This window comes from Cyprinus carpio, chromosome A7, assembly GCF_018340385.1.
Source record: "Cyprinus carpio isolate SPL01 chromosome A7, ASM1834038v1, whole genome shotgun sequence".
NCBI lineage: Eukaryota > Metazoa > Chordata > Actinopteri > Cypriniformes > Cyprinidae > Cyprinus > Cyprinus carpio.
In genome coordinates, this window is record NC_056578.1 from 38,307,481 (window position 1) to 38,379,569 (window position 72,089).

The 72,089-nt window shown below is 36.1% G+C and overlaps 1 protein-coding gene across 3 annotated transcripts; it reads left to right on the forward strand.

Annotated features, from left to right (window-relative positions):
- The first annotated feature begins 7,849 nt into the window (after positions 1-7,849).
- cpne7 (copine VII) lies at positions 7,850-52,970 on the forward strand. Of its 3 annotated transcripts, XM_042761094.1 has the most exons (16): positions 7,850-7,986; positions 9,645-10,196; positions 18,032-18,214; positions 19,214-19,286; positions 21,645-21,721; positions 28,485-28,568; positions 28,661-28,750; positions 29,330-29,428; positions 29,612-29,698; positions 30,367-30,426; positions 31,764-31,897; positions 43,828-43,882; positions 45,300-45,351; positions 46,313-46,446; positions 48,001-48,237; positions 49,283-52,970. In XM_042761094.1, exons 2-16 carry the CDS (start codon positions 9,918-9,920, stop codon positions 49,421-49,423), a joined length of 1,785 nt encoding a protein of 594 aa, XP_042617028.1. In that variant the 5' UTR covers positions 7,850-7,986; positions 9,645-9,917; the 3' UTR covers positions 49,424-52,970. The 3 variants fall into 3 exon arrangements, with proteins under 3 accessions (XP_042617028.1, XP_042617030.1, XP_042617029.1); XM_042761096.1 differs by lacking the exons at positions 7,850-7,986; positions 9,645-10,196; positions 18,032-18,214 and adding an exon at positions 18,945-19,086; XM_042761095.1 differs by lacking the exons at positions 7,850-7,986; positions 9,645-10,196; positions 18,032-18,214 and adding an exon at positions 19,010-19,124.
- The last annotated feature ends 19,119 nt before the right edge of the window (positions 52,971-72,089 follow it).

The following is a 72,089-nucleotide window of genomic DNA, read 5'->3' on the forward strand; positions in this document are numbered from 1 at the left end:
GACCCACCACCAGGAAACGGTGCAGCAGAACACAAAAGCAAACTGGTCACAATGTTACAGTTTTTTGATTTTATTGCAGGGTCATGTTACGTCACCGTCACTCACCATTACATTGACCAAATGATCTCTATTTAAGACAATCAGCAGAACCAGCCCTCTCTTTGTTTGAGTCAATGTACCGCACCTCAAACTGTATCAAAAAGACATTGAAATATTTGGCCTTTGACTGCAAAATACACAAGTCTGTTTAAACGAGCACAATTACAAAGATTATTTGGTGGAAAAGAAAAATTACAAAAACCAAATAAATAGTATTTCAAAGAATTGTTTCTAGTACTTATTGCTACCACCAGCATTCTAAAAGTAGCCATGGTGAATCCTTAAAAAGCTCTGAATGCATCAATAATAACAAATAAACGGAAGGTCTGAACACCGTTATGAATCGAGGGATTTGATGAATTTTCCATGAAGCAGCTCATCCAATGAGTTCATCACGTTCTGCAGGTTTATCTCCATGGGTAATCTTAATTAACCATCCTTGAAGAGAGAGAAAGAATGTTTCAGCGTATCTATACACATTCATATCAGTACTGTGTGATTTTCAGTTTAGTAAGAAGCTAACAGTAACAGACTAACTAACTCACCGTCTTCATAGCAATGCTTTATTTACTAGTCCCGGGTTATCTGTCAGGTTTGTGTTGATTCGGGTCACCTCTCCGGTCAGTGGAGGAATACAACTCCAATAGCAGCTTTGACACTTTCTAAAGCACCAAACTCATCTGAAAAAAGAAAAAAAAACAGTCATGTTTGTTGTGTATAACAGGCAACAGGCTTTAAGATGGGGATTTCTAATTCTTTCTCACCCATTGGTTCAAGCTTTGTGCCCAACTTCTGGTAGCCCACAGTATACACACATCACCTAACGCTTCCTATTGGTGATAGAACTGGAGAAAATGTAAAAACATTTATTATTAGGGAAGATAATTTTCAAATTAAAAATCAACCCCCTCCCCCTTTACTTTTTGTTTTTTGCCACGTGATACCAAAGACAAAAGTGCATTGTTTCAACACCTTCCCTCTTTTCATTGAATGTTTCATTTATTATTTTTGGAAACACGTTCATATTTTAGAAGTTAAATGGGCGTGTGACATTATTTCAAGTTGACTTTAAAGGGATAGATCAAACAAAAATGAAAAATTGATGCTTGTCTTTTTACACCATGACATCAAAGATGTATGATGACTTTGTGTTCTTCTGTAAAGCCACAAACAAAGCATTTTTAACTCAAAACGTTGCAGTCTATCAGTCGTTATACTCGGGCAATCAATGGGCTACCAGGCTTCGAGAGTCAAAAAAAAATACAGTACCCACCGACCAAACCACATTAACACCTTGCGGCTCGTGACGATACATTGAGTGTCTTAATACACTGAAGCGATCGGTCGGGGAGGCTTCTGTGCAAGAAACTGAACAGTATTTATATAATTTTTTACCTCTGATCCGCCACATATGTTCCAACTGCTACGAGCACGTGACGTTCACATAACAGACGGTTGGGCAAAAATTTTCCACATTGTATGATGTGATATCAAAATCGTCATTCCATAGTGATGACCTGTACTTCTAATATATCTTTAGATACTCGCTAGTGCCCAGTGAACACGTCATGCAATCTCTCTGCACTGTGTAACTTAGGAAGTGGACGTATACGAGTGACAGATCACTTCCGCACATGCACTCTCCTATTCATCGATATGATATAAATGCCTTTTTCGACGACCTCCAGATATGCTGACGTAGTCCCCCATTTTGGAACGTATCGTGGCCCCTTAGAAACCAGTCATGAGCATCTACTATAGAATATTACGTATCTATGCTGAGCATGTAACACGCGTCACTAGCCGGTATGTTGTGAAACGCGTCTAGAGCCATTGGCGGGGCATCAAGAGGTAAAAAAAATTATTAAAAATACTGTTCAGTTTCTTTTATTGCCAGACCGATCAATTCATCTCTTAAGACCTCAATGTATCGTCACGAGCCGCAGGGGTTTCATGTGGTTTTGTTATGGAATTTTTACTCTCAAAGCAGCCGTGATTCCCCTCCACTTCCATATATATGACTGACAGACTGCAACGGTTTGAGTGTAAAAATCTTTGTTTTGTGTTCTACTGAAGAAACAGTGACCTATCATCTTGGATGCCCTGGGGGGGTAAGCAGATAAACATCTCAAATTTATTTTTTGGGTGAAACTATCCTTTAAGGTGCATATCTATGAAAAGCTCATTTTGCTAAGAGATCAAAAATATAAAAAATAAAAAATAAAAGGGCTAATTGTTATAATTTATCTCACATATGAGTATCTCAGTCTTTTTTTTTTCTTTTCAAGAATTGTGAGCAACTCAGAAGAATGGGACTTTCTCTTGCAGTTCTGACTTTACATATCACAATTCAGACTTTTTTGCCCTCCAGACTTCAGCTTTTTTTCCCCATACAAGAATAAGTAGTTAACAAATATACAAAACAAACATAACATCATTTGAAACCAAACTGACACCATCTATAAACACTTATTTTTTTAAGAGGAAGAGCACACCCTGAGCAAAGTTGCTGATGCCAACCGTGCCCACATTTCCCTTCCACTCGTACAACTCGTGTTTGTCTGTAAAACTTCCGAGCTGGACAAAACCAAACCAGGATAATCAGAACCATTCATTAAAGGAATACACAAAAAAAAAAAAAAAAAAAAAAAATTGGGCTTGTAAAAAAAAAAATGACAACTGGGTTAGTTTAGTCCACATACTATCAAAATATTAATATTTGAACCAAGCTTTTATTGTTATATTTCAGTTTTTAATTTTAATTTGTGACGTTTAATTCGTTTTTTAACTTTCCTATATAGTTTTGATTTATTTTTTATTTCTGCTTTATTAATAACTTTCAACATTTCAGTTAGGGGGTTCACAAGGATCATTTTTAAAATTTTTTACATGTACGTGTATTTAACTATTTATATTTTTAGTAAAATGTCACATTCAAGTTCCAACTGAAATATTACAAATATTTTTAGTTGTTTTAAAGTTAGTTACAAAATAATCATCAGTGTTATCACGTATCGCACATTAATAGATCTATATATATATATATATATGGTATATTAATGTGTGTGCGGGGTGTGTGGGGTGTTTTAAGAGTGGAAAACACAAGGGAGGAAACACATAGGAACTGCTGGAATTATGTACTTGGTAATTTTTTCCCTACAATGACAAAGGAATAGGTCTTTCAAAAATGTTTCAGCAAATAAATTACAATTTCTTTAAAGCCTTGAAGACTTGACTGTTTACTCAGTGGGCATATTTAGTGTAAAAAAAAAAACAGAAAAACACTTTTCTTGAAGTGCATTTTTTTGCATAAACCATTAACTTTTCAGGCTGATGTTAGTCTGACCTTCAAACACTCCATAAGTGTTAATCAAACATTAATTATTTCCAGCAAGAGTGTATTATTCTAATCTCCAAAAACTCTTTTTTTAATCACGTTAGTAACAAAAACGTTATGCATCACTGCGGGTTGGAAGAAGCTGTAAAAGGTTCAGGTTAAGGCACGGCTGAACCAGTGTCCTTTCTGTCCCAGACCAAAGCAAAATACTAACAACCGGGCCTTTCAAACACGGTTCTTAAACACCAACAGTGGGGTTATTGTACAATTAAACTAACAAAATAGGGATTCACCCCAAAATGAAACAATAACTTCAAATAAAAAAAAAATAGGTATGATAAAAACTGGCATGGGAAAGGGAGGCAGGATCCTGACGTAAAACCTAATCCAGACAGAAAGAAATATTATAGACTGGGTCATAATGGTATAAAATGACATATACATCTTAGGGAAGAAGAGTCTGGGGGGGGGCAAACCGATTAAACCCTATCAAATGGAGGACGGCTAGAGGGGCAATGCCTCACACTGGACTCGAGATTCTAGCATCAGGCCCATGCAGGAAACACATACAGTGTTTTAACCAGATGTGGAGCAGTGCTGCAATGCTGAAGCAAGCTGGGACTTTATGCGAAGACCACTCCTGTTATTTCGCGATCTCGAGGCAATCTAATGGGAACCACCGAAGGTGACGCATCAGTCTAATTTCCCATATGGATCTAGATCTACGTGAATGACAAGATTTTAGTAAGAAATATGTCGGATTCTTAGGCTATGGTCAAACTTGAGAGACACGAGATGCAGCACAGTTCTTAAACTTGATTTTAAGATTCAAACTAATTAAAGCAACATGATTAATACCTGCAACCGAGAAAATTAGTTCAAGCCGCGTGGCGAGTGTGGCCCCGATGTAAGCTTCAGACAAAAATTACACTGGCCTCGCCTGTCAAAGAATACTGTGCACTCTTTAAACTTCACATAAAAAAAGATATGTAAATAGTTCCAAGAGGTTAAAGAGGCGTAAGAGTCGAAATTCGAAAAATCGAATCCGGACAAAATAAACAGTCTTTGAGTAAATCAATGGAATGTACAAAAACGCCTGCGGAAATTTATGACGCCAAACAAAGCGAACTAAAGTTACAATGTAACAAAACGTTTTTAAAGCCCAATACAAATTCAGGTGATACGCAAACCTTGCACTCAGAAGATTAAAAGCTTTTTAAAAGACCAAAACCAAACAGGACTGGATGAGCTCTTGCGGCAAAGTAAATGCGAGATGTAAAAGAGAAGCCGTTGGCGTTCTGCAAAGTTTTACCTCCCGAGAACCGTGAGCTCGTGTAAAGCTCCTTAAAACTTTGGTCTCAGAGAATTTCGAATTTTGGCCGAGGTCCAGATATGTGCCGGTATAGTGAGCAGGGGCAATGCTGCGAGAGAAAGTTTGCCGAAAAGCCGCCTCGGAGCGCGCACACATCGCCATACTTCACGATCTCTTGGCTTCAGTCATGAAAATAACAGCCTTGATGCACTTGCACCGCGCGAGAGAGGCCAAAGAATTGTCCAGTGGTGGTTGGTTTTTGGTGTATGAATGGGCTGTGGGTGTATTATGCAAACATTGCATTCCTACATCATCATATGTGGTGTGTGAGTCCGGGCATTCATATTTTTCCTCATGTCCTGCCAGGACTGTGTTTTGGTGCTATAATTGCTTGTATTGTGTATCCTCTGATTTATAAATTTTCTCTGAGGCATTTGCACACATATGGTTTAGTGTGGAAACAACCATGAATGATTTGAGTAATGGTACATTTTCCAGTGCTGCTGAACTGAGTGTCACTGAAGCTGAAGTGGCCCAAATCAATTACAAGTGAAGTAAAGGGGCTGTTATAATTGGGGCTGTCCACAATCAATGAACCATTGGGATTTTTCCATGAAAACCTACACATGGATCAATAAACCAAAAATATCTTGACCCAGGGGAGATGAGTGGGGAGATAAGCACATATGAGGTTACATAAGATGTAGAGAACGTGTCCTAGTTACCCTTGACCAGTGGAATCAATGGAAGAAATAGTCAATATAGACTCGTTAAAATACTGGAAAATGGTTACCATTTGGTTTATCTACAATAAATATTAAATTGCACTCTTAAGAAAAAGTGTTCTAAACAGTTAACAGATTTGGGTTCTTCAGCTCTTTTTGTTGCTAAATAGAACCCTCATCATAAGGGTCCATTAAAAAAAAAAAACGCTTGGAAGCTGCTATATAGAACCTTAATTCTTTTTATCTATGTGGTCTCATAATACCTTTTACACTCTATTAATAAGGTTTTATAGTGAAGATGACATTGTACATTAATAAATAAATAACAAAATAAATGTATTGAAGCCCAAGTTCCAGTGAAATATCTTCACTAACCTCTATGGTGTTTTTACATCCATCAATTTGTGAGTATTTTAGTGTAACTGAGTGTCTGGGTAGAGATACACAAATGAGTTTAGAGTCACAACACGTCTTTTCGATTTAAGTAATAGCTATTGTTAAAGGCCAAAAGTAGCCATTGTGGATGTACAGCATGTGAACCTTTCTCAAAGTAAAAAGGAAAAGGTCATGGAAATTTAATTGGTTGAACATTTAAACATTACATCACTTGCTCACCAATGGATCCTCTGCAGTGAATGGGTGCCGTCAGAATGAGAGTCCAAACAGCTGATAAAAACATCACAATAATCCACAAGAAATCCACACCACTTCTGTACATAAATTAATGTCTTGTGAAGTGAAAACTTGCGTGGTTGTAAGAAACAAATCCATCATTAAGGTGTTTTTTAACATTAAATATGAAATATGAGTCCATAATCCATAAAAACACTTCCCCCAATAAGTACTTCCCATTGTTCACCAAAATCCACCAACATATTTTAGAAGTGTTTTGGGTTGTTTTTTCTTGTAAATGGTGCTTGATCTGTGCATATTTCACTGGAGAAAGCAATATTATGGATAGAAGACTTTTAGCCAGAAGTGACGTATTGAAGTAAAAAATGTGTTGATGGATTGTTTTTACAATCACACATCTTTTCGTCTCACTGGAGTGGTGTGGATTATTTGTGGATTACTGTGATGTTTTTAACAGCTGTTTGCACTCTTATTCTGACGGCACCCATTCACTGCAGAGGATTAATTGGTGAGCAAGTGATGAAATGCTAAATGTATTCAAATCTGATGAAGAAACAAACTCATCTACATCTCAAATGACCTGAGAATGAGCACATTTTCAGCAGATTTTCATTTTTGGATGAACAATTCCTTACAGCAAATGCGTTTCCTCTCCCTGATTGATATCCTGTACTGTCAGTCCTTCTCATCGGGATTCTTGATGAAGTGGCTCTCGATGTTCTTTTAGAAAGACAGCCAGAATAAGCAGAGCCTGATCAGCACAGAAGCCACAATGTCTTATTTTGCAGAAACCAAATAGTACTTTATCTCTGATGAAGCCGATTCAATTCTCCCTCATACTTAACTTCCTGACCAATCTAACTGTATCCTATCTTAAAAGAGAGAGAGAGAGAAATTGTGGGTGGGATGAAAAGGGTTCTGCGAGCACAAAAATGGCATTTGTTGCATACATAGTGTTTTATCTCTGGGTATGGCTTCAGACAGCTATAGGCCATATAATTGCTCTTCTTAATGATTTACAAGTTATATTATATTCTGTCAACATGCATCCATGCTGCTCACTAAACAAATGACAGGAAATTGAGGTGTAAAAGCTCAGATGCTAAACAATTTGATGAAATTATTGAATCCAATATTTGATAAAAAATGTAGCATAAAAAGAAACGTATAATTAATATGTAACTAAATTAATATGTAGTCTAAGTAACTAAAAACTGACCAATCAAAAGATTCTGTCAAAATTCCATAATTATCCTTTTAGGAAGTGCATGGAACTGAATGAAAAAAGAAAAGTCTCATCTCAAATGTCAACGCTCCATGATTTTGTATGGTATAGTTTTGTTTAAAACCATGGTTTTGCATGCATGACCTTGAGGCTAGTAGCCTAATGTCTATACTGTAACAGTCAAACCCTGTTAACAGCAACCTTTTTATTCAGGATTTAAAAAAAAAAAATATATATATAGGCTATATATATATATATTACATTCATACGTTTATAAAAAGCAATTAAAAAACTCAAACTCTCAGAGTGGCACATGCAATTTATGAAAATTTTACAGAAATTGATTTTTTTTGCAAAATAATAATAATAATAATAATAATAATAATAATAATAATAAAAAAATAAAATAAAAAATAAAACCCCTATAGGCTGTAAATGATTCTGCACATTCATTCAAGCTTAGGATGCCGATTTTTACCGAAACTGACGTCATTTAGAGACTTTTCCCAGCTGAGGCTGTTAAATTCACTCCAATGTAGCTCTTTAACGTAACATGACAGCCGAACTAGCGCGCGGTGGGCATGTGTCATCCGCTCATCACACACACACACACACACACACACACACACTGAGAGAAGAGCAGCAGCAACAGCAGGTGAGAACACAGCTCTCTTATTTACACTCACTAGATTATGCTTGCTGTTAGTCATCAAGAAATGTGTATGAATATTATTGTTATTTTTATTAATTGCTATTACTAGCCTATGCTTTGCATGCGGTGTTGTTAGTGATAATTGGGGGCAAATGATTAGGCTGTTTACATATGTAATATCTAATTTACCAGTGCTTGCAAATTGCGGAAAGGTAAAAGATGCAATAATAATAAAAAAAATACATTCAGTTATAGTTACATTCATACGAGTTTGATAAGTAATAGAGGATATAAAGTGAATGTGGGTTAACTGTCAAACAAACGGTGCGTTGCAGACGCGAGAAAGCAGAAGTTTAACGCACTAAAGTGTAATCTATTAACAGTCACTTCATATTACTTTATTATTGTCATTTTATTCAGTCCTTTTCACTATTCGTGTTGCATACTAAAACTGATTCATGTAGTACAGGCGCAGTTACATGATCACGCGTTTAACCTTTTCATTTGTGATAGCCTGTAATTCTTCACTTTAGTATTTGAATCAAACAATAGTTCATTCGCAAGGAACAGCAGTGCACGAAAGCTCTCTAACCGTGCTGTAGTTTCCTCGCTAGAACAGCTCGATTGGTTGTTGCGGTAAGTGTATATACAGTAGATGTGAGAGGAGCTGTCCATGATCTGCGGTGCTGAACCACGCGCGCTCTGCTGGCTGATAGATTTACGCGTTTCTTTTGCTGACGTGACCTTTTAAAGGGTGAACGTCGAATGCATAAAGCACATTATAACATTATAATTACGAAATAGGACCGCAGGGTACGAATTACAGGGGGCGGGTTGGCTTGAGCACTGTAAAGGAAGTCAAAACACAAGGTTTGAGGGGTCTTAAAATTGCATAGTTTTATTTAGTCGTGCTACAAAGTTAGATGAGAAGTCACGGCGCCTACTTGGAATGATACAAACAAACAAACAAACCAATAAATAAATAAATAAACAAACAAAAAACTTAAGTGCCTTAAGACGATGCAAAAGACGCAAAACGTAGCCTACGCATGTTTACATTATAAACAATGGAAAAGCAGCGCAGTAGAATGTAAAAAACGCGTTATGGGTGAACGAAATAGTATCCCTCACCGTTCAGTGTCATCACATAACGTCGATAAAAATTCCACTTGATTACAGAAATTAATAAATTTTAAAAGTGTTAATTAAAGTGTAAGTGTAAAGAAAGATGTTCTGACTGTCAGGTTAAAGGGTTAACCTCGCAATGAAAATCAAGATTATGGGTTAAAATTTTGCCATTGTCAGTAGTGTAGCGATATGTGAAGCACAGCTCACATAAAAGTCACTTTCAAACCAAGCAGCTTTCTGTTGGTCATCGCCACAAAAACCTGTTGCGAAATCTGCATAAGAAAATCATTTGCCTGCACACAAACTTCCTGATCACAATGTGTATGTGGTTTCTTGTAAAATATTAATGTTATTAACTCACAGTTCATGCAGTTTACATATTCACTTAGAAACCTTCTTGTATATCTGTATGTAAGCTGTGTTTTCAATGATAATGTGGTTTCAGTGCTTTTGACTATTCATTGGATGTTAAAAGTACATTTAGAGTGTACATCCTGGCATTTATCACCCCCACATGCTTATTTCTTCCATAGGAGTCTGTTGTGGAAGAAGCTGTCAGATGAAGATCTCGTCTGGGATTTTGCTGTTGTAATATTAATGGACATCTCTGATTTACAACATCCCATTTGATCCCTTTATATCTGAACCACTCCCAGCAGCCCGTTATCCTCTAAAGCAAATCAGGCATAGAGATGTCTCTCTGTAAAGAACTTTAAGTCGAACTAACAGATATGCTTTAAGACATCCCACATCCTTTGCGTTACAAAGAACCAACACAAGGTCACATTATAAAATAGACTTCCTACATGGGAGAGTCCTGCTTCAATCAAACTGAGGCCTTTAAAGATCACCCGGTTGACACTGCTGTCTCCCATCTCCGGCTGACCCTCCGCACTCAACTTTCTGTCAGGATGAGTGACTCACAGGAAGCGACGTCCCCAGTGGCAGGCATAGGAGGCCCTGCCGCTTGCGTATCCAAGGTGGAGCTGCGTGTTTCCTGCAGGTCCCTGCTGGACCGAGATACGCTCAATAAGTCTGACCCCTGCGTCATGCTCATGGTACAGAACCAAGGTCAATGGACTGAAGTGAGTTTTCCTTTTTCCCTCTTGGGGGCTTGATTAGATCTTTGTATTGGCAGTGCTGTCCTTTTCTGCATTAGATTTATTTTACAGTATTAGTTGTCTTACAGTGCAATTCATTTATAAATTTTGTCACTATTTACTCAACCTCATATCATTCCAACATTCTTTTGCCCTCACTTATCATTTATGGACTAATCTGGCTTAAATGCATGGATGAAGTGGCAAAAACAAGAAAGGCAAACATAAACCACACACAATCTAGCAGTGGTTAAAAATGAAAGCTTTTGTTTGTAAAAAATGTATAAAAGAGAAAGAAGTTTGTGTGGAAGCCCATTTTCACCACACAATAAAAAAACTTAAAAATGTCCAGTTTCCAGGCAAAAGTTGAAATTGTGAGATAAAAAAAAAACAAACAAAACAAAATCGGAATTGTGAGATAAAAAGTCAAAATTATCTCTTCTATAAATGAAATGTGCACTAATTTGCAAGTGACAAATTACTGGCCTGCCGATAGGGTCCGAAATGAACAGGTCCTTGTTGCAAAAATGATCCAAAAATTAAAGATATGGGAAAAAAATGCTCCTGTATGGGTCTTATATTGGTATTGTTTGATATAATTAAGCAATATCACACAAGCAAGTGCTGTTTTCCTCAAATATAAGCAAGAATACAAACGTGTTACTGATATTAATATTAATATTAAGTTATGTTTTAGGCACAATGTTGTAAATATGACTGATTTTACTCTATTTTAGCATTGAAAATGGTTCCAAACAAAGGCACAGCAACAAACAGTGGTATTTCATTGCTTTTGAATGGTGTTTTTGAATGAAGCAGCTGAGTGAATGATTCAATCATCCATTCAGTGGAACAGTTCATTCCTGCCACTGCCGGCCAATATATCAATCTATCACTAATTACAAATAAATACATTTGTATTTTATTTTTAAATTGTACATTTGTAGTGCTGGAGGATCAGCTGATAACTTTTTTTCTCTTTCTATTTTTCAGCGATTAGAAGTTAAACAGGTCTAAGTGTTAGGCCTTGACTTTGGGTTAGAGATTGTTTAATGGGTATAACTTCGCACAATGCCTTCAGTTGACATTCTGATAGTATAGGGCTTGACTGTGAAGGTTGATTGGGCTGTGAGTGGAGGGAGTGGGCACTTTTTGGAATGAATCTAGGCAGGGAATTGTCACACTGCAGGAAAGGTCGCTTGAAGCAAAGAGAGCGACCACTCTGGTGCCCCCACCCCATATCAAAGCAGTCACTGTAAGAAAAAAAATTATCTGGAGCCACAGCAGTGGTGCTGAAGACAGCTCAGCAAAGCTGTGAAGCTGTCTGCAGCAATGTGTCAGGCTGAAGGATGAAATCTTAATCCTGGCCCCATTATTCCAACAACTGTGCCATGTTCAGTTCACAGTGAACAAAGTAAAAGATGCCACCCTACTTCACCTGCAGCGTTCGCTGCATTCAGAAGGTTCAATTTTAAAGAGGGGCCACATGAAACAGGAAAAAGAAATAGAAAAAGCCATTGAGATATTATTGTGGACTTTGTTGATTTGACTGACAATCAACATGAGCTGAGTATCTTGAAATAACTGATTACCATAATCAGATGCTTTGCACTTCAGATTTTCTGGCATATTTCTAGATTGAGAAGAGTAGCTGGCGAGAAAAACAGTGCTTCATCTCTGTCCATTTAAGACTAAATGACTCTTTGCAGTGGCATTCATTTTTGCATCTCAAAAATGTTCATGATGAGCAGTGTAGGAAGGAAAAACTGTTATGGTCTGAAGCCGCTTCATCAGTGTGGATAAGACAATCATAATGCTAAATGCATTATCTTCACACTGCATCCCAATGATTAAGTCTGACTGCAGCAGCAAGTTGTTTAAAAACTGATGGTTTGAGTTGCATTGTTATGAATATGATTAGTTTTCGTTGTGAAGTGTTTGTAGCAGTTATGTTGATGTTATGTTGGATGAACAGCCTTTTAAAGGGATAGTTCGCCCCAAAATGACAATTCTGCCATTATTTATTAAGCCTCACGTCATTCCAAACCTGAATGACTTTCTTTCTTCTGTGGAATGTAAAAGAAGATCTTTTGAAGAATGTCTAACTGTCCATACAGTCAAAGTCAGTGGTGTCCAAAAACAGTAATGAACAGTGGACACCATTGACTCACTGTATGGAGATTTTTCAAAATATCTCCCATTAAAAGTGAGTAAATTGTGAAAGAATTTTCTATTTTGGGGGGAACTGTCATGATGGCAGCAGTCAAAGTGTGTTGTGTAAGATATCAGCAAAAGATAACAATGATAAAGGATGAATGAAAGAATATGAAACTGAGGTTGGGTTTTGCAGAATCCAGTTTTTATGTAATCTTCTGTGAGTAGAAGATCCATATTTTCTTTTCTTTATAGAATGACAAAATACCGTCTCAAGCTAAAGAGATTTTGCATACTGGAATATTAGAGGTGCCACTGCCATAATTTTTCTGTATTCACAGAGAAAATATAGGTACTCACTTTGTACTCAGTATGGTTTTACACTTACAATATCAGTCAAAGAGCAGTCATATTTATCCGATTAATAATTCTGATCTTTCTCCTGACATTAGCTTTAACACATGCCAGATTTCTTTTTCACAGGAGCAGAAAAAAATATATCCACATTTTCCTTATATTAGACACAGACATTTTGCCAGCAAGTCAGTGGAAACCATATATGCAGTGCTGTTTTCTTGTCATCGGCATTAGTCTACATTTTCTGTCTTGAATGTCCGCCAGGTATTTTCAGGGATCTTGGCATACATGTCTAGGATGTGTCAATATAGTCTCATTTTGCATACTCCCATGTTATTACCATTAGATCTAATGTTTTCAGGATGAATTGGAGCATGTTGCTTTGATCCATGATCATATTGCCAGAATCGCCAAAATTTGATGAGATAAAAATTAGGCTTTAATGTCCTCATGCAAGCAGTGAGCATATGAATCGTCACAGCATGAGATAGTGGGTGCTGCTCTACAATCACTGAACGTTCAATGCAAGATATGTGTGCTATTGTCCATTTTGCAAAAAGTATTCCTTTAAATCACAGCTCAGTGAAGACATTAGACATAATGGAATCTTTTTGTTAAAGACATCAAGTGGTTTGTAAGAAGCTTACCAAATCTCTGACTGCTGTCAGTTTTTGTTATTTATATCTTCCAAACGCAGTCCCTCTACAGCAAAGACTGATATGGAAAAAAGGGGTGGCTGGATTTAAAAACAAACAGTTTTTCATAACCTCCTCAAATTCCAACTTTCAATTACAGATTTGACAAACATTTTAAAGTTTTTGACTGGTCAGAATATTTTATTGACAGTAATTCCATCATGATGTGAATGCAACATTAGTATTAGCAATAATGATAATAGTCTAAAGCCTAAAGTATACTTGAGTTTTGATGTGAATGATTAGCTTGTGTACAGCCGAGCACATGGCCTTTCAAAATATACTCCATTTGATTGTGCGTGCGAACGCAGGCAGCGATGCATGTGCATTAAAATGTTTTGTCTTCGTCCAGTGTCTGCGCTATTTCTCTCCAGGAGTTATGACTGCTAAAAATGTCATAGTACTGTTTTGAGCGTGACTTGCTGGTATCTCATAACCTCCTCCTACTTGCATAACACATTGTTATGACCTCAAAACACTTTTACCATAGTGCATGATTTCTAAACTAATATATTTTGACACTTTCATCACATAATACTCTCCATAAATGGCTTTTGTGATCTAGTAAACTTGCTCGGTAGCTCACCTGGTACAGCATTGCACTTGTCCAGTGATACACAAATCCTGATAAAACAGCTAAAGACTTGTAGAAGCATGGTTGATTTAGCAAATGTTTTATGACACTTTTTCTTTTTTTAACTCTATTGGTTAGATTTAGTTTAGTGTAGGTGGTACATTAGTATTAAACTTTTAGCGACAGTCATCGGACATTTAATTTCTAAACTACCACAATATGTACAACAACAAATAACATAACAAAATTTTGGCAGATTCACATTAATCTGTTTTATATATAGGCTGCAAAATTAATCACTTAATCCCATCTTTTCTATATTTCGTTGTTTATGTTGAGAGATTTCACAAGCATGCAGAATTCAGTCAGTGAGCGCACACACTCGACAAAACTCCAGCATTTCAGTTTTTTTTTTTTTTTTTTTTTTGCCACAAACCCCAATTAATTTCCGACCCTAATTCTGACCATGTGGATTTTTGTCTCTATGTTGTTCCAAGTGCTCCTCTGATGTTCCAGAGCCATTAGGTGTTCCGCTATCTGCTCATGCAGCACCTATTAATGGAGAAGTGCCATTGTCATGCAAATCAAGAGCTAAAATTGAGTAGGAGCTAAGCCTACTCATATCTCTCTTTGCGCTCCCTTTCACTTACTCTCTCTCTCTCAAGGTGAATGCTACATAGTGTGTGTAAATATAACATAATATTCTAAGACCCTCATGAACCTCCCATGTAATCTCTGTTCTGCATTTTTGTGTGCGTGTCGTGACATTTTTTTTCTCACTGCTTCTCTTACACTACTCAGTCATCTTAAAGCTGCCACGGTAAGGGGTAAAGAGACAAACTCCGGCTCATTTAACAGCCTCTTTTCAGCTCTTCTTCAAGTTGGCAGTAAGTCTTAAAAGTCTCTTCCTCTTGGTTTGAACTACATAATTGAAGGATTGTTCATATTTCAAGAAAGGTTTGGCACATATTTGTTTATTCAATGTTTTTAACAGTCAGAAATTGTTAGCAAAGAAGCATAACATGGTGATAAGTCTGAACTAGTAGTGAGCAGTGGTAAGTAATAAAGGCTCAAATGAAAAATCCACTCAAAAGTTCGCAGCCTGTTGCCACACCTCACCTGATAGCTTGAGTAAACAATTTAATTGGAAGACTGGCCATATTATAATTTCAGTTAATATTTTCTGTCATTGGTACGTAATCCAGTTTTGGCTATGTACCTTAATTGACTGAAAACAGAATTTTCAAACTAGACTTCAGTATTGGGAACGTGTCTGATTTCTGTACGTTGGCAGGGTGGCCGTTCAGTAAATGGGGAGTTCTGTAACAAGTTTTTTTAGCAGCAGATGTACTTGGAATTGATAAGAGGTCTGCTTCCCTGTGATTGGAGGAGCCGCAGGAGGCAGTCAGGTGTTTGCAGTGATATCAGTATGAACTAGCTGTATAAGGGTTCAGAAACCATTTGACCAGGACAGTATCATAGTTATCTAGTCGAGACATCCTCTCTGTGGGAATCTAAATAGAACATGTCCAGGTCTTTTTTCAAGGAAGAAAAAAAAAATCATATATTCATAAGGAAACTTAATTTAAGAAATCTAATTTAATTAGGACCATTCACTTTTTTGTTAAAGAGCAGGTCATGTGGTATTTTAAAGTGTCCTTATATTGTGTTGGAGTCCCCGACAATAGGTTTAAATGCATCTAAGGTCAGAAAACATTCTTATTTTCTCAGAAAATACATTTAATATTAGAGTCATTTGCCAATGATTCCAAAATGATTTGTTCCTAGCAAGTTCGGAGCAAACCCCTCCCTTCCATAAGCCTGCTCTGCTCTGATTGGTCAGCTGGCCAAGCCTGTTGTGATTGGCACAGAGAGGAGTCCTTGAGCCAGTTAGCCAGTGCTACCACTGACAAAACACTTTTACATAAAACAATAATATAGTGTGCCAATCCATTCTTATAATAATGACACAAAAACACTTATGCAAGCTAAAGTTTAGCTGCTAAATTGTAAACACTTGGTGGATAAGTTAGCCGAGTGCTAACGTGACTAACTGATGAAACAATACAGTTTGTAAACCAAAACACGCGCTGTCTTAATTATAATCGGAATTTAGAACAGCTGTATCGTTATAAACTGCAAAAGCGATATTTTTCAAAAACCCATATGACCTGCTCTTTAATCTGAAATGAGCATTGATTGAAGGTTAGCACGTTAATATGTATATGTATGTGTGTGTGTGTGTATATATATATATATATATATATATATATAAACGTGCTAACCTTCACCTTATTAAATGTCACAATGCACAAAATATTAATGGTCCTTTTCTTTATGCAGGATGTCTTATTTCTGTCTCTTGATTTTGGGGTGAATTCTGACATGGACATAATAGTTTTGTGAAATTCACCTCACACCAGCTCCTTTAGTTTGATTTACTACCACTTGCGCTATGTTAGAGTTCACCTCAGTTCAAGGACACATACATAGTAGATTGAAGGACTGGATATTTTATATGAGGCTGTAAGTAATTGCTGAGAAAGACTCTGTCAAACATGGGCTGATGGAGGAGGGTCATTCCTTGCTTGATATGTGCTATGCAGACGGACAAATTAGAGGTTTGACACTGTTAATCTGATTTAGTGTGAGTATGACCGATTACCTCACATGCTGATTTTAAATGGTTATTTTTCCCCATTTGTGTGACAGTAGCAAATAACCTTTTTAGAAATACACCAGAGAATGTTCGGATGTCAAACTGTAGTTTCCCACACATTTTTTTTAAACTGGAAAGTAGTCTGCTACACTAAGCTACTAATAAAAGCAACTTCTTTAAAGCCATCTATCTATCTATCTATCTATCTATCTATCTATCTATCTATCTATCTATCTATCTATCTATCTATCTATCTATCTATCTATCTATCTATCTATCTATCTATCTATCTATCTATCTATCTATCTGTCTATCTATCTATCCATCTACCTACCTGATACAGATACTCTTTGCAAAAAAAAGAAGAAGAAAAAAGAAAAGAAAAGTAAATTGTTAATGGAAAAGCAACACTTTGAAAACAGCCAAACTACTGTCACACAAATTACACAAATTAACAAAAATTAAAATTTGCTGAAATGTTCTCACCCTTAGATCATCCAAGATATAGATGACTGTGTTTCTTTTTTTAAAATGAATTTAGAAAAATTTAGCATTTCATCACTTGTTCATTATTGTTTATAAGTAAAAACAATCCAAAATAGGCTGGTGGATACTGACCACAACAGAAGATAGATATTTTTACTGGAGGAAGCGTTATTATGGATTATGGACTTACTATTGGATTAAATGCCATATTAATGAATTTGTTTATTACAGACACACAGATTTTCACTTCACATGATGTTAATTGATGGATTGGATTATTATGATGTTTTATCAGCTGTTTGAACTCTCATTCTAATGGCACCCATTCACTGAAGATTCACTCTTTTATATGAACCCTTTTCTCTTTTATGGACTTCCATTCTTTGTTTGTTCAGCCTTTGCTTTGGTACATTAGAAAGTAAAGCATTGTCTCTTTCAATGGCTTTTATACTTATATTTTCAGATTGCATCTCTAAACTAATTCTGTAATATCTTCTCCATCATCTTGGAGAATGATGCATTAAATCCTCCAGCTAATTGCCTCAGTGAGGTTTTAATTCAGAAATGATTGTATTTGCTCTGTTTGTTTTTGACATGCACCGGTGAACAATAGCAAAGGAGGGGGAGGTAGGGAGAGAGAAAGCTGATGAATGAGAAACGAGAACAAATGTGTTTTGTATGAGAGCAAGGCCATGATCATCGCAGATGCATGTGTGGAAGCTCTCAACAATCAGACAATCAGACTCATGAGGCCTTCATCCCACTGCCATCATTTCTTTGACTTTATCCAGGGACAGCGCACAAACAGATGAATAACAGCCTGTGGAGCCAGATGCTTCCAGTCAGAAGATTTTCACTTACTGTTGACTAAATTGTTGTTCTTTCTGTAATTCAGCTGGACCGTACTGAGGTGATCAAGAGTAACCTGAATCCGGTCTTTGCCAAAGTCTTAATGCTGGACTACTACTTTGAGGAAGTACAGAAACTGCGTTTTGAAGTCTACGACATTCACGGGACTCACAGTATTGGAACGCGAGACGACGACTTTCTGGGAGGTGTGGAGTGCACGCTTGGACAGGTGATGTTTTCCTGTGCATTTTATGTAATATTGTTAAAAATACACCATGTGGCCAAAAGTATATGCTCCTTATTAACACCCATATGGCAATAAATTAAAAAAAAAAAAAATAAATTCTGGTCAAAATATATTTTATTTATATGCTCAATATATGTTGTAAACCGTAAACCTAATGAGATATATTTTATGTGTATATTATATTCCGATTCCAAAATATATTTCAAAATGTAAGACCAAAAAATACATTTCCAATTTTACAGTAGCCTACATTTAGTGTAAGTGCAAATGTGGATAGAATAGCTTACTAGAGATAAAAACTAGACTTACAATGATTTAATATTTTTTAAATTTTTTTATAGTTTTTTTTAGTACTTTGTAAAATGTTTATTGCTTATTTTTATTCATACGTGTAATCTTCACATTTTTCTTCAAATGGCATATGTTTAATTTTTATATTTTTTTTTAAGTGTAATATTTGAATTTTTGTTAATATGTACTTTATTATTTTCTTCTAATGGGTTATTTGATTGTGTTTTGATAATTAGTTAAATAAATAAATGAGTAATAACATTTTCAAAAAATATTTTATTCATGTCTGCCGCTTTAAATATAACGTCCATAGAGACAAAACTCTCTCAAAATCAAAATCTCTCTCTCTCTCTCTCTCTCTCTCTCTCTCTCTCTCTCTCTCTATCCAACACCCCCCCCCCCCCCAAAAAAAAATATATATATATGGATATATTTTGCTGTATGGACAGGTTTGGATATTTCAGCTAAGCCTCATTGATGTTCATGTCTGAAAGGATGCAAATCCCTGCATCTTTGTTCCAACATCAAATGGAAACCTTCCCGGAAGAGTAGAAGCTGTAATTGTAATGACCAACTCACCATAAATTACCTTAATTAAATGGTGTACTTTTGTTTATGTAGTGTACTACTATTATTATTTTTTTAACATTATTTTAAAAAATCCTTTAAACGTTTTAATTTGTTCCATAGATAGTGGCCCAAAAAAAGATGGTGAAACCTCTGTTGCTGAAATATGGAAAATATGCTGGAAAATCCACTATCACAGTGAGTTGAAAAAATATTCTACACACACATAATTCATTTTTAATTGCTGCTGTACACATTTACACATTCTTTGAAAGCTCTTGTGGTAGAGGTTTCATCTGTCATCACTTAATTGTAGCATCCACAAAGGAATAACTAAAAGACAGTTTAAGTCACTTTTCTGGAGACACACTCCCAGATAGTCAGATGAGGGTGAATCTGTACATTTGCCAAATGAAAGCAGACACTGTTTGCCAGGCCAACTCGCCATTCAACAATAACCAGAAATTTCTTTAACAAAAATGCATGTGTATGAGAATCACTGTGTTCAGTTAGACAAAATCAATCACTTTTAGTATCAATTGTGTAAAGGACTGCCGCAAGAACTATAACTATAAAGGTAATTATATGATAACTGTATAAACTCTGTTTATTATAAGCGTGCGATGCACTTTTGTTGTCTGGGTGGATTCTGATTGGCTGCCAGTGCTTTATCATTCATCAGCAGAAAACAGTCTCTTTTAAAATGATTCCAACAATGTTATTTTTATAGTTATAATGTGAAGGGCTTTAACTACAACTGGGTTTTTGGCATCTACACCCACCCCTTTACAATGCATATTTTTTTTGCATTATGAGATGTCACTCAGAAGTGATATTCATTCATCTATAGGTCCACCCACTTTTTTTTGAAGTGCCAACTAAATGCCAAATCATGCCCACGTCGCTCATCACTAAACTCAGAGGATGACTGCACATTACAAAATGAGTGATTTTTTCTATTACTTCTGGAATGAAATGCCACTTTAAAATATTTCTTGATACAGCTGAGTGAAACCGCTAGTTCGTGTGATGCCTGAGAGATAGATATTGGCGATTCTCTAACACTGGTGCATTAAAAAGTCATCAGGTTTCAGGAATAAGGTCTAACCTGTGTAAAGGACATTTAATATAACTCTGTGTAGTTTGGGTTGCAGTGCAGGCAATTTGACCTCTAACTTAAATTCTGCTGTTTTCTGGGCTCATATCATATAACACCAATTTTACCATATCGTACTGTAGGTAGACAGACTCTGGATACTCTTACAATATCTGCTAACATTGTGTAAAATAATGTAGACTATCAGTTTCAGTATGGGAAAACAGTATTTCAGTTACAATATCACAGCAAGTTCCACTCAATTCAAACAAGCCACTATTAAAAAAAACAAAAAAACAATTCCATTAAAAAAGTGATGGCCCAAGCTATTTTTGCATGTTTCTATTGCTGGCAGACAAGGTTCATCCGTAAGACAAAACGTAATTCCACATCCTTATCAAAGGTGTTGATTCTCTGCTTTCTCATCAGTTTTAACAAGGTTTTTCCTGGCCACACTGCAGACTAATGGCCTTTTCATGTTGAAACACCCACAGCAGTGACTGTTTTTGCTGGACCCCCCTCATTGTATTACACTCTGTTTGTAGATTTCTAATGCTGACGAAAACACATTTTGATCTGAGGTGAGACAAAATGTAATGATTTAACCGCTCTTAACAAACTAGTAGAGGTCAAAGAGTAATCAGTGTTGTTCACATTAAATTACATACTAAAACGTTTTCAGAAACAGCAATCACAGTTAGCAATTTTTAACATTTGCACACAAGACTGAACGAGTTTCTCTTAAATTTTTACTTATTTTTTTTAATTAAATGGATGGACAGTGGATGGATGGTTGGAAAAATGGATGTATGACAGATGAATGAATGAATGAATGAATGAATGAATGAATGAATGAATGAATGAATGAATGAATGAATGGATGGATGGATAGATAGATGGATGTACCAGGCAGTTGGAGGGACAGAGAGACAGGGCATATGGGCTGGACAGATAAACTGATGAACAGATAGATGGATGAAATGGATGGGTAGATTAATTGATGGACAGATGGATGGATTGGCTGGGCTGGGTGGACAGATGGATGGATGAATGGACATACAGATTGATTAATGGTATGGGTGGATGAATGGATGGATGGATAGACAGACGAATGGTGGCTGGATTGACTAGGCTGGGCAGAAGGACTGATTTTGATGGATTGATGGATGGATGGATGGATGGGATGGCTGGGTTGGGCTGATGGATGAATGGGATGGGTGGATGGATGGATGGAGAGCTGGACTGAATGGTTGGATGGACGGATGATGGTTGAACAGAAGGATGGATGGAATGGATTGGAAGATGGATGAATATATGGACAGATGGATGGGCTGGGCAGGAGGATGGATGAAAAGAAAGATGCATGGTTGGACAAACAGATAGACAGATGGATGTATGTATGTATGGATGGATGGATAGACAGTTGGCTTTATCTCAGCTAATCCCTATCTTATTTCCCAATTCACGCAGAAGAGATTTCTGGGAACAATGGCTATGTGGAGCTTTCCTTCTGTGCCAAGAAGTTAGATGATAAGGTAAGGAGTGATGTTTTTAGTTTTCCATAAAAAAAAAACACACAAAAAAAACAAAAAAAACAAACAGGCATGAACTGCTCACCAGAGTTTACACTCAGTGTGTTTTGGTTTTAAAGTATACCTAGTGACAGAAAATGATATTCTTTGTTTGTAAAGTAGTGATTTTTGACCCTCTGAAACCGATAATTGCAGCTGCCAAAGAACCTTTCAACTTGCCTTGAATGTTTTGGCTTCTCAATTTCAGCCCGTTAAGAGCCATTAGGGCTATTATGGCTTCATAAAATCCCACTCTCTTTTTTTTGGCTTTGGCATAATGTTTGAAACCCTATTCATTCAGCTGAGGTTTCCTAATGAGAATGGAAGCTCTTTGGATAGCGAGGGCTAACAGAGCTGAAGCGCTGAGGAAGCGTAGGGTGGCTGACTGACTCTCTGTGTGCAAACAGCCTCTCCCACACAGCGCGGCCCACGGCGCAGCTCTCTCTGTGCCCTGTAGTTCTGCAGGTGTCTGCACTTCCTGCTGCGCTGCCACACAGTACACAAACGCCTCTGCAACCCACGTCCTACTCTCAGCACTCATCTCATCTGGTTCTCCTACTCTTTCCTCTTGTTTCTCCCTCCCTTTTCCTCTTTCATATGCTGCTGTTCTCTTACTCTGAACCTGGGGCAACATTTATGCTCAGCGGTTATCTTCAAAACACAGCTTTTTTGTTTGTTCCTCATCAGTTTCACGAATTCAAACATCTCATGTAATGAAAGGAAACAGCAAATTGATAATCATGACTTGTTCACTCAAGCTTCACATCCCCTCAACCCCACATTAGGCGGAAAAAATCAATATATTGTCTATTCATCCTTTTACAGTGAGACAGAAATGCTATTTGGCATCTGTACCAGAACAGAAAGCGCAGGCTGTGATTCTGATTGGAGACGCTTATACAGTGAGCCGAAGCACCCACGTAAACCATTGGCTTACTGTGATTTTGCCAACTGGGACATGTTCCTGGTTCAACATCTTTTGCTGGTGCTGGAACAATTGTCCTGCACTCTCAAAAAGGTACAAAAGCTGTCACTGGGACCTTAGTTACCACAGAAGGGTGCATTTTAGTACATATTAGTACCTAAATGGTACATATTAGTTCCTTTTGAAAAGGCACTGCCCTAGTGACAACTTTTGTACGTTTCTGAGAGTGTGTCAAACTATCTTCTCCTAAAATCAAATGAAAATGATCAGAATGGAAAGTCCCAAACCTTTAAACTGAACCTAAACTGATTTGGTTTGGTACAATAGTTTGTCAGTGGGGGAGGACCCTTACTTTCTACCTTATTAACCCCTTAAAGGGTGCATTTTAGTACTTTATAGGTACATATTTGTACTTAAAGTGTACATTTTAGTACCATATAATGTGTCCAGCTATCTTTCCCTAATATCAGATAGAAGTGATTGATTTATCAGAATGGAAAGACCCAAACCCTTCAACTAAACCTAAACTCTGATTTGGTAGGAATTTATATTTTTGCAGGGTCAACAAAGCAGTTAATTCAGGAACTTGTCCTACTTGAGGTCGCAAAATGGGCGTTACACTCTCAGAAACAAATGTGCGAAAATTTTTACCTTTAGGGGTACAACAGCTTGTTACTGGGGCAGGAGCCCTAAAGGGACATTTTTGTACCTTATTTACCTCTAAAAGCTTGAATAGATGTATAGGCTGGGAAGCACCTAGCCCATCCATCTATTCATCCATCCGTTTATTCATTTATTTGCCCATCCCATCCATCCATTCATTCATCTGCCCATCCATCCATCTTTTTTAACCATGCATCCATTGTCCATCCATTCAGCTCAAAATGATAAGTAGAAATTAAAGATTAACTGCAACTAAAGTACTAATATACCTTTTAGAGGAAGATAAGGTACAAAGGTGTCCCTTTAGGGGTCTTGCCCCAGTGACAAAATGTTGTACATCTACAGGTACCATTTTTGCACATTTGATTGTCTGAAGAAAGTTCTGAGACAGAATTTTTTTTTTTTGTTTGATTCTTTTTTTCTGTTCTCTTTTCATTGTTTCTCATAGAATCTCTGTGTAGATAATATTGTACACATTTGTACTTTTATTTTAGCTATTTATATATTTTAGAAAGGAAGTCTTTTGCAAGGGTATTGTCATGTTTGTCTATGGCAGGGATCTCCAATGCTGCTTTTGGAGAGCTATCGTCCTGGGGTGCACATCGTTAGCCAACTTTGGTCGCAAGTTCCATCGTTACCAACATAGTTTTCAACATAGTTAAACAGCGTCGCAAACTTATGTGGTAGGAACTAGAGCTCTCGATCTGTGGTTAGAAACATAGTTTCATGTTAGTAAGACATATGGACTGTGCTCTTGGGCACAATAAGCAAGCTAACATGCAGTACAATCTATATCTTCCATTCTATTTAAATATATATACCTTTTAATCGATAAATTTTAGCGTGTCCTCAATAAGCTCTGTTTTTGAAGAGTACACATGTGCATAAATGCCTAAGCGAACCCCAGAGTATGACATAAGAAGGAACCTGCAATGAATCAAACATCAAATAAAGCAAAATGACAGGGAACAAAAAATAGCTAATTAGTCATCAGGTGCTATATTCAATACAGCAGCTTCTCAGAGATCTCGAATCAATTATTTAGCAGAAGTTATTACTCCACCACATGCATGTGACGTCATTAACAACAGCCCTAAATCTTTGAATTAATGTGGTTCAAACTACGGAGATGCGATCATGTTCAGGAAACAGTCGTGATTGGCTAGTTAGTTTCCACAACAATGCATCATACTATGGTGGTTAATCAGTTATCAGTTAATCAGAGTTACGTCGTTGTGATTGTAATTAATGTCAGATTATTATAGTTCTATTTGCACAAAACAACAAAAATGTAATTTCACAGAGATGCTGCTGTAACGAATATACATAATAATATATATAATATTTTATCACTGTTTTGCCTTACACATTCATGCACATACACACTCTTCAAAAAAGGCCAAAATTTATAGACTGAAATGTATATATATATATATATATATACAATGGAAAGAAAAGATGCATGTTAACTTGCAACAGCATCCACGTCACATGTCACACTAACAAGAAATCACGATTCTAACCACAGGTCGAAAGCTGTAGTTCTAACCATACAAGTTTGCAAATGTTTGTTGGACCTATAGGTTTGGTAAATGCAGAATCATTGACTTACACTAGTAATGACAGAACTTGTCGTTTAACAGTGTATCCCTGTCAAATTCTGGACCAAATGCTTCTTTACAGCAGCTCTCTCATGATCAATCAGTACACGTCTTATTTTCTGTCTGCTGTGCACACAAAACAATCAATGCACATGATCCATTGTTTTCTGCAATTGTGAATCTGAGTAAATACATTTGTCACCTCTATGCCTCTAGGTATACACACAGAATATCTAGAGCTTTTATGTAGTGTAAAAACAGCTCCATACAAATTGAACAATAATGTCATACCATGTGAAGGACCCTCGCATAGAGGGGTTGTCCCGTGCCTCTTATACTGTAGATTATCTTCCATCTATTCAACTTAAAAATGCACATGTGCTTTGGTTCAGTATGGTAAAGCTAATTCAGCATGTCATCTCAAATTTGTTAAGGCAGGATTTCTCTTGGTTAAAGACATATGCTGATGCAGTAAATCTTGTTTAGTTCTACTGTATGCAGAATATGGAACCACATTATTTGCACATTGCATTTGCATGAAAGCAGAGACTACGCTGTCACATCACTAATTTATTTCCATCCTAGCGACGAGCTTGTCCACCTGCCCATTAGAACATTAACCAGGCTAATTCTGAAAGTCTAATGGTGGCAAATTCCAAAAGGCATTAAAATTGAATTCTCACTTTCATTTCTAGCAGTCTCTGCCATCAGCCCAGACATATTCATCAGCCAACCTTTTTAATGCTCTATTTCAGGGAGGGGGGTTTATTGTTTGCCCTCTTGTAATTGTTATATTGAAGCTTGTGTTTTCACATTTACCCTCAGGTCTGTTAATTATTGCTCAGTGGATTATGATGTTTTCCATGTGTTTGTTAGGAATTACAATCATCAATGTGTGTGTTCTGAATTCACATTCACATTAGCTGTATTGCATGAGCTGATTAGTATTTCTTCTTCACACTCATCCTCAAAGTCTAGGGTTGCCTCCGGTATCCCAGTCTGGATATCATAGCGAGAGGATGGATGGAGTCTAATAAACGGCTAGGCAGAATAATGGCTGTGCTGCTATCTTTGGACAGGATCTGTCTGTTCAAATATCGTTGGCTTTCTGTGCATACAGACTGATATGATTTGAATAGTATGGACATATTAGCAAATCAAACTATACGGGACTTCATGAAAGCTTCTGCATGTGACGCTTGCTAGAGACGTCTGTGCCTTTTATGTGAATGCTATTTCTCTTTATGAAGAAGGCATTAATGCATTTTAAATCGAAAAGTTGCTCTGGGTTGTGACATTTATCAAAGACTCTTCACTTGGCAATTTCTCTGTGAATTCTAAATCAGGGGACACTGAGTGAATTTAGCCAGCCATTATAGCAAAATGCCACTAAAGATGTCATCTCTTTGGAGCCTTAAATGTCTTTTGTGAATAATGAACAGCCAGGAATCCTCAGTGCATATGAACTTCACAAATGCAATGACAGTTGCGAGAGGTGTGATGCATGTGATGAATGCGAACAACAGACAAATCACTTGTCTAAATCAGTCTTCACTCAAACCACTGGCAAGATGTTACCTTGACAACCAGATAGTGGGGGCACCTCCTCTTTCAGCGTCCCTGTGGAGATGTCGCACACTAATGCAGCGAGAAATGGGGATATTAAATGGCTCGTTTTTTGCTCTACCAATTCAACTCTCACTTCGTTTATCTCTGTGCCTCGTTCTCTCTCTCTCACATCTGCACACACTTAGGAACAAAGTCCTCTGGCTTCTCCAGAAAACCGCAATTTAGAAACCTTATGTTGAATGATTGTTTCAGACAATATAGTTGATTTGATTTGCCACAGCTATAAGCACAATCGCCAGCAACACACATGGGCATGCAATAATCGGGAAATGTGTTCATGGTTCCTTGATCAGTATCTTTTTGCACGTGTATTTTCCCTTTACAAATTTTTAGCTCAAGAGCCCATAAAATCAGAATTTCTTTTTGTCACCTTTAGTCCATGTTAGTTTTTAGGCTATCCATATGGTAATGTACCCCCAAAACCAGACTAAATCTTGTTTGATATGTGACCGGTTTCAAAAGTTTTTTTTTTTTTATGTTGGTACAGGCATGTATTCCAGCAGTTAGGAATTCGGTTATCTGAGGAGTGCCACTAAAAGGTTAATGCTCTATTGTGTTGTATTGTAAATAACATACCCCCTACACCAAACCCAACCCTAAACATACTTGCTTGTGAAACGAGAGCAAAAGTGATTAAAAAAAATACATTTGTTGATGCAGATGTGCTATTTTAAATTCCTTCTACGTGGGTTTGAGCTGTTTTTTCAAACCCTAGTTTCACAGGATTTATTCCAGAGTGCAACACTGTATCGCCTGAGCTACCGAGCAAACCTACTGCGTTAGAAAACGCATACGTTTGAAGCTGTATATGTGATGCTAACATTCAAAAGTATCAGTTTTCAAATCTTGCAGCGTTAAAATTGTTTTGGGATCATAACAAAATGTTGTGCAAGAATTTGTGTGAAAATTAGGCTTTCTTAATGAAAACTGGCCCTGTAAACCATACGTTTTGTGAAAAGGAATAAAAGATGTCTGAGTTTTACCGCATCTAGTGTAAATTTCAGCTGGATACTGCGGAGATTTATTGTTGAGTGTTATTTAATGTATCTTATTTTTATTTCAGCTGGATTTTTAGGTGTTTGTTTTTCAAATATTTTCAAAGAGCCTGGGTAGCTATTTTATGTAGTGTCAATATTGGATTTCAGAAAATTAATGGTAAATGTGACTGCACCTATAGAGTCAAATTTACAATCTTCAGGGGATATGGACCAGAATTACTAGCAATAGCAAGCAAAGGTGTTAAGGTTCAGCTGGTTAGCATGGTTAGCACAGATAGCCTTTGCTGCTAGGAACAAGGCATCTTTCTCAATTGACATTGAAAATTAGTCTTGTGTTCTAAATAAATTTGTTTGCAAGCCAAATATAAATCATAAATATTTAATTCTATTATAGTAAAATGGTATGCCAGTGACATTTTTTGGAGGGCTCTTAAGAGCAAGAGACTTTACTTCTGTTCAGGATAGTAGCTAGTTAACAATTTGGTGCACGTTCTTGTGGTGCCATCAGTCAGTGAGTGTTGTGATGACATCACTTTCCAGATTGATTACTCACATGAAATTTACAGCTCAGAAAAAAAAATCTGCATCCAGAACTGAATGCCCGTGAGCTAAAATGACACATTTTAAATCATCTGTGCTTATGCGCCAGCTGAGCAACTGTCATTGACATGAATGTGAATGCTAATAGATAGCTTTCAAGTACAATAGATCTCCTTGAGATCAAGTATCAAATGGATTTTGGGTGTGTAAAAAAAAGACAAGTCCTTTGTCCTGACCCAACTTTCTTGTTGCACATCAATATAGAAAAGAAGAGTGCATTCATAAAACCATGGGCTCTTTAAAATATTGTCCTCTGCATAATGTTCTCCTTTGAATGGCTGGACTGTATTGACATTCTCTTGTGGCTGTAGGATCTCTTCAGCAAGTCAGATCCATTCTTGGAGATTTACCGGATCAATGATGATGGGACAGAACAGCTTGTACACAGAACTGAAGTAAGTAGTTCCACCCCATAGAACAGTAATCTTTCTTTTGCTGTTCATAATTCTTCTTTATTTTATACAATGATATTGATTTGTATCTACAGGTGATTAAAAACAATCTGAACCCTGTGTGGGAACCCTTTAAGGTGTCTCTCATTTCTCTGTGCAGCTGTGATGACGAAAGGAAGTTGAAGGTGAATACTAATGCAACAGGTGGCTCCAGAATTGGCATTCTATTATTCATGTTGTTCCACACCTTTATGACTTAATTTCTTCTGTGGAAAAAAAAGGAGATGTTCTTTTTCTTACAATACAAGTACATAGTAATCAGTGGCTGCCAAGTCCCAAAAAGAACAAAAATAAAGCAGTCCTTGCAACTCATGCATTATTTTTCAAGTAGTATAAAGATATTCAGTAGTTTTTGGTTTGAGAACAGATGGAAGGTTCGGTTTTTTGCTGAAATTCTTCCCAAGTTTGAACATGTGCAATTACAACTGACAACTGTGAAATTTGTTCCTCACATTAGTGATCTGGACTGCTTTTATAGTGATTTCATAGTGTCTTTTCCATTATTTTTTGGAGTTTGATTGGTCACTGTATACATCTGTGACATGAGAGCATCTTGGACATTCTGCTAAATAGTTATTTTTGTGATTTGGCATGAAAATCAGACATTTTGGATGAACTATTCCTTTAAGAGAAATAATGACAAGAATAAAACCAGAATCACATATGGAACCATAAGAGTTGTTGTCATTTTCTGTAAACTGCAGTGCTTAGTCTGGGACTATGACTCGAGGGGAAAGCATGATTTCATTGGCGAATTCTACACTAATTTCAAAGAAATGCAGAAGATATCCTCAGGAAACAAGGTCAGTGTGAGACACTCAGCCATACATTGGCGTTTGATATCGGTCATAGCTGTTTCCTGCTGAGAACTAGGATGGGTTAAAGAAATGTCACAATCCTTCTGCATGTGTGGAAAAAGTGACTTTGCTGCAGTGCCACCTTCAATTTTCACCTCACCTCTTTGATCTCTTCCTGTGCTCCTGAAGGTCACATGGGACTGCATCAATCCAAAATACAAACTGAAGAAGAAGAACTACAAGAACTCTGGGTTGGTTATTCTCAGTGATCTCAAGGTATGAGGCTGACAGTCTTTGTTTATGTGTATAGAGATTTTATAGATATGCCATCCTTCTTTTAGGGATGCTAGTACTTGTTGAGTTATTATTGTTGTGGGTGGGTGTGACAATCAAGCTAAAAGACATTAGTGGGGTGGGAAGGGGCTAATGCATTTGTTTTGTTTGTGCACTTTCACATAAGTTTTTTATTTATAGAACTGCTTAAGTGTGTTGTTGATGTCTGCCCTCCTAATGTTTTTCATTAGGGCTATTAATTGATTAATGCATTCATGAATAATTTCAGAACTGATTTAATGGATGCATTAACAGTTAAAGCATTACGTTTTGGGAAAACCAAAAAACAGGCCCATGTGTAACTATTAGGTTTGGTAGTTTATCTAGATGACACTACTAGATTACACTACTAGCTACATTTATAGAATGGCACTCTTTAGATTTGTTATTGCTGCCGGCCTTCAGTATACAGTATATATATATTGCTTGTTGAGCTTTAGTGGTGGTTAAATTCCACAATACAAAGAGTACAAAGAGTGCAAGATGTGATGTTTATGTGAGAGGCTGAAGCTTTGCACGTACTGTAGCCTTGCAGATAGTGTTTTCTGGTGAGGCAGGGAGATAAATGTGGCAGGGTTTCTGAGACTCACCCTCCATTCTTCATTTTGCAGCTTCACAGAGTCTATTCCTTCCTGGACTACATCATGGGAGGCTGCCAAATACACTTCACAGTAAGTGGGAACAGCAGTGCGCTCCACATTTAGCACCGCGGTGCGATCCAGACCCTTCACAGATTTACTGCCCATGTTCTCCAGCAAGCATGCAGATAATGATACCAGACGTGCTGGACTGATAACTGCCACCTCATAGCAAATGCAGCTCATTTATAATAGATTATACATGATTTTGTGAGGCAGACTGCAAAATGTCATGTTCTTAAGTATTTTTTTTTCTTGTTTGCTAGTAAAAATAGCTAAGATTCTAAAAACAAGATAGAAAATGTTATTTTGTCTCCATTCACAGTTGTTACTTTTTTTTGGGTTATATTTTCTGACCAGCTGCTCTTGAGTTTTATGGTGAGTCAGTATGTGATTGTTTCACAGCTGAAGGCAAAATAACAAATTAATATCTCTTCCAAACTGTTTTAAGTCCCCCACCCTTATGTTCCCCTTAAGAACAGAAAAAATGGGCCAAGATTATTAATGAATTCAATTGAATATTCATTATTTAAATATCTGAATTCCCCCGTTGCCTGTTAAATTAAAGATAATCAGATGCCAAGCAGTGAAAGCCTCAGAGTGAATGGTTAGAGTCAATGTTTTGGTGCAGTATTCACATACTGTAGGATCTTTAGTTATGTCATGGAACGGTGTTCTAGAGCACAAAGATGAAGGCAGAAGGTAATCTTTAATAAATCCACATATAGAGAACAGCAACAACACTTCCAACACAGATGAGACCCAATAAGAATGAACAGAAACAGAGCATCTTAAATACACGAGCGAACAAGGATAATTAACAACATACACTGAATTACTGAATAACAACTAATCAGAAATCATAACAACCAACTCAACAGTGGAATTGGTCCAAACTGAACTGAAACCGTTACAAGTTAACTGTAATGCAGTATATAATATATCAAGTGTTTACTGGGATATGAGCTATTTTTTTTTGTATTATAGAGCATATGGTAGCTGTTTTTGTTATTTTGGATTATAACATCTGCTTGATGAATGACTATACAAACCATATCAGCTCTAAACAAATAAAATGTACATACTGTCCATTTTAAGCACTTTAATTATTTATACAGATGGCTATTTGATTGCAGAACTGTTTTAGACAGGTTTTGTGTAATTTCCCAGGAAAGACAGCTCTTAAGTGCTTGGCTTTTTTGTAGACTGACATTTCCTTTCAATTGTCTACAATGGAGACAACTTTTGTTCCAGGCGTAAAACTAAAGTGATTAAATTTACTTGACGATCGATCAGATTATGTAACGTATTACATTTTTGTCCTGCATTTGCAGTTTTATCAAGAGTGTGTCATGCTATTATCTCTTTAGGTTGCCATTGACTTCACGGCGTCCAATGGGGACCCTCGCAATAGCTGTTCCCTGCACTACATCAACCCATATCAGCCAAATGAGTATTTGAAAGCTTTGATAGCCGTGGGGGAGATCTGCCAGGATTATGACAGGTTAGTGCTGGTGTCTCTGCTGATGGAGGTGGACACTATCACGTAGGCTTGCAATTTTTATTAGCTGGAATTTTTTACGTGTAGAACGACTCTGAAAGTTATTGATAATGCTGTAATGCACAAATGTATAGTGACAGACTTTAAAGTCTTTGTAATCTTTCTTTAAATGCTTTTTATATGCTTTTTGGGTGATGTCACATAGGCAGCACAGGCCATTGTTTTTTTTTTGTTATATTTTTTTAAATGCTTATTGTTTTTTTTTTAGATTGATTTTATTTTAAAATATTAATTGAACAATTTAAAGAAGCATTTCCATTATAGTACACCAAGATGCTTTGGAGGGTGAACTTGACCTTCATCCTCCTCTTTCTGTTCAAAACACCTCTTCAAAAGTGGGTGCCAGCAGTTTTTCAGGAAGAAAGTACTCCTCAGTTGACTCGCATTCAGGTCTGGAACACCCACTTTTAATGACCCAGTCAGTTCCCAACAGATAAAAACAAGTCCTGTCCAAGGATGGATTGTGGACCAGGCTGGTTGGACCAGTGCCTAAGAGCATCTACCAGAGGCCTTGAACTGAGAAAATCCTAACAGCAAAGAAAAAAAAAAAAAATGCCACTACAGATGTAAAATTGACATAGAAACATACAGTGCTAGAATGTGTGCCACTGACTGTTGGCATGGTACGAAATGAATGAAGTAATGAGAAAATCTTTTCCTGCCATCTTGTTGGCATTAACAGAGACTTTTGAACGTCTTATTGCTGAAGCTGTGATGTTTAATTCTATTGTGGTGTCTTGTTGTCTCTTGCAATAATTACATGAGTTTATTCTCGTAACTTCAAATTCATTTCTTGTAATTCCAACCGTGACAAGTGGGACTCCAAATTAAGGGGTCTCATAGGGCCACAGTCCATCCAATGTGAAAAAGTAGTGCACTTATTTATATTGAATGTGCACTTTTAGTATATATATCTTGTTTACAAAAGGAAAGGACATTTAAGTGTACTTAAAGATTTAAAGATGTTTATTAACTCTTATTAACAAAAGTGCACTTTGTAATAATGTCAAATTAAAAGTTATACCCTAAAGTGTATTTTAAAATACAGTTATTTAATGTGTTGACTAACTAAACCACATGTACTTAAAATTTTAACTGTAGTGTGATTCAGTTGCATTTAAAGTTAATATATTTTAAATGAACTATATCATTACAAATGTGTAATTATGAATATATTTTAATACATAACATGCAAGTTTTAATAGAAACTACATTAAAGTATATTTTAGTTTTCTAAAAGTCCTAGTCAGTAAATTCGACATTTCACTTTAATCATATTTAAAAGACAATAGAATAAAAAAAAAGAATTGCATGTAAAGATGTACTTAAGTCCTGCTTAAGTGGGTCAAAAAACACTCTAAAGTTCATATAAATTTAAGCTATATTACATTTTAATTTAATTGCAATTAACATGCAAGTGAACTGAAGTTCGCACTCAAGTATACTCTTTGAAAATATACTATTTCCGTAATAATGATCTTCATAAAAGTATACTAAATTGTACTTCTTTTTCACAAGGGTTGGTCAAACATATTTTTCTCATTAAATTAAAAAAAATAAAAATCTCCTAGCATGAAAGTAAAATGGGTTGTGAATACACTTTAATGTAGACTCTTGGCCTGAATGTTATATATATCTTTAAATTAGAATGCATAGATAACCCAGTGCAAAGGTAAGCTGCTAAGATAAATGGCTTAAATAACTAAGACCTTGGTACAGTACTATGGGGATCACATTAGTAAGGTTGCCGGGAGGCTGTTTGTTGACTTTGATGCTTTGTTGGTTAGCTTGGATCACTATTTAATTTGTTTCTTGTACTGCAAGGTATCAGGGGTCCATTCGATTCATTGACTGAGGCTGTGTCCTTCCTCTGAGCTACATCCTAATAACCCATGGCACTGCAGATCCTGCCAGCGACTGGTGCCAGAGACTCACCAGTGTCTGTAGACTGTGGCTCATTAAACCGCCGTGCTTGTGGAACCCCAGTGTGGGAGACAATAGGAAGACATCTGAACCAACTAATCAGCCAAATACAATTTCCCTTTATTATTTGGTCTTTATTTATCCAAACTGAACTGTGTGGGTGGTTAATATAGTTGCTGTATTCTCTCTAATTGTGCGATGCTGCAATCTTCACCTTCCCTTTTCCTGCCTGATTCAGAAAATTCTGCATTAGGGTGTTTCTTTCCGGAAAGGCTTTCACTGTTTGTCTTTTAAACAGTCATATCCCATGATCATTGATTTAGTTCCTATTTAATTTAATGGTAGTTCTTAACTCACAATGACTAAATCAATATTTGCTCAAGTTGTTGCGGGCTTACTACAATTAGCCTCATAGGAACTGGTTAATTACCGTCTTACACATTTATAATGAGATCTGTTTCAAAGGGAGGATTCTCTCTTTAGATCAAAGCCAAACAGCTATAGCTTCCTAATGAACTAAAAAGACAAAGCATTGTGATTAATGGAAACAATTATGAGATATATTAGGGTGTTTCTTCAAGTTTAGTGGCAAAACATTTACATTTTTTTCAATGTCTTTTTGTACTCTTTAATGCATACAGTTCTTCAGTGGATGGACATAAAGCATTAGAGAATATAAATAATATCTTTACTTGTGTTTTGAAGATGAACAAAATCTCATGGGTTTGGAACAACATGAGGTTGAGTAAATTATAACAGAATTTCCATTTCTGGGTGAACTGGTTTAAGATAGCACTGCTGTAGTATATGGTATTTGCTGAAGGATGCTTGAAGTTCTCCGGGGTCGTACACCTACGCTGTGTGGGTTCACTGATCAGGCTGAGAGGGTGAGTTACTCATCATCACACATCAGGTGATCACTTGAAGTTTAAAACAGGATGTATGTGATCATGCTAGTGGGACGGTGTGGGCTTTGTTTGTTTTTTCCCCCTTCCTTTCATAAAAAAGTGAAATTAGTCTCTCTTGAGATGCCTACACACTTAAGGAACAAGTGAATTAAATTCTGCAGTTTCGATTCAAATATCTACTGTAGGTTTGTTCATCACTGATCTGTATATTGAAAAATATTGCTCTCAGGCATAAATTGCTAGAAAATTCACAAACAATTACAAAGAAAGCAACTAACACAGTAAATTAAATGTGACATTTTGAACAACTGAAATAGCATTTCGTTGTTCAAACGTACTCCAGTAATCTTTGAGTTATTTACAACTTTGAAATAGTGTGTATAACTGTCGTTCAGTACAACCAAGGATATACAGTATAAAAGTGAGATACTGTACATTCTTCAACTAGAATTGTTCTTGGCAAACAATTTTATGTGATAAACCAGGCCGGCCTCATTGTGTATACTTAGTATTCGTATTCATAAACTTTTTGTATTTTTTTTTTGTTAAATACTGAAATTTACAGTAAGTACACACTGGCAGCATAAAAATTTCACATTTACTTTTCACAATCCAACACATAAACCAACATCATCTCATGAGTATTCATATGTATTTTGCATAATGTCTGGTTCTACCACACATACATTACTTACATTTGCGTAGACACTAAAAAGTACAATATTTATATATTGACAGCTAAACTGTAAATCATTTATGAATGAACAGTTTTGCAATTGTACAAATACATACTGTAATGGAGCCAAGTGTGATTTTCTAAAATCATTGCCTAAATATTTGACTATTACATAACAATAGCTAACACAGCCTGTGATAAAAGGAAATTGTTTCAGAACATTCTTCACCAATGGATCCTCTGCAGTGAATGGGTGCCGTCAGAATGAGAGTCCAAACAGCTGATAAAAACATCACAATAATCCACATGACTCCAGTGTGGATTATTATGATTTTTTAAAAATCAGCTGATTTTGACGGCACCCATTCACTGCAGAGGACCCATTGGTGAGCAAGTGATGGAATGCTAAATTTCTCTAAATCTGTTCCAATGAAGAAACAAACTCATTAGTGTGAGTAAATTTTCATTTTAGGATGAACTATTCCTTTAACATATGAAAACATTTACATACATTGTGATTGCAGAGTTAATGAAGCATGCATTAATTATTTTATCTTATTTTATGTGGGAATAACGACTCTTTGTAGCTCTTATAGAAACGCTTGTGGAAATTGTTTTCTCTTGATATTTCTATAACTGCAGCTGCATTGACAGATACTGTACACATGGCTTTGGGGGGATATTCATCCCACTGCTTTTCTCTGATAATGGTAGTGAAAATAAGAGGATATTGATTTCATTTTGCCTGCTTAATGCATCCTCTTGGTGGGCAGAGAAAATGGCAGAGAGAGAAAATTTACAAAATGGCTGTTGCCTGAAATACACAGTCTTTCAGATGTAATAAATCTGTATCAGATAATATCTGCAACAAAAGTAACCACTGCGACCTAATCAGATTCTAATTAAGAGTTTATAATTCAAATACTTATGAGTTTGTGTCTGAGTGTGTGCATGCTTTCTCTGCAAGCCAGTAATTGTGTTTAAATCACTTTGGTAGCATGACTCACTTACAGGTCAAAAAACAGTTAACTCAGCTCAACATTTATTATTACTGGTGCATGTTTTGTTGCAGTAGATTTTATGAGTTATCAGAGCCAGTGTGATTTTGGCAAGCAGTGTCATGACTAATTTCACTTTGTTGCTGCTGTATATAGCACCCTGCAGTTTGTCCTTTTGGGCTTTTATTAAAAGCAGGATTAAGCCTTTTACAGAAGCTTGTATTGGAGGAGACGCTGGTCTGTCATCAGATTCTGCTGGAGATGTGCTGATGTGATCTCTCCGAGGAGCCATGAAAAGAGTGCTGAGGAAAATAAAAGAGACCATTTTCTCCTAGTGTACAGACGTGAGAGGGAGAGAGCAAGAAAAGAGCTTGTTTGCATGATTGTTGCGCTTATACAACTATTTGTGTCTCTGTGGACAGAGAAATGGATGTTCTCCATATATATATATATATATATATATATATATATATATATATATATATATATATATATATATATATATATATATATATATATATATATATATAATACATTTCAAAATATACAAAAAATGGCCAAAATATATTTGCTAAAATATCTCAAAATATTTCATATTTATTTTCATATTTTTTCATATTTTTGAAAATATATTTAGACATTTAATATATATATATATTTTCAAAATACAAAAATGGCCAAAAAATATATGTGCTAAAATATATTTTAGGATATATTTACTTAAAAATATTTTCTACCAATATAGTTTTTGCCATTTTTTGTATATTTTCGAAAATATATTTTAAATGTATAAATCTATTTTTAAAAAGCATTTATTTTGCCCTCTATAAATTTAAATCCAAGAAAATGTACAATATTCAGACAGGCTGAATCCCTTAGTATTTTTAAATGTTCTCTTAAAACGTATTTTTTCCGGTTAGCATATATGTGATATGTTTCCCTGATGGTCAATCTCAATGTATTTTTATTTGTTTTTTATTGATTCTTCTTTTATATGCCTTGGTAAAGCGCTTTGAGATGTAACTTTTAAAGGCGCTATAGAAAAATAAAGTTTATTATTATTATTATTTATTATTATTAATATTGCAATATACAGGTGCATCTCAATAAATTAGAATGTTGTGGCAAAGTTCATTTTTTCAGTAATTCAACTCAAATTGTTGAACTCATGTATTAAATAAATTCAGTGCACACAGACTGAAGTAGTTTAAGTCTTAAGTTCTTTTAATTGTGATGATTTTGGCTCACATTTAACAAAAACCCACCAATTCTCAACAAATTAGAATATGGTGACATGCCAATCAGTTAATCAACTTAAAACACCTGCAAAGGTTTCCTGAGCCTTCAAAAAGGTCTCTCAGTTTGGTTCACTAGGCTACACAATCATGGGGAAGACTGCTGATCTGACAGTTGTCCAGAAGACAATCATTAACACCCTTCACAAGGAGGGTAAGCCACAAACATTCATTGCTAAATAAGCTGGCTGTTCACAGAGTGCTGTATCCAAGCATGTTAACAGAAAGTTGAGTGGAAGGAAAAAGGAAAAAAAGATGCACAACCAACCGATAGAACCGCAGCCTTATAAGTATTGTCAAGCAAAATTGATTCAAGAATTTGAGTGAACTTCACAAGGAATGGACTGAGGCTGGGGTCATGGCATCAAGAGCCACCACACACAGACGTGTCAAGGAATCTGCTGAAGCACAGACAACGTCAGAGGCGTCTTACCTGGGCTAAGGAGAAGAAGAACTGGACTGTTGCCCAGTGGTTCAAAGTCCTCTTTTCAGATGAGAGCAAGTTTTGTATTTCATCTGGAAACCAAGGTCCTGGAGGAAGGGTGGAGAAGGGTGGAGAAGTTCATAGCCCAAGTTGCTTGAAGTCCAGTGTTAAGTTTCCACAGTCTGTGATGATTTGGGGTGCAATGTCATCTGCTTGTTTTTGGTCCATTGTGTTTTTTGAAAACCAAAGTTACTGCACCCGTTTACCAAGAAATTTTGGAGCATTTCATGCTTCCTTCTGCTGACCAGCTTTTTGAAGATGCTGATTTCATTTTCCAGCAGGATTTGGCACCTGCCCACACTGCCAAAGCACCAAAAGTTGGTTAAATGACCATGGTGTTGATGTGCTTGACCGGCCAGCAAACTCATCAGACCTGAACCCCAGAGAGAATCTATGGGGTATTGTCAAGAGGAAAATGAGGCTGAAGGCCACTGTCAAAGAAACCTGGGCTTCCATACTGTACCACCTCAGCAGTGCCACAAACTGATCACCTCCATGCCACGCCGAATTGAGGCAATAATTAAAGAAAAAAGAGCCTCTACCAAGTATTGAGTAAATGAACATACTTTCCAGAAAGCCAACAATTCACTAAATTTTTTATTTTTTTTATTTTTTTTAATTATTGGTCTTATGAAGTATTCTAATTTGTTAAGATCTACTAAATCTACTTTTGATCTCAAGTAGGTCATCCATAGTTGTATTTAGCTTACATGTAGGCTACTATGACTGGAAAAATATTTAGAAATATACTGTGGTTGTCACGGGTTGCTGGGGAAAGGAGCTCGAAAGAGTACGAAGAGGCAGATTGTAAAACGAACAGAGTCTTTAATAAATCCTCATGGGAGGATAGGAGAAAACAGCTACTTTAAACAATTGAGACAGGACAGCTAAACTAAGGAAAGGCAGGGCTATAAACACTAAACCAAACGAAGGACTAATAAGTAAATTAACAAGACACAGGTGAACAAAATGACATAATCAGGAGACTAAGGAAAACAGGGTAGAGGCAGGGGAGAACAGAAAACATAGGCGAATCGAAATCAAAACAGAACATGCACATGATAGTTGAAACTAAACATGTTCTCTATTTATATAAACATACATTTAGCATATATTTCAAATATATTTTGGCAATAATTGTTTTTTTTTTTTTTTTGCCATATGGGCTAAAATGCCTGAAAGATGTGTGTTTGACATTTGTTGCTGAATTTACCTATTTGATTGTTTGAAACTTGAAATCAAGCTAAAGTTTGAAATCAAATTGCTGAATGAGATTAAGAATGCAAGTGATTGAAATAAGGAATATGGATGTACCTCTTGTTCACAGAGGCCTATGAGTAAGCTGAATGTTTTTGGGAAGCTGAGAAGGCACTATTTTTTTACTCATTTGCAAAGCAGTTGGCAGTGAGGGAAGAAGTCACAGTTGTTGGAACAGCTTGCCTCGCAATCACGGATGTGTGAATGTTTAGCTTGTCAGGCATCATTGTATCATACATATAAATCATCCTGATGGATTCAGCACATCATAAAATTCATTTGGAATGCTGGGAAAAGCTAGGAAGGCTCAGGAGCATGAAAGGATTTTATAGTTATATATATAAAATATATATTTATTCTTAAAAGTAACTGAACAGGTAACTTTGTGACTATATGGTGAAAAATAAACAAACTTCAGATCAGGCTTATTGTTGTTAACTAAAGCTAAAACCAGCCATTTGTTTTGGTTTTGTCTGTTAATGTCGTGATTCTGGAGCAAGGTCCACAAGAGATATACAATATGTAAAGACCCTTGGTTCTTCACCCTAAGTCTAGTACACAGTAACTTGACACTTGCACCGGGGGACTTAACTCTGGCTCAGAAGTTGCTTTTCATTGCCTGAAGATGTATCTTACTTAACTGAATTAAAGACAAACGACCATCAATTGTTTCAATGGTTTCAAGAGATTTACAGTATACTTCCATTTGAAAGAATTAGTGCATCACTTAAGGGGAATGTGGATAATTTTAGATGTATCTGGTCTCCTTTTTTTCATCCTGCCAGACTCAACTAAAGAAAATTTAGAGCTCAGCCAGGCAGACATAACTTGGAAAATGTAGTAAATAATTTTTTTTTTTTTTTTTTTTTTAATTTAATGCTGTTGTCATATATGTGTACAATCCTAGGGGTGGGTGGGTATATTTGTATGCTTTTTTTTTTTTTTTGTATGTTATTCCTGTTAAAAAAAACTTTAAACATTCAGTTATAAAAGCTAAAACCGTAAAAAAAATAAAAAAATAAATAAAAAAATTAACTGAAATAAAAATGAACAAATAAATAAAGCTAGTAATTAAGCTAGTTTAATTTTAAGTACTAAAACAACTAAAACTAAATTAACTAAAAAAATAAACTATATAGAGATATTAAAAAAAATACTGAAATGTCAAAACACACAACAAATAACTAAAACTTTAACTAAAATTAATATGTAAACAGAAAAAAAAACCCTAAATCTCAAAAACTATAATAGTACATCTGTGATACTTAAATAACACAGATGCAGATAATCACTGTGGCTATGTTTCAGTTATGGGATAGATTAGTGCTGTGTTTGCTTAGCAACAAACATGTAAAATTTTGAAGTTCCAAAGCTTAGACCTGCTGATCCATTTCAGCCATGGACTTGAAAAATAACACTCATGTCTCTTTTCTCATGAGTGAATTTTGTCTCTTTGACCCATAATAACCATGATTTAGATTTTCCGCTTTTTGGGTTTTTGATAAAGTGTTTAAAATCTTTTCCAAACTGATTTGCACACAATTTTCATGCTTGCTCATTGGAGCAATTGGAGCAACTCAAAACATTCTCAATTCAGTTCTGATCGAGGAACAGCCTTGCAGTGAATAAAAGTTTTGTGCACTCAATTTAGTGAATTCAAACAGAGAATAATTAGAAATAGCTTTGTCCATTAATGCTGTTTGCAAAAAGATACTCCACAAACTTGGCTCAACTGTGATTTATTCATATCACACCTTAGCTTTTGGAGCAAGAGAATGTAGCACTGATTGGCCGGCATCGGTGGCTTCTGGTGGTGACAGCTATCAGAATGATGCTACCTCATCTACTGTAGCTTTCATTAGCAAAAGAAGACAAGCTCTGTGCCTGTGGCTATCGTGTTTCTCATGTCTCAGCTCTCTACTGCACGCCTCTGTGATTCTGACCCCATGATACCCTTCCTCTCTCCGTCACACGGCTGTGAGTTGTCGCCTGTTGAGTGATCAGCTGTGTGGATCTGCTGTCCTGCTGTGTCTGTGCCTTCTCCTCTCCCTCTGGAGTTTCTTTCATCCCTACTTCACGCTCCATATATAATATGATTTTGCACACACCTCTGCCCTCAACAGTACACCATGTTTACCCTATTGATATTTGAACCTTGTTATGCTGGTGGGGTATTTGTTGATATTAAGCCCTGTGTGTGATTATGTGGAAGGGGTTTTGATGATTAAAATATCTGAGAAAGGACCTAAGAGTTTAAGTACACACAAGGTTTGGACAAAATAAAGTAAACATCCATTACTGTAAGGGTTAAAGGGATAGTGCACCAAAAATGAAAATGTTAGCATTTGCTCACCCTCAAGTTGTTCCAAACCTGCATGAGTTTCTTTCTTCCACTGAACACAAAAGAAGATATTTTGAAGAATGCTGGTAACCAAACATTTGCTGGTAGCTATTGAGCATTTTGGTTGGCTACCAAAAACTGTTCTTCAAAATATTTATTGTGCTGATTCTGAGCACAAAGAAAGATATTTTGAAGAATTTTAGTAACTGAACAGTTGCTGGTAGCCATTAAGGCCTTTCACACCGCTTTAGTTCTAGAACTAAATGTACAATACTAAAGTACTGGGACAATATTTTCCCAGTACCATTTAAAGGGTTGCATTCGCACTGACAGTGTGTACTAGAAAGTGAGGTAAGCCAGTCGACAGCGACGTCATTTGTGCGCAGCGTACAAATACAAAAACAAAGAAGAACAATGTTAACAACAGGAGGATGGAGGACGCTATGATCGCTGTGTCTTTGCTGTGTCTCACGGGTTTCACAATAATGGACATAGAATGTCATATGCAAAGCGGTTGAAAGAACGGAAAGGAGGACTAAGATTCTCCAATGACAACTGGCAATGCTACATTTGCTACAAGTGCCTGCACTTCAGCGTCCGTCCATGTATCACTGTTCTCCATACTTGCGAAATAAATTGACACAATGTTTACAGTATGTTTACATGGCATTTTAAATTACTGTGGGTGAGGGCGTTTTCGTACGCGTTTGGCCAATCAGTGTATACTTACGTCACGGGTAGTACCAGTTGTGCTGGTTAGACCCTGCTCCGGAGTAGGAGCTAATCTGGTTTTCGAAAAAGGCTGTCCGTACTAAAATCATACCCAGTTCCGGCGGTGCGAAAACGCCCAAAAATGGGTAGTTCCACAATAAGTTCTGGTACTATGAAAAGGTTCCTGCGGTGCGAAAGGCCCTATTGACTTCGTTTTTTTTTTTTTTTTATACTTTCGAAGTCACTCGACTTATTAGTTACCAACATTCTTCAAAATATTCAAGCAGTCGTGAAATGGGTGACTTGGGGAAATCGTGGCCTAGTGGCCTAGTGGATAGATATTTTGACTCCTAACCCTAAGGTTGTGGGTTCGAGTCTTGGGCCGGCAATACCACGACTGAGGTGCCCTTGAGCAAGGCCCTGAACCCCCAACTGCTCCCTGGGTGCCGCAGCATAAATGGCTGCCCACTGCTCCGGGTGTGTGTTCATGGTGTGTGTGTGTTCACTGCTCTGTGTGTGCCCTTTGGATGCAGAGCACGAATTCTGAGTATGGGTCACCATACTTGGCTGTATGTCACGTCACTTTCACTTTTGTTGGAATTTCAAAAAGTACAAATCATGAGAGCCTGTTTAGCAGGAGCGTTTGTAACCTTAACATCCCAGTTGTTTGGTGTTATAAGAGCAAGAGACAACTATGACTGTGTACAAAAATCATGGCAAGACTTTATCAGTGAAGAAGAATAGTGGGCAAAAACGAATGTTGATATGATAGGAACAGTCTGTGCCCAAACAACACAGAACTATTGCTGCGAGAATTACAGCATTCTTAATATTTGCCTTGGAGACCCTGTTTCCACAAAACCAACCAGAGAGAATTTCAAGCCTTCAAAAGCTGTAATTGCTAAAACTTTAATCACACACACCAAGGCTGAAAATAAAAAAGATGGCGTCATGATCTTAAAACTGGACAGTTGGCACACCAAGATGAACTTCAGCATCTGCCCCATGAGAAGCATCTGTGAGAAGCTCATTCCCTCCTTTAGCATTTCTAAAGCAACTTGCAGGTGTTCTTATAGACAAAATTCAACTTTAAAAAGTTTTATGAATTTTTTCTAAGAAGGTTGGAAACTGTAAAAATGGTGGTAAAACAACTTAATAAAAAAAGCCAATTTTGCAATGTGTACATTTTTTATTTATTATTTTTTTTTAAACAATTAAACAAAAAACTCATTTACAATGTGTTGTTTTATTTATTAATAATTGTATTTATCTGATCACAGTGACAAACGATTCTCTGCTTTGGGCTTCGGGGCAAGAATTCCACCAAATTATGAGGTAAAAGACCATTTTTTAAAATAAATAAATAAATAAATACTGCATGCATATTTGTGTGTGGTCCTGTAAAAGAAGTGTGCTTAAAAGTTTCAACAGAAATGACATTAAACTATATATTAGTGCCTACATGCTTGTTAGTAAATTCGGCAGTAATTTCATAGTTACTTCTATTGTCTTTGATTAAATTTGATTGATGTGTACTGGTGAATGTACTGACAAGCATTTATGGTAAACTAAAATATACTTTAATGTCATTTGTATCGAAACTTGTGTGTCATGTATTTAAATATATTTGCAACTGCACATTTGCAATGATGAAGGTGCAATTTAGTACATTTAAAATATTTTTTTAAATGTAATATTGAATAACACTACAGTTCAAATTATAATCAAGTACTTTACAAGTGCTATACAATACGTTAGTCAACACATTGAAATAAATGAACTTAAAGCATGGAGAGAGATTATTAAAACAAACAATTAACAATGCACTCTTAAGTAAAACATAATTTGACATTAATTATGTACTTGATTGAGTTATGAAGCAGTCATTAAAGTGTCCTTTCTGTAATATTATATTATTTACAAATACACACACACACACGGACATATATATATATATATATATATATATATATATATATATATATATATATTATATATATATATATATATATTAATACAATATTAATAATATAATACAATTAAGTGCACTTCTTTTTTTTCACAAGGGTTGTCTATTGGTATTTAATTTGTAAATGTAGAAGTATCTGCCATCTTCTATATTTGGTAGACCAGCACAGGCACTTTGTATCTTAAATATGCAAAGTCATAACTTGTTTTAGTTTTATTTACAGACTCTCTCTCTCATGTAATAACAACTTTACAGAAGAAAGGGCTATTCCAACAGAATTAAAATAATAACAGCTTGCAAAGGCTTCCCTGAGTGTTGACAGTAAACTGTCACAGGATTTCATTTTATGGCTTGTTTGTTCAGGCAGATTGCACTGCACTAGTTATGAGCTCTATTTCCTTTTCAAGGAAATACAATAATAATAATTATATTCAGAATGTCTTTGTCAACAAAAGAAAATCAATTGCAATGTGTGCTACAAAAGTACCAGACGGGGGCCACAGTGATTGTTGCTGACAATGGAATATCTGTAGGGAGGATGCTATTTTGTTTTAACATCATCATCATCTGGTCATTTCATGCATAGTGTTGCAGAAAGTATTTTTCTTAGAAACATGCAAATAAACCTAACCAGCACTGCATGATTTATTGCCTTCCTTTAAGAGCAGGATTTATGACCTTGAATTAGGTCTTTAACCAGAAAATAGGTGTGTAATAGTATGCTAAACAAGCTGAAGCCAGATAAACAAACCTTTACTGTGTGTTTCCTTCTCCAAACTACAGGTGTCTCATGACTTTGCCATAAATTTCAACCCGGAGGATGATGAATGTGAAGGTAAGAGCAACAAGCACTTTGTATGTTAGTGAGGGAACATCTCATGGGAACTGAAAAGAAACACTCAGTAAAGCTTTAGTCACAGTTATAGGAAAATTCACTCACAAATAAAAAGTCTGTCATCATTTACCCTCACTGATGATTCAAACTTTATATGACTTTCTTTCTTCTGTGGAACAGAAGGTTTAAACTAGTTTTTTGCACTGTTATGAATAATTACAAAATTTAGACTATTTTTCACACATATATTATTTCTGAAGATTTATAATGCACATATAATGGAGCAAACAGAAAATTCTTCAGCATTTCTGCTTTTTTGTTTCACGGAAGAAGCAATGTCAGTAAAATGTATATATAATGCATTATAAAAAGAAAAAAAAAAGAAATGCACTATTTATATAATGCACCTTATAATTCATTGTATGATCTGGAATATTTGTAACCACAGTTATAATACATTATAATACTTACCTATTCATTGTTACACCTTTAGAAAGTATATTGCGCAATGCACATAAAAAGCAACCAATTTCAGATGTAACAAGAAATCTGCAAATATTATTATACATTTAATTTTGGTTAAAATTATTTGTGAAAAGATATAATGCATTCATCCATTATGAATACCTTTATAATGCATTATACATAAAGGCTTCAAGTAAATTCATATGGTTTTGGAACAGCATGAGGGTGAGTAAATAATGACTGAATTTTAATTTCTGATTGAACAGTTCTGTTAACACTCAAAGAGAATGAGTGAAGACTGTGGCAAATCTTGGGCTTGCTTCAGTCCTTTCTACAAAAGACGGAGAGCTCCAAGTCAGTCTCTTGATTCCAAAATCTGTTGCTTTTGCTGCCAGTACTTCAGCACTGCTCTCAGAAGCCCATTGAGACAGAGAGAGAAATACAAATAAGCCTCCAGAACAGAAGTTTTAGCCGTGTCCCCTCTTTCTCTGATCAGAGATCCAGGGGGTCGTGGAAGCCTACCAAAACTGCCTGCCCAAGATCCAGCTCTACGGTCCCACTAATGTGGCTCCTATCATCAGCAGAATAGCTAAGCTGGCGGCTGGGAAAGAACCCATCAAAGATGCTTCTGTGAGTATCTTTAAAGTTTCCGTTTATGGCACAGCACCGAAAGGGAAATTCATTAAAAATAAACACAGAGGAATTATGCAATCAGGTAATGGTGGAAACACGGCCACAAAAGTGCTGCTGGTGGATATTTGCATGGGGATATTCCTCAGTGGATTCTGTGTTGTGGAAGATGCAGCTGACTATCATGATCTGGCGTACTTCACTGAGACTGTACAGTATTTCTCCAACACCGTTATTCATATACTTTAAAATGTATTTTTACATCATGTGTCTGGATATGTGCCAGATTATAACATACCTAAACATAACTACTACAACAACTACATTACTTACTATCAATAAGCATCAAATTAGGAGTTTTTATTACTCTTAAAAAATAAAAATGAATGAATTAATTAATGAATGTTTGGAAATTAAAAATTAATTATTTATATATAAAAAGTTTGGAAATTAAAATATATATATATATATATATATATATATATAGTATATTTATATATATATACCCTATATATATATAATTAAGCAGTTTGGAAATTAAAAATTAATTATTTATATATAAAAAAAACTATAGCAGTTATTTTAATCCTCACCCTATCAAAGTCATCATGATTTTTGTCTTTTGAGTGATTGTATTTATTTTTATGTGATTTAATGTAAATATGCATGGTGAAAAATGCATGCTGGAATGAATTTAGAATCTGGGCTGTGGGTGAAATGTGAGATAAAACTGTATTTTGTGCTGACATGCAGCTCCTTAAAGTGGTTTAATGATTTTGCCCCTGACTATTCTTTTGGGTTTTTATCTTATGTCCTTGGTTTGTTCACATAACCTTTGAAATTTAGATCCAAATAAAACCCGCTTAAAGTTTTTTCAGCTGATTATCTGGAGGGCTGCTTTGGTAATTAACACAACTAAAATCCCTTTACATGTCATTAAATGGTCTTGGGTCAAATATTTGCCCTCAAGCTTAGCAATTATCTATGCATTGCTCTATTTCATTGCTGTCTTCTGCATACCATGTCCTTGTGATGATCTTCATTTATTATTTAATCTTACGTCACCCCTTCCCAAAAGTGATCATTTTTCAGTAAATGAGCTCAGTGAGATCAATGTTCAGAAACCAGGCCATTCATTCCAACTGTACATACTGAATGTTTAATGTTGACAGGACCTCTGGGATGTTCAGGCCAGTAAATATTGCTAATTTTAGCCCACTGACTGCCGGTTTTAAAAGGGTATCCAATATTCTGTTCATTACTATCTAGACATTTAAAGGAACAGTTCACCCATAAAACAGAATTCAGTTTTACTTACTTTCATGTTATTCTAAACCTATTCTAAATTTTAATTTCTTTTTTTTTTTTTTTTTTTTTTTTGGGGGCTTTTTATGCTTAACAAATTGATTTGTACCACTGAAAAAACTACATGAGGGTCATTAATGTATCATGAATCATGAAAGTAAATGCTTAGTGGATGAAGCTCCAGACATGTTTACAACATTGTATAATAAATCAGTCAATATACCTGATAACAGCCCTTTTCTCTGCCAGCTGTATCATATCCTGCTGATCCTCACAGACGGGGTGGTAACAGACATGGCCGATACACGGGAGGCCATAGTTCGGGCCTCCTACCAGCCAATGTCCATCATTATAGTGGGAGTGGGAAACGCAGACTTCACGGACATGGAGATCCTTGATGGGGATGATGGAGTCCTGCGCTCACCCAAAGGAGAACCCGTCTTGAGGGACATTGTCCAGTTTGTGCCCTTCAGAGACTTTAAAACGGTCAGTTTTTCTCAGTTCTTAGTCACTGACAATTTGCAAATGAAGGAAAATCTCAGAAAGAAGGTGTCTGATGAGCTAAATTTGAGAAAATTAACTAACTAAATAAATTAATTTCATGTTATTATGCAGGAGTTATTTTAATCCTCACCTTATAAAAATATAGTAAAATATATAAAATATAAAAAATGTAATTGAGATTTTTATAATTAGAAATCATATTTTGTGATACAAACTCATACTGTATATATATATATATATATTATATATATATATATATATATATATATATACGTGTGAGATGTAAAGTGATAAATTCTGAAAAATAAATCAGGACTACAAAAAATAAAGTAGCAATTCTGATTGTGAATTATAGCATTGTGAAATATAATGTTGCAATTTATGTGAAATAAAGTCACAGTTATCTATTTAATTTTCTCTGGGGAGGAAACAAGCTTTCATAAACAGTAAGAATCTACATGCACACAATAGATAATATATTTTCATAAACAGTAAGAATCTACATGCACAACATTTAGGTGCAGGTAAATAAAAGTATAGTAATGACTATGGATCTGAATGTATAGAAAAAGACATTTGTTAACAAAAAATAATAATATATTGCAATATGTTTATAGCCTTAAAATTTGTAAAGCACATTTAACACATTGTAAAAGCAGGCATGGTTGCCTTGCATAAATGGCATGGTGAATGAAGCAGGCAGTGAAGCGAATCAGCATATGCCAGTGCTGCATTTGGGCAGAAACGGCTTTTAGAGAGTCACAGTTTCTCCATAAGAGCTGTTTGTTCCCTCCACTGATGTACACAAAAGAAAAAACATTCATTTTAGAGAAGTGAGGATTAAACGTGTAAATACTCAAACAGCCTGCTGTTTGGCTCTCTACCAAACAATTCAAATGACAAACTGTACTTTTTCCTCATGCCTTTGTTTGAAAACAATTTACAGTGAATTTGGTCGATTTCCTCATTTTCACTATTGTTAATGTTTTCCCCCTCATGGAGGCCAATAAAAGTGTGACTTTTGCAGGCTTCACCAGCTGCACTGGCAAAGTGTGTCCTAGCGGAGGTGCCTAAACAGGTTGTGGAGTACTTCAGTCACAAGGCCATACCACCAATAAACCCAGTGCTGAATTCAACCCCCAACTCCATCGCCAACACACCTGAATAACACTCAGCCTGAGGTCCGGTCCAGCCCTGTACACCTCCACAGTACTGAAACAGATCAGAGCTGGGACAGGGCTGCTCTGCCACAAAATACAGTATAAACTGTCATCCTGACTACATTTTGTTCATTCAAAAGCTGTTCAAACATGACTGACGGTTTGGATGATGGTCTCCGATCTTGCCCTTGACACCATCACTGCTCTCCCAGCATGCAAACTGGAGTCCTTTTCCCCTCTGCTTCGCGTAAGAGCAGACAATACATTGAATTTCCACCAGGACCAGGCCTTCTGATCCCTGCTGACTCTTTTCAACTTCACAAGGCCACTCCTGCTTTCTGCTGTTTTGTATGCCTTTCAGAGCTTTCGAAGACTTTGCTCTGCCTGCCTGCGGACTCTTTTCATTTCTGGACTTCTGGAGAACTGAAACAGATATGTCAAGAAACGTACAGTTCAGTGTAAAATGAAGACTTAATCTATAGATAATAGCATGTACTGTACATTCACTAAAAGAGTTTGCTTTGGTTTTGCTGCACAAATATGCATAGTTAATTGCTAAAATCCTCATTTTGGTGTAAAGATAATGGGTGTGTGAGAATGGTCATCAACTGACTAGTCAATTAGTCAAGATGAGTAGTTTTAAATATTTTAGCGGTGGTGCTTGAATTAGCATGCTGACAGGGCGCTGTTTGACAGTTTGCACGATAAAACCCTCTTAGATAAGCTGTGTCTTCAAGTCCAACGCCTTTAAGACACCGGCAACACAGCCAGTCACATGCGGACAGGTCATTGGTTGATGTTTCATGATGTTTTTTAAGCATCTTGTGCCATGAGCATTATTAAGGTGGCAAATCAAAATGAGTTGTTTACTGAAAAATACCTTTTAAAACTGTCTTGAGAATCTTGCAGTCAGTTTCATTCTGTTGTGTCTAGCATGAATGTGTCTTATGTCAACACCTGCTAACAAACATGTCTGATTAGTGAACATGAAATTAGCCAACAGAAAACAGAAATTAAATAGGACTTATTTAAGAAATATTAGTTGACTAGTCTGAAGGTTGCTTGAGAAAAATGTGAAATCTTTCACATTCTGTCTACAAATCTGTGCAAATGCACTGATTCAAATGATTTTATCCCTGTTTAAATGATTTGTGGAAACACTTGAACATTGCCAAGAGGAAAAAATGCCACAGGGACTTTGTCAATTACGAGAGAAGTGCACAAATCTCTAATCTTATTAAAAAGATAAAGTGTGTATTTTCTGTGCCTAGAGAAGAACCAAAATGATTTCTTAATACTGTAATTCTGCTGTTTTCAAATTGTTTTAAATACACTCTCCCCTCATCTGTCATTAGTGGGCCAAACAAATAGTCCCATCCCAACCTCACTCCACCTATGTTTGGCATGTCTACCCTTGTGAAAAAGACAGTATTGACAACGCTTTTAATGTTTTTTAAAAACTGTACTTGTAAAAATTATACTTAAAGAGAGCAAACTTTCATGATTGTTGGTTAACACTTTTAAAAAGTTAACTTTGTAATAAGTTTTTCTTTAAAGTACATTTTAATCATTATGTTTTAATAATCTTTTGTCATGTTTTAAAAAAGTACACTTATTTTAATATGTTGACAAACATACTAGCACATAAAAAGTATGATATACATGCTTCGATATAAATTTAATTAAAGTATAATTTAGTTAATTTAATTATAATTATGGAATTATATATACAAATGTACTTAAGTTGTATTTAAGTGGGTCAAATACACACTTAATTCCAACTAATTGCATTTAATATAAATTTCAACTGTAATACATTTTTCATTTAATTGTAAGTAATATGCAGTTAAGTGTCTCAAAACATGATGTTCAGGTTTGTATTATTTCTGCAATAAATTCTCTTTTTAGTATCCTAAACTGTACTCCTTTTTCACAAGGTTAGACACACTATATGCAATAAAACAAAGCATTTTAACATTAAAGCACATTTCAGCCTTAAATCAAGAAGTTTTAATTAGAAATTTAACTATTCTAATGTTTGTGTGGCACGCCCTCTATTTATGGCAATGGGAATAAGATACAGACATTTAATTTATTGGTGCATAATTCTGCAGTATAAACAGGGTGTTGCATCAAGCAACAAACAATATAGCCATGTCAAATATGAATGACTGCATAGTTCTACATGCATGGCCTCAAATACTAACACTGTGCATGTAAAAACAAACAAACACTGATGACTATATTTACATATTACACCAGGGATTAATTGGAAGAACAACGATAACTTCTAATACCGATTTTCCTAATTCACTATTGCTTAGCATTAAAATACCCGGCCTCTTATTAAACTGTCAACTGAATTGCAACCTTTCATACAACCGGACAGAAATTGTCTCCATGTTATCCAGCATTATGCATCAGTTTGTCACAAAATCGTGACAGGCATATGATGATGTATTGCATCTTGACTTGAGATTTTAAAAGAAAATGTTTATACAATGTATATTTCTATTTAAAGTGCAAATCAATATTTTCGAGTTATCCATTAACACAGGGTTTATATACGGGCATTTTGGGCATGGAATCGTCTTGCTCTTAAGATTATAGCATAGCCTTAAGTAGAAACTGAAAAATTCACATCCCATAATGTGCTTAGTACACATCTATGCAAGAGCACAAACGAAAGAGCCTGTACTCTTGCAGTCTCCTTCTTTCTGCCTACAGTATTCTGAAGCGCAGAGCAAACATGCCCATATGGCACGACATTCTCAATCCATTGTGATATGGTTATGTAAATGAAGGTTGCCTGATCTTAACAAGTTGCTGATTCTGAAATGGCTTATGAACTGTACATGTAGCCCGTTAAAATTTCCGCAGTGGGCTTGCACAATGCTTTTTATTAATAATTCTTTCTTTTCTTTGCTTGTCATTTTAATCCATTTCCAATTGGACTTTTGCATGTTCAGTGAATTCGGGAGAAGTTTGCTTCCTCTTATTTGGAGGTGCTATTCTGCCACATACTAGCTCAAGGAGAGGAGAATATTGAGCATGAGTTTCCTTGGACTATTCTTTTGGAATATGGGTCATCATCCGGCAGGTATTTTCTTGCAGCCTGAGGTCAATGCAGATATATTCAAACAGGCCTCAGAGTTGTTAGGCAACATTTTAAGTCTTCTTGCAGATGGTCAGCTACATCTTAAAGCATTATATCAAAGAAACGATTGGCAGATAATGCTATCCAACTATAAATGTTCATAAAATTGGTATTGTTCTCACTGTCTAAGCCACTGGATTGCAGGGAGCAAAAGGACTCATTTGAACATATTTTGTCTCATCTATGCTTTAACAATGTGCTTTGATTTGAGCCAGTGACATTACTGGAAGTATCTCTCAAAAGCTGTGATTTACTGCATGCACTCCTCTGTGTTGAAATGAACCTGTCTGATTTCTGATTTCAGTGTTATTTTGTTGGAAGCGAGTTGCGCCAGCTCGTTTCCTGTAGACTAGATTCGTAATCTTGCATCAAGGCTAATAAATCTTTTAATAATTTGAGTGAATGGTGGTATGTCATTGTACGTGAGAAGGAGAAAACATTTTGGATGAGAAATGGTTGATTTGATGAAGGTGGATGCATTTACATCTTGGCAGATCATAAATATATTTGTAAATAACTTTTTTAAACATCATTGTACATGTAAAATGTGCATACATTAAATTTAAATATGTTGTCATATGAAGTAAAAACATATATGAAAGACACTGGAACAATTTCATATATCAACACATGTATCTAGCCCATACAAAAATTGTTGATATTATATAAGTAAATATAAAAGATAGACGTGTATTTTAAAAATGTATAACAAAGCATAAACATACAGATTTTTGCATAAATATCGTTTTAAAAAAGTTGTCTATATAAATAACACACACACACATACATTCTATATATACAGTACCTATATATATTGTTTACATACAGTTGCTACATATAATACTATATTAAAAATCATCATATAGATATTAACACATGTACATAAAAATTTTACTATGAGGTTTTTATATATGTCTATCTACCCATGTGAAAATTGTATCAGGTTATGGCAATATAACTCTTGATACAGGGCAAATTTTGTTATATCTGTATGGGAGAAATGTTCTCATGTATGCTGGACAATTTCTGGCTGATTCTGTTCCACAATCTAGTCCAGCTCACCCATTATATTTTGGTAAAAGTTTGAAAGGGCATGAGAGTTTTAGTAAGTTTTAAGATAACGTAAACATTGCAACTAAGTGTGTATGTCTTATTGTTTGCAATTTGGGTTGCAAATCTGCAAAACCTGAAATTGGGAATTAATTGAGGTCACATTCTATCCAAATCAGAGCGGCCCTATACACAAGTTGATATCAACAATGACGTCATCACTAGCAGAAATCTGTGTGGAAATAGCGAATTGTTAATATGGCTCATGGGTCAGGTAGGAGGGCCCCAGGGAGGTCGGGACCTGCTCTAGTGGTGGCACTTTAAATACATCCAGCAACATAAATGTGTCTCTAGATTTAAGGCTAGATTTGAGGTTACATCTGTCATTATATAAGCATCAAGAACCCTAAACTCAGCAATCCAGACAATGCACAGCATATATAAGAGTATAATTGCAGGTCGTTTCTGTTAAGCCAAGTGACTAGTTGCTTCATTTCCTTTTTTTTTTCTCATGCAGATAGCTTTGTGTGAAATGGTCTATGTAATCTACTTAATAAGTAAATATCAGGCTCATTTAGAACTTAGAAAAGGCTTTTTTTTTTTGAAGAAATAAGCTTCCAAGAAAGTGAATTATATTGCAATTATTGCTCAAATGATTAAGATAATAATTAGTGAAAATGGCCTGGGGTTAGAGAAATGGGCTTCTCTAATTGGCATGGACTGAAATGTTATGTTTAAGTGTCTGGTAATGTAGTTGAAATAAAGTCAGTTCTACAATACACGCAGTGTGGAGTACATACAGTTTTATTATAAATGATGTGCTTGTAATACACACCCTATCTAAATGGAAGGAAAAAAGATTGTTTAGAAAAGAAGACACGATTAAATTATCCTTGACTGAATTAGCAGAGTGATAAAGATCCTGCCATTTTTTATTGGATGTACTGTAATAAAAGGGTAATTTTTCATGGGAAGTAATTGCTCAACTAAAGGTCAAAGTGTGTAATTTTTGCACTCGCTTCAAAATCTTATTTTTATTCTATTTATGTATTTATTTATTTTTGTGTGTGTGTCATCTTATCATTTTTACAAGTCAATACCCAAGTCATGTTTCTTTCTGCCCATGGCCAGTTTTTGCACATATTTCATATGCTTTTTCATTTCACAGTCAGATGAATACTGTTGTAAACCTATTTCAAACTACATGGAAATTACAAATTTTCATTCTTCCCACATTAAGCATTAAACCTAAATGTGCTGCAATATCTAAGTGAATCTTGTCATTTGCGTGATGTGTAAGCGGAATGGCTTTCCAGCTCCAGGAGGCCGGTGGTAGGATCTTCACTAAAGATGATGAGGTCTCCTCAGCGTACCTCGGTTGCGTCACTTCATTGGGTGACTGCATGAATGATTGTAGTTGCCATGGAGATTGTGCTGGGTGCTTAAAGGGCAGCCATGAAGAAATGGAGCGAGATGAGCTGGAGCAGATAATTGTTAAAAGAGCTGAACAACCTTGAGTGAAGTTCAGGCCTTTCAAAGAATAGCACAGAATTGCTTAAGTGATGTTGATGCTGTTTTTAGACCATCAATAATGTGCTATCGAGACTGTGTAAGAGCATAAATACTTGATTTGCTGTTTATTGTGGAATTGGATTGAAGCTATTGAGCTGAATATCATGCCAGTGTTCATGTTTACTGGAATGATACCTCAATTGTTTATCCAGTCATCCTTTTCAGAGTCAGATGCGAGTATTTTTACCTTCACCATTTCTACACATACTGTAAATGATATAACTCATCATAAGATGTATAAAATCATATAACTGCCAAATATTGTAAGGAATCCATCCCAAATAGAGAAAGGCAACTGCCAAAACCATGATTTAAATGAGTTTAGCCAGTCTGAACTGTCAGCCAAACGTTTAGGCCAAACCCAACTCGTCATTTTTTTCCCACTAAATGTGCATCAAACTGAGGATAATATGCATTGGCTAAGGTGACCTCTGGCCTCTATATGAGGTATACATGGGTATGTTTCATTGCAGTTTGTGATTTATGTATGCATATAAGGGATGCAGAGTTAATTTGCTATTTCATCCTCTATGGAGTTATGAGGTTTACCTTTGGTTAGATTGTGATCCCTGGGTATGATGTTTCTCAAAATTATGTTTCCCTTATCTCTGGCTTTCCGTTTCTACCTCCTCCCTAACTATTTGATGCCTGTCTTTTGAATTTAGCCAGCTTAGAAGGTTTTTCATTATGAAATGAAATAAATACATAGCTGACACAGATCAAAACCACCCACGGACCATTCATGGACCGTCTGATGCATATGGCACACAACAATGGTGAGAGCTTGTTTTCTGGCATTAAAACATTTTTTATTTTATTTTTTATTATGCATTATCCATTTAATAAATATGGCTTGCACTAATTACATTTTAACTGGTTATAGAAATGTGTATTTCTTCAACTATTGGCACTTTTGGTTTCATCTACCACCACAGTCCAACAGCAGACAGACATACATATATGACAAGGGAATTACATAACTTTTTTGAATGTCATGAACATTTCAATAACAATGTCAGTTCAGCGCATCTCAAATGATACACTGTGTTTAATAGCACTCTGTGGTGGAAATGCAGAAGATGGAAATGGTATTTGAAAATATCTTGCAAATGTTATAGCTAGCCTATGGTGTATCTTAAATATACACAATATAGTAATCTATAGTAATTTTTACATTTCATACATTTAACAAAAATACAGCATGAAATAACACAAAAAAATTATGTTCACAAGAGATATTTGTTTACTTCATACTAGGTATCGCAGTCCAAATTCAAAATATTGGAGAGGGTTTTTTCACCCGGCCCCTCCTCCTCAGACTTGATGCACACGCAAGTTGCCAGAGTAATGACAACAACAGGAATGAGCGCACTTGACGATGAATGAAGTGAAATACGCTGTGTTTTCCGCCAACTGGCAACCCTGGGTGTCGAAATACAATTGGGTAAACTGGCATTGGGCGGGTTTCACAAACCAAAACATACACTGATATTCCTGCACGGAATGCACATTTTCAAAAGAGAATAACTGACTGTAGCATTGTTTTTCAGATAAACAAGTATGTTAACTTAGCATGATTCTTAAATATCTGCAAACATATTATGGTATTTTTATGCTTTAGTAGAGTCAAAATCTTACATACAGCACCTTTAAAAGACAATTTTAGGGCGGAACTATTAGTCAAGATATAAACTGTATTTTTTGTAATGTTTAATGAATCATTAAAATGACTTTTAATTAGTTAGATTATACTTTTAAATGCATACAGAATTTTGGTGACTTTTCATAGTTTAAGATTTTAAAATCTGGGTAAAACATACCTATAAAACGCATTTGAAAAGTGAAAAGTTTAAATTTCAGTTTGAACCAAAGCTGAAGAAACACCCACAATTGTCGAAATCACAAGATCAAAGTCGCTTCCCCCATGTCGCTGATATCTGCAGTAGAAAATGTGTTTATCATTTTAGCTTTTATAAGAGAAATGAACTGGCATTGTGCTACCAAATCAAATTCACCGCCAGTGTTTTAGCTGGGCAGCAGGCAGTTCCATTTCCATGTCTTGATAACGCACATAGACAAACAACAAAACAGAAACTTCAATTGAGCTGCGTGTATTTGATGTCTGCCCCCTTTACTTTGCATTTCTGATTTAAATGAATGTTCAAAGCACAGGCTGCGCATCAGAACCATGGCATTTCACCCCACTGACTCCACACTGGCCAAAAAAAAAAAGATGTTTCTAACTGGGTAGTATCTGGGAAAGCAAATACAGTCTGTTTTTAAACTGGATATTACAGTAGCAGGTCATTTAGATAAGCTTCTCTGAAAGGTTAGTTCCTTTATACTTTTTCAAAGTTCTAGATATGCATTAATCATCAGTGGTAAGCTAAACACATGGAAACCCCTATTTCAACAATTTTTTTTTTTTTTTTTTTTTTTTTTTTTTTTTTTTGAGATTTTATGTTGTCTTGTTTGTTTTTTTCGTAAAGTATATTTAGATGTTTTTCTGACACATAGGCCACACCCTGCAAAGTTTTGGGAATGACATTCGCATAGTTATGCGGGATTCACTCTCGAGATACCAGTGATTGGCAATGGACGGAAAATATGTTGATTTAAAGTGCCCCTATTTTGCCATTTTTAAGGTTGCTAAAATTGTTTTATGAGTCTCCTAAAACAGGTTTACATGCATGCAAGGTCAAAAAACTCACAAGTTTTCTCAAAAAATTGTTTTAATTTTACCTAATTTCTAAATGATTCGTAAACGATTTGTGGAAAGCAATTCACAAAATCAGTCTCTCTAAAGCCCTCCTTTCCATGTGCCCTCACTGCTGTGATTGGTCAGATGGTGCAGTCCTTTGTGATTGGTCCAGAGCCATAGAGATTGGCTCTGGATTGGTCTACCGTGTACAGCGCGTGTTGGAAACGAAACGCCCACTGCCATGACGGAGTGACAGCCCTGGAGACTTGTCAGTTCATAGAAAAGATGGTATGGTATTGCTTGAACTTTACCAATCTGAGCCAGAACCTGATGATGAAATGGTAGCTGATGGTAGCTAAATGGTTAGCTAAACTAGCTGATCGACAAGAGACTGATTCACAAGCATGACTGGAGCAGGATGTTTCTCAGTGGTAAGTGTCAAGTGTTAACAAGTTTGTGGTAATTATAAGATGTGATAAAACAAATTTACTCTCACAGCATATGAAACAGTGTCTTCTCAACATGATGTTAGCCATACACAAATTTTAATGTTTGTGGGCGGGCAAGCTGGTGACGTAAAACGTGGGCAGGCATTATGCAAATGTTTTACTTCGTGATGTAGAGCCATAACATTTACATTACATTTACATTTAGCAGACGCTTTTATCCAAAGCGACTTACAGTGCATAGATTCGAAATCCCGATGACTAATTTAGGCGATTGCGAGCCGACACTTTTTTTTTTTGATAGACAATAACTTTATCATGCACTGTCGGCTTCACAACTTTGCAGATAGTTTATGTTCACATACAGCTTCAACCTCTTTAAGTTATTCTTGTATATACACATATACACCATTTGTGAAAGATGGGATTCCAGTTGATTCCTGTGGAAATCTGAGAGCTCAGATTCATGTTATGGATCCTGACTGTTCAATGTATGACAGGTACAGTATTCCTTAAGAGCATTAGACTCTGCTCTTAAAGCGTAAGTCAATCAGTCAATCAAGGCCCAGTTTCACACTAATGCAAACTCTTTTCAGCCAGTCACTGTATACACAGGAGTGAGGAGACACAGATTTCTTCAACATGGGAATTTAATCTCAGAAACACAAATGACATGTACAGCAGCCGGAGTGAGGAGACACAGATTACAGACGAGACACAGGGAACACTATTTATAACACTGGGACATGACATATGAGAAGACGAGATGGGACACACCTGGGATCATGAGTATATGAAACAAACATAGGAAACACTTTTTTTTTGGAATTCAATTAACATTGCATCACAATGGTTTTTTTTGCAAGAAGGTAATTTTCAACAGGAAGGACCACTAAATGTTGCAAGACCTTTACTTTTGCTTAAAGTTGGCCATGTAAAACAACAAATCAAGACCAAGCACAAACCGTGCCAAATTGTTGCATCAGTATTACATATGAACACCCAGTCGGTAAAAAATAATCTTAATACAACTAGCTCAGTGGTCTCCAACCCTGCTCCTGGAGAGCCGTCCTACAGATTTCAGCTCCAACCCCAATCAAACACACCTGAAGCAGCTAATCAAGGTGTTCAGGGCTACTTGATAATTACAGACAGGTGTGTCGGAGCAGGGTTGGAACTGAAGTCTGCAGGACGGTAGCTTTCCAGGAGCAGGGTCGGAGATCCCTGAACTAGCTCAATCTTACCATCTTTATCATGTCTGATTACTGAGTGAACCTCATATCACCTAATTAATATTCATGAGCCTTGTTCAAGAGGATTATATGGTTCATAATATGTCTGCCTTTTGATTCTTCCATTATTCCCAGCTCTGATAAATGCAGCCATGATGAACAACCATGCCATCTTGTTCACAAGATCTAATATTCTGTAATTGCTCAGTGTCCATTCAAAGGCGACATTAATCAGTACTTCCTGCCCTGTGATCCTAAATTTAACGCTCCCTTCATAAACCAGACATGGAGAGCTAATAACATTAAATTTGTTCTACACTGAAGCTTCTGGCTTGTAATAATCTGTTTAATTAGGCAACAGTTTACCTCTGATTGTTGTAATCGAGAAACCTAGCACAGTCTCCAAGAAGAGAGTCTTGAAGAGATTCTCACATCCATCACTTTGGTTTCATGGCATCCTAACGTCTGTTCTGAAATATCATGAGCGTTCTGGGTGGGAGCAGATATGGTTAGTCCCACAAAGATGCTAAACGCTCTAAAGGGGCTGACAGGATAAGAGAATAACATGTAGCATTTAAAAAAGCACAACCTTTGCCTATAGCTTCAGTCTTCCTCTGAGAAAACCTGAGAAGGTGAAGATGAAGGAGCTTTGCAAATTAAAGAGAAAACTTTCATTGCTAATATCTGCTGACAGCTCCTGATAACAAAGAGCTGAAGTAAAGGACAAACTACAGCAGAGGCTTACAACGAGGGGAACATTAGTTTACGTTTCGAATAAGATTGATGCTTTTGTTTGCTATGCTACACACACACACACACACACACACACACACACACACACACACACACATGCATTTAAATGAATCCCATCCCACCCTAATTTTGGGTGGATTAAACATTATATAATACAGATAGAACACAAATTTTGACAACCAAAAGTGATCTGGACCTTAGAAAACCTATTGGTTGAAACCCCCTGCCTTAGGGGATAAAATGACAGCATTGTAACTTTTCTTAGAGTGTATATATGTAGTTTTCACTGTCTTTGAGCAACTTTTCAAAGTGAAAATTCATGAACTGTCTCCTACAGTAGCTCGACCAGAATCCTTTCGAAGTCTGACCTCCAGTCTGACCCTACCGCTTTCACCTGTCATGGAGTAACACCATTTGTGTGTTCGACTTGTTCTCGGATCTGCACCTGTGTCAGCCCTGGAACATCATTAGCACTAACCTTGCTTTAACCTCAAATCTTCTGCAGTCTGACACAACTCTCTTAACTTGTATCCTGGCAGGTAAATCTCCACGCTGCCCCTCAGTGGATGGGATGTGTAAATGGAGGTGTGGGGTCTAGACTAAGTGTAACCCTAACCGTAATCCAACTTCATATCTAGTCTCAGGTTCAGACTGTAATTGCCAACCAAATCAATGCCATTAAACAGTCTGTTGGGAGGAGACTGGTGTGCTGGTTTAACCCATTAGATGCACCTTTGCAGACCTTTAATCTGCTGAGAGAAATAACTAATGGAAAAAAATGCCCCTTGTGAAAAAGAAGAACACTTTAGCATAAAAAAGAGTACTTATTACATAAATAATCAGACCTGGGTAGATTACTTATGAATTGTAATCAGTTACTGATTACAGATTACATGACAAAATTTGTAGTCAGTAATATAATCTCTTAGATTACACATTTTTGGTAAAGTAATCTGATTACTTTTGGATTACATTTAGATTACATTTGTGCTAACCCTTATTTGATATCACATATATTGAATTAATCTAATCTTGTACTATTTTGACCTATACAAAGAAAAAATATATTCCACAAAATATATTTAATTCACCAACAAGAGCCACAATAACTTCTTTTTCAAGTGTAATGTATGGACAGTTAATACTTACAAAATACTAACACTAATGTACGTTGCTGTTAGTGTTTGCTAGTAACACTAAATAAAACAAAATCACATCTAATAATTTTAAAGGATATTTACTTATAATTAAGTAAATTTAGAAAACAGCTACATTACAAAAACCAATATTGAAAAACATAAAATTCACAGCAATATCACTGCCAGGTCAAATATTGAATCTAATAAAACACTAGAAGTGTATATGAACGTATCAATGAAAAACATAAAAAATAGCTACATTGCAAACATGAATTTTGAAAAAGACTTAATTCACACAGCAATGAAATTTCTATCCATCTCAAAACATTTTAAGTGCATAGTAACAATGAGGAAAAGACAAGCAATATTACAAAAATGAATATTAAAGAACATGAAACTCACAACAATAACATTGCTAATATATATATATTATATATATATATATATATATATATATAATATATATATATATATATATATATATATATATATATATATATATATATATATATATATATATAATATATATATATTAAAGGCCATAACTAATATAAGTCAAATATTTCATCTCAAAACACTTGGAAGTGCATAAGGTAGTAACAATGAAGAAAAATCAACATTACAAAAAATATATTAAAGAACATGCGTTCCCCTCCATTTTCCATTATCTTGTTGCTGATTTCTTCTGAGCGCGATTCTGACACCCCTTCCCCTCTCCGCCGGAAAAACTCGAAGAATCACGAAGGTATATATGTGGCAGGTTTAACAGGAAAAAATATATTTGTTAAAAAAAAATGAAATTTAGGAGAATCAATGAATTGTGAACAACTTATTACCATTGTGTAAATAAAATGTAATCGTGTAATCCATAAAAAGTAACTGTAGTCTGATTACGAGTATTTTAAAAAGTAGTTTACTCTAATTACAAGTACTTTAGTTTTGGAATCTGATTACGTAATCCAGATTACATGTAATCCGTTACTACCCAGCTTTGTAAATAATATACTTTAAAAGAATAAACATAAGTGCAGACTGAATGTAATGTGAATGTGACTGAATGACACTTAACTGCATGTTAATTGCAATTAAATAAAAATGTATAATAGTTTAAATTAATATTAAATGCAATTAGCTGAACTTTAGAGTGCTTTTTGACCTACTTAAAAATACTTAAATATGTCTTTATATGTAATTTCATTATTGCATACAGTCTTTGAAATATTGTTAAAGGGTTCTGCTGAATCTACTGACGAGTATTTATGATAAACTAAAATATACTTGAATGTCATATGTATTGAAAGTTGTATGTCAATTATTTAAATATATTTGTAATTACACCTTTGTAATGAGTTGCAATTTAGTACATTTAATCCTGCACTCTTCTCTCACACACACTGACAGCAATAACAGGAACTATGTAAGGCTGCTATTTATCGACTATAGCTCAGCTTTCAATACTATAGTCCCCATCAAGCTAGCTTCCAAACTCATGGACCTCGGCCTGAATTCTTCACTATGCAACTGGATTCTTGATTTCCTCACCGGCAGACCTGAAGTGGTGAAAGTAGGCCAGTTCATCTCCAGCTCCATCACCCTGAACGTAGGAGCCCCACAGGGCTGTGTCCTGAGTCCCCTGCTCTACTCTCTCTACACACATGACTGTGTGTCTTCCCACAGCTCCACATCTATTATCAAATTTGCTGATGATACTGTGGTTCTGGGCCTTATTCACAACAATAATGAGACCGCATACTTGGATGAGGTAGAGAAATTATCATGGTGCCAGGACAATTGTCTCTCTCTGAATGTGAGCAAAACTAAAGAGCTAATTGTTGACTTCAGGAAGAGACAGCAGCAGCCCTATACTCCTCTTATGATCAGTGGGAGCCCTGTGGAGAGGGTGAGCAGCTTCATGTACCTCGGTGTAAACATCTCAGAGGACCTGACTTGGACTACCCACATTCAAACTCAGGTTAATAAAGCCAGGCAAAGACTGTACCATCTGCGACAGCTGAGGAAATTCAGGGTTTCACCAGCAATCCTGAAAACTTTCTATTCAGGGACCATAGAAAGTGTACTGACTCAGTATATCTCAGTGTGGTATGGGAACAGCTCCAGTCATGACTGAAAAGCCCTGCAGAGAGTTGTGTGCTTAGCTGAGCGCATCTCAGGGTCTGCTCTCCCCTCTCTGCAGGACATCTACCTCAAACGCTGCAAAAGCAGAGCTGTTAAAATAATCAAGGACTACATCCACCCCAGTAACCATCTTTTCACTTTGCTGCCATCTGGTAAGCGCTTCCGTAGCCTGATGGCAAAAACCGAGAGACTTAGGAGGAGTTTATTCCCCCAGGCCATCAGGCTTCTTAACTCAAAACCAGCCTCTTAACATCTACATGTCTCCACTTAATTTTCACTTTATGAGTAAGATATTCATCATTCACTACCGCACATTGACATACTGAAAGTGTCAACCTGTTTGCACATTTGCCTCTTGTACATTCCTGTGTATCCTCTTATATGCACATTGCCTCTTGTACATTCCTGTGTATCTTAATATTTAAGATTACAATTTACTTTCATGCACATTATTTTCCACTATATATTTAATTCTACAGTATACATCTTTTTTTATATTTTATTCTTATATTTTTATTGTTTACTTTTATTTAAATCTTTCATAGCTATATTTATGTATATTTTCATCTGTGTTGTATTCTTTAATAATTTGCACTGTCCATTGAGCGGACCTGACTCACATTTCACTGCTGGTTATATATGCTTTATATAATTGTGTATGTGACAAATAAAAATCTTGAATCTTGAATCTTAAATATATATAAACTTTAAGCGTAATAATAATTTGAAAAACAGTGCAGTTAAAATTAACATCAGATATGTGCAAGTCAGTACATTAAAATAACTGTACCTGGATAAAGCACGACAGAGGATTATTAAAAAATAATGATTTAAACTTTAAAATAAAGTGTTTCATTTGACATTACTACAAATGGCACTTTTTTAAAGAGTACTTAAGTGTGTTAAGAAACATACTGTATTTAAATACACTTAAGTGACATTTTAATATTTCAATATCTACAACTACAGTTTTTTAAAAAAACTTTTAAGATTTAAAGTACACTACAAGTGCACATTCAGTACAGTTTAGTGTACTTCTTTTTCACAAGGACACATTTAAAGAGTTATGTCAGTGACACTTATGTCTGTGTTAATTACTTGTGGAGAGATTATTGTGGTGGAATATATTTCATAGAAATGCACACCATTAAACAAAATGCTTTGCATGTCGGTCAGACATTCGCTTCCTGTCTAAGTGGGTTATTCTTGGCCAGAAAAAGCTGCAGTGCGAAACAGACCTTTTTCCATTGTGTCAAAGTGGCTACGTGAGACTAATCATAAACTAAAAATGCTTGCCTCATTAACTATTCATGTTCTATAATATTCATATGCAGAAACGTTCACCGTCTGTTTTTTTTTTTTTTTTTTTTTTTTTTTGAGGGAATCAGTTAACAGGTGAGTTACAGCACATTTTTCTGTACTTCTCCAGTCAATGTTTTTAATCCAATAAAAATGCAAAATAAAAACTTCAGGTAAATCTCTCAGTATGATGTATTTACAACGAGTGAACAGGATAACCCAGGTGTACAGTACTACAGGGTGTAAAATGACCCTTGTGAAAAAGGATCTTTTGCTGCGATATCATTATACTTTATATTTATAGAAATCAGTATTGGAAATGTTTGAAAAGCTTTGCCAAGATTGTTCTCTGTAAGGCAATCAATGCGGCAACAGAGCACATAATGTCCCATAAGTACCACAGTATGTCTATCAATCGAATTTGGATTACAAATGAACTGGTTGGTACCTGTTTTTTTTCTCCAGGTTATGATCTTCCATCTTCAGCATATCGACTAAGCTGCTTCCCCAAGTCAAACAGCTCAGTCCACAAGAGCTCCAGCTGTCTTTTACATTGCCTACGCAAACCATGGGAGCAAAAGTCATTTCTGCATTCTGGCACTGTTCCTTTTCTTTTAAATATGTGCAAGCACTAACAACACATCGGCCCATGTCTGCACCAAGAGATATTGCCCTACATCACCTCTAGGGGAGCAAGAATACTTTTTTGATAAATCATAAAGACAGGCATTAGCTGGTTTTAATAAAACCATTGGAGGCATTTCTCCCAATCTCTAACACTCCAAACCCACAGTTTCATCAGCACCATATTAAGAAGGTCCCATCTTGTGTTTGTCAACCCGTAATTGTTAATTACATTCCAATTAGTCCGTGGGATGGATTAAGAAATCGGCTCCAGCAGCCCTGAAGCAGAGTCATCTGAGGTGAATAGAGCAGGTTTATTTGCTTGCATTGTGCGTTTGACTAAAAGCTATTTTGGTCTTTCCATCACTCTGTTGTTTTATCTGTCTGATTTGACAGTTATAGGATGCATCCTGCTCTGATCTCTTATTTCCACCTGAGCAGAACTCTGCTAAAAAGTTCAACTAGGTCAGAATCAACTGTCATGTTGGGTGCAAACCCAGACTTTTTTATGCTTAGGGCCTCGGATATTAATAAATATTCTTGTTTTGAACTGGAATTACAAGCTGTTGATAGAAAGGAGTCACATTAAGATTTTTTTTCTTTTCAAATTTTTAATTTTCAATTTCCTTAGTGCATATTGTTGCTGTTTTTGCACAAAAAAAGATCTATTAAGTTACACATCACAAAGTTCACTCCAAAGGGAGTTATTCTCAGTAAGTACTGTTTATGAACTCCCTGAAATGCCTCAACTGCAGTCTTGAGTTTTCTTCCAGGAACATATTTGCACCCAAGGCATACTCAAAAATATAAAGGCATGGTTGAGTTGCACTGTAGAGTATTGTCATTGTGATAAATAATATACTGATACAGATGCAGATGTTCATTTTTCAGTGAATCAGATGACACTGGTACTGTTCCGTTGTATGTTTTGATTCATTAAAAGAACTGGCTCATAAGAGTCATTTGATCATTAATCAGACAACACTACCCGCTTTGTATGTTCACCTACACTGGTTGCTTTTTGTTTTGATTCTCTAAAAGAAACAGTCAGTGAATCATATAACAGTGGTAGCACTGTCCCAGTGTGCTTTGATTCACTAAAAAGAACTGGCTGTTAAGAATCATTTGTCCATGAATCAAACTACACTAGTCATGTTCGTTTCAGCCAACAAGGACAACTCCCCTTACGAATAAGAAGTTTATTCAAGTGTGCTATTAGTATGCTTCTTTTAAACTAAAAACAGGAAAGTATACTTTCAGACTACTTTTTATTTACTTCTCAGAAATGTGCTTTGCTTTATGTACTTCTCATAAATATGCTTAAAATAACATTTAAATATAATTGACTTATACTTAGAAAAAGTCTAAATATATTTGAGCTATACTTGTGCTCCAGGAATCCATGTTTTCATGGCTATACGGTAGGGGGCGCTATCACACACCTTCTGTACAGAATTTCCAAAACACAAGCGAAGAAGAAACCGAATCAAGAGATGCTTCCACATGTAATCTAACATGATCATCTGGCATAAAACAGCATCAAAACTGTGTAATGTTATGGAACAAAATGTAGACCGATGAAGAGCTTTAGGATGTTGATCGACTCCATCTACATTTTGATTATCATTCTGAATCCAATTCATGGTCTTTTGTCAGATTTTTTGTTCAAAATGTTGTTTATTTGTTTCTTTATTTATGAAACAGAATGAATTCATTACGCTATAATAAAATGTTTTTGTTCACAAGCAGATACCCCATTCTTTCTTCTGATGTTTTGTATGTTTAGATATTCATATAACAATATATATTAATATATATAAATTAATACCTAAATAGGGACAAAGTATACTTAAAGCATGATGTAAAGTTCACTTAAAGAAAACTTACAAGCATACTTGCAGTATAAAACTACTAAACTAGTAGTTTACTGAGACTATACTTCAAAGTGTGCTAAAAATTCTACAAGTATTTAATTAGTAAACTAACTGTATACATATAAGTTCACTTTTAGTATAGTTGCAGTAAAAACTAAAAACATATATGTAAACTAGTTGTGTACTCAACGTTCACTACTGTTATACTTAAAGTATACTTAAAGTATACTTAAAAGTATACTTTTTTATACTGTACTAGAAAGTGGGCCAATTTAGTCCCACGGAGTATTGAAATAGTACACTAAAAGTACTATACTAAAAATATACTTGAACTTTACTTAAGTATACTTAAAATAAACTTGAAGTATACTTCTTTTGTAGATAGAATGTTATTTCTTCCCATAATTTGATGGTATTTGGCCTTTTTATTGCTTTACATTCAATAGAGAATCTCACAAATCTCACAAACACACTACACAAAAATTGTGTAGTGCCATGGATTCTGTACCAATTTCCACAAAGAAAAGATTGATCAACATACAATCTGGATTGCTCAAATAAAGAACAGGACTAATTGGAAAATCAATTTGTACCCATACCTTTTGTTGGTCTAGTTAGTGCACTCAGTTCATAGCATGCAAGATCATGTGAGGTCATCAGTTTTGTCAGCAGCAGAATATTAGAAATGATCTTTATGGGTCTCACTCTGAAAAACAAGAATAGACTTCTTTCATGTCCAGCATTAGTGTGTGTAATGCAATGAAAGCCTATTGTTATTTCTCCCTCACAGTGGAAAAACACTTCTCAGCACCTCAGTTTATTTGTCTTACTCACAGATTGCTTTCCTCATATCTCACCAGGATAGATGAGCCAGTTTTAATAAATTTTTTTTTTTTTTTCTGAATACAATCTGAGAACATTGACCTCATGTACTGGTTTAATGTGAGAGCTAAAACGGTAATGTGCTATTAAATGGTAACAGGAGATCACAGCATACGGCCGATAAAATGTCCAATGACAGGGAAAAAAATATGTTGGGTACAGCTGTTTGGATGTGTTATATTTATCAGAGCTGTGAACACGCATGACTAACTTTCATGAAAGCTCTCAGAGTGGGTTGAAGCAGGGTTGTGCTCAAATAACACTTCAAAAGTATTTTCTTCCACAGCCCATCTTCAGAATAATGGGCTCAGGAAAAAAGATACAAAAAAACAAGTTCAAGAGCTGAATGGTTCGTTGAGCTGCAGCCATAAAGGGTTATAACCTTGGAGGGGAAAAAAATAACAGAAAGGATGAGCAATTATTGTGCTTACTGGTCTCTGTTGGGGTGTCTAGTGTAGTCTCTGGATATCCTCCTCAATGAAAAGCTTCTACTAATGCTCAGGCACGAACCATGACAGTCACTAATAACTGAAGACCATAGAAGTATCCGACTCATTTCCACTGGCGGCTTTTTGCTTGTAGTCTTTCCTTAATAAGCATTTGTTGTTCGCATTTACATTTAACTCCTTTTAACATTTGTGCACACAACAATCTGACACCACATTACATTTTCGGGGAATCAAGTATTTTATGTATTTGAATGTATTTAAAACCTGGAAATAAACAGCATAATGAATGGTAATACTTTAGGTTTAATTTGTTAACAGTGAGCAACATTTCTTTTTAACAGCATTTATTAATCTATTTATGTAAATTTATAAATATAACCCACTATTGTTTATTGTTATTTCATATTGGTTCATAATACATGAACTAATATTATTTTTAACTAAAATATATGTATATAGTATTATAAGTATAAATATAAAATAAGTATAAACACTTCAAATATATTTAAAAATAAGTCTATATTTTGTTAAAATATATTAGTATTTATAAAAATGTATATTAACCTAAACTAAAAATTACATAAAAAATATTAATTGTTCATGAAATCTAACGCATTAACTACTGAGTTAACAAACTAAACCTCACTGTTAAGTGCTACCAAATTAAATTAACATTTAAAACAAAATAATCAGTATGTAAAATATTCTGCATTTCTAGATAACTAATCAAATTTTTATATGATTTTTTTTTACTTTATTCATGATATTTATTCATATGACTCTCAGTACAGACTGTGAGATGTTCTTGCTTCCACTGAAGCACAAGATGCTCTTTGGATTATTTTTCAAAACATGCTGGAGAACATCATCAGCAGCTTTTACACAAAAATGTGGAGTTTGTGTACCTGCTTTGTATACTTTATATAGTATATATACTAATATACAGTACGCATTTTACATGATATTGAGCAGCAATGCAGGAGCTAGACAGCAGATAACAGGGTGAGTTTTGCAAAAGAAGTCTTATTCTTGACATCTCTTGAACCCACACAGGATTACTTGGGCTTGTTGGCTTGCTCTGTGTTGCTCGCTGCTCCGGCTGCCATCTGAGCTGTGGTTGCTTTAGCTCAGGATTACAGATAATAGATGAAACTATGTGGATGCAATTACAGATGTGTAATTTTCCATCACCTAATCTCTGTTCATGATATGAGGGAATGGAGCCCCATCCAGGCGACCTAGCACATGACCTCATGTCAGGAGACATGGGCAGACGAGTGTGGTGGTGGGTTTATCTGAGGACTCCCCAGCAGGGAGAGAAAGCCACAGTACAGCAGGCTCATACTAATGCACTGGGCATATTATGCCCCCAAAATATGGCCTGTTTGCACAAGAACAGTGCTGTTCTTTCATAACCCAAGCAAACCCCTTAAGACTGACTCTAATAAAAAACATAAACACATTTTAATCTAAAGAATTGAACTGAACTGAATCTGAGCATTGTGTTAAGAGGAATGATATCAGTAGACTACTAATAATTTCAATTTGTCCAGTTTGGTAAAGCAAAAGTCGTAACACTTTACTTGAAGCCTTTATAATGCACTATAAAAGTATTTTTAAAGGATTTTTTCACGTAAAAAAAGCTGAAAACTCACCCTCAGGCAATCCAAGATGTAGAGGAGTGTGTCTCTTTTTTTAAAACAAATTTAGAGAAATTTAGCATAACATCACTTGCCCACCAGTGGATCCTCTGCAGTTAATGGGTGCCATCAGAATGAGAGTCCAAACAGTTGACCAAAACACAGTAATCCACATGACTCCAGTCCATCAATTAACAATCTTCTGAAGTGAAAAGCTGCATGTTTATAAGAAACAAAACCATCATTAAGACATTTTTAACTTCAAACCGTTGTGAGTCCTCTATCCTTGCTTTCTCCAAACAACAAACATATGTTCATCGACACGGTTCCGTGACAGAAGACCCAACCAGAAAGAAATTAGCAGCATGTCTTTCTCGTGTTTTATCTTTCAGTTTGTCAGTGTATTTGTTTTTTGTTTTTCATGGATCACTTGGCCACTGTCACCCTGCTTTACCTTGAGCAGGGAAATCATTCCCTTGAGGAACACCAGGAGGAATTCCTTGGTCTGGCCCATCTGACCACCTTACCGGATGACTGCCTGAGCATGTTCTTGCATGCCAGACTGAACACCGCTACACATGAGCATCTGTCCGGGGAGGGTCCTTGAGGGAGCTTTGTGGACTACGTGGAGTGGGTGCACACTCCTAGCCCAGTGCCCAGTCAGTCACCATCCCTCTGTAAGAAACGACAGCAAGGGCTCATCCCAGACCTAGAGCCCGCCTCCGCCATGATGTTTGAGCCCAAGCTAGGAGGAGCAATCGAGCACGACATCACCCCGGAGCCTGAGCTAGGTGTGCAAGCCGGCTGCCCCTTCCATCACCATGGGAGTTCCCATGGAATTCGAGGGGATGGAAGTGAGACCTGCCTACCCTACTACCAGTGAAAGTGATTGTTAGCTGGATTTAGACTGTGTTTTTTAGTGTGGAGATGTAGAGACTTTGCTCCCCTTAAGCCTGCCTGATTCTCTTCATTGGTTTGATTTGCTGGTCCCCCCAGCCTCCCTCTTCAACCTCCTCTCCAAGCTGCATTAAGAGACTTTTTATTTTTGACTGGATTTTGTGCATTCCTTTATCCTCAGTCCTCAGCCACTCCGTCTGTCCAGTCGTCTTCATCACCACTACTGCGGACTTGTGAGTCGTCGCTATGGCTCTGTCGCAGCCACCTGAATCCTTGGCATCACTCCACCTCCTTTAGTTCTCTGTATGTGCCGTGCCCTCCACCTCCATCGGCGCTGTCGCCTCCACACACCTGAGGCCAGGGCACCTGCTCAAGCCTCCTCCCTGGCTCTTACCTAAATTGTCACCACCCTGGACTCTGATTGTCCTCTTCCTCCCAGTCGTCCGTCCTCCTCCTGAATCTCCACCAGTTTTCTCCTCTGGTCGCCTGCCCTTCGCCATCCCTCCGCAATCTCCTACCCTCCTCTCTCTGTGGTGTGAGGTCATGCCTTTTGGGAGGGGACCCCAGTGTTTTCACCGTTCCCGCGTTTGTTAGTGGTTGTCATGGTTATTGATTTGACTATGTTATTCTGTTCAGGTGTATGTAGCTTATTATCCTTGTTTGGTCTGTGTATTTAAGTTCCTGTCTGTTCAGTTTGAGTTTGTTGGGTCTTGTCAATGTTATGCATGTTGCTGGCCATCCCTTGTTTGGATTTACCTATCTGTGGATTTATTAAAGACTGCTTATCTTCATGTTGTCGTGTTTATTCATCGACACAGTTCCA

Bases quoted from the DNA above. Each gene is read 5' to 3' on its own strand.
- cpne7 (XM_042761094.1), top strand. From the start codon at position 9,918: ATGGGAGAGTCCTGCTTCAATCAAACTGAGGCCTTTAAAGATCACCCG. The intron at 18,215-19,213 runs GTGATGTTTTCC...TTTGTTCCATAG, and splicing joins TGGAGTGCACGCTTGGACAG to ATAGTGGCCCAAAAAAAGAT. The intron at 30,427-31,763 runs GTAAGTGGGAAC...TTATCTCTTTAG, and splicing joins GCTGCCAAATACACTTCACA to GTTGCCATTGACTTCACGGC.